This window comes from Cornus florida, unplaced genomic scaffold (assembly GCF_030987335.1).
Source record: "Cornus florida cultivar Cherokee Brave unplaced genomic scaffold, ASM3098733v1 CherokeeBrave_3.0.0_Hap2_Chr10, whole genome shotgun sequence".
Classification (NCBI taxonomy): Eukaryota; Viridiplantae; Streptophyta; class Magnoliopsida; order Cornales; family Cornaceae; genus Cornus; species Cornus florida.
Genome location: NW_026775580.1, coordinates 114,162,663 through 114,223,610, shown reverse-complemented (window position 1 = coordinate 114,223,610; position 60,948 = coordinate 114,162,663). Strand labels below are relative to the sequence as shown.

Below are 60,948 nucleotides of genomic sequence, written 5' to 3'. Positions count from 1 at the left end.
CACTTAGCAACTTCAATGTAAAACGACTATCAAATTAAAAGATTCAAGTATAATAATTTATAACTTCGAAATCATGGTAGTCGTGAGTTGCAATCTAAATGTAAAAATCATTATCACATACTTATCCCGTAACGTGTACATCAATGTTCTGAGCACTCAGATCAATGGAGAAATTTTAACAAATAAATATTTTTCAATTAAAATTATTTAATAATAATAATAAGAAGAAAATAAGAGTAAATTTTACATGTTTCATTAACCGACATTTAACACTAGGGGTAATTGTAATTTTGCAAAATAATTGGAAGGTAAGAGTAACTAATCTTTCATTAACAACACATTGTCTGTCATTATTGGTCAACGATTGTCAGCACAGTTAATTACAGATGTTGAGGCTCTCATTGAGGAGGGTCAAATCAAACCTGATGGGAATTTGTACCTAACCCTCTTTCTACAGCTGTTCGATCAAACCTCTCTCCTTTCACATGGTTCTTGGAAAACCCTTTTTTAACCTCTATCTTCTAATCTAATATTTTTGCCTGAAAAAAATAAAAAATCTTAATCCATTTGAGCTGTTTATCTCTAATATTCTTCTTTCTATTTAGGAAATATATATATATATATATATTCTTCTTTCTAAAAGGTTACCCTTAGTGTCAATCGCATCACACTTTACTAGCATCCATCCCAGATTAATTCATCAACTACCACGGTGATCCAACCCTATTTTGTAAACAAAACTACCAATACAGTAGATTCATTGGCTAGTCACCAGGAGGTCATTTGCCCGCTCTTGAAGGCAGGAGGGGGACCTCCAAAAGGAGAGAATATACCTTTATTTGTCAAAGAGAAAAATCAAAGTATAAAATATAACACTAAACGGAAGAATGACAAAGCAAACCGACCAAGAATTATAATTAAACAAATGTTTCCTCAAACCAATCCAATGAGCTATGGAATATATTCACAGAAGAAGACATTTTCATCTAATAATAAACCTAGCAGAAGCAACAATCCTACAAACAGAATTTTCAAAAGAACAAGAACGTCAGCATGTAACATTTGTAAACCAAAACAATTTCCACAACTCAGCTCCCAACACATTGTAGCTTTGCTATCAGCTCAAACGGCAAGTTATTACCGCCTTAGCTTTTATGTGAAGGAACAATTACAAAAAACACAATTCGAAATAATTCATAAAGCAATATCAAGCTCCTAGCAACATCTTTCCCTAAATTCTTTGTTGGCCACATGAGATCGGAGTGGAAAAATAATTCATAATCAATATCAAACTCGTAGCAACACCTTTCCCTCCCATTCTTTGCAGGCCACATGATATCAGAGACGAAGGCCACTAAGCCTGATATCTGTTATGCAACATTCAATCACAGCCGGTTAACACCAAGTCACCAATTCTGTAACTCTCTTCAATGATTCACATGCTTTCAGCAGATCAGACTCTGAATGACCAGCAGAGACAAACAATCTAATTCCCACAGGCAGATGGCATTTATCTAGTGTTGACCTTTTGGAAGTCACTACAAAAACAGAGTCCTCCCTCAATGCCTGCAAAAACACAGCAATTAAGAAATAGTGAAGTAATCAGGGTCAGGTTTCAATGAAACTTAAACTAATGCATACTTGATCCGCAATATCTTCAAGCAGCTGTAGATCATTCTTTAAAGAACCCGTGGGCTTTTTTAGTCTGAGATATACAATTGGGGATTCTGGACTGCTAGCAATCTCAAGGCCTTGGATATCTGACAGACCTGCAATAGCCCAAAAAGTTAGAAACAAAAGGAAAGCCAATAACCAGAACAATATTAAAATTTATATAGTTCTAGTTCACTGGAAACAAAACCTTATTTAATTGCATTCTAACTTTTCTAAGTTAGTAGTTTGGCAAGTACAATCAAGCCCTTGAATATATCAGTATGCATAATGATGAAAGTAAAACAAACCTTTGCATAATAAGGCAATGTTTTTCTTCAGTTTTGTAATCAGATCAGGATTTTCCTCCAGGACATCAATAGCAGTAATTGCAGCAATCGCTAGGTATGGGGGCAGAGAAGCAGAAAATACGTAACCAGAACTGCTGAGACGCTGCCAATACATAGCATAGCATGAATCATTAGTATAGGGAAGCTGAAACAAGACTAAACATCACATTGATCAATATATAATGAAAAGAAAGAAGTATGGCTAAATGAAGGTTCTTTCAAGATTTTTTTTATTTTATTTCAAATTGAAGTTCTTTCATACTTGATGATCAATGACTCTGGCACTTCCAGTGCAAAATCCTCCTTCTGTGGCCAACGCGTGTCCCATGGCAGCAGTTATGATGTCTATCTTCTCAATCTACAATATCACATCAAAATAAAACCACATACAGAGATTCAATGACTAATTAATTAATCTGAGGAGTCTTCAAAATGTTACCGGAATCCTATAGTGTTCGGTTAGACCTCTCCCAGAACAACCAAGAACACCAAATGAGTTGCTCTCATCCAATAAAACACGGAACAGATATTTCTCCTTCAGTCTGATGATCTCATCTAGTGGAGCAATTTGGCCAGAATTCTGCAAATTGGACAAATCAATCACAACACTATCATTTCCCGACTGAATGGAAAAATTCTCATAAAATTGAAGGTGACAGGACATAGACAACAATATACTATTCGTATAACAGGATTCATACAAGACTTAAAATGTGTTGATGCAATCTCAAGTGATTTAATTGCATCGAGAATCGGCTTTGATATTCCTTTGATTAATTTAAATGTCCTCGTCAAACAATCCCCCCTATCACTTACCCCCACCACAAAAAAAAAAAAAAAAGAGAGAGAGAGAGAGAGAGGAAAATGTTTGACAAATTTAATGAACCAGACACAGTTATAGTGTAGTACACCCAAGAGAATTGCCGTCCATAAGAAGCTTAATTCAAAAAAAAGTGCAGGTCCTTACCAAGGAGTGGGTTATCACAAGTACACTAAAATGGACGGACCATAGGTCACAACTTGTTTAACCTTAAACACCAATACCTTGTTCTATCAAAGATCGATAGGGTAGTTTTTTTTTTTTTTGATAAATAAAAAATTTTATAAAAAAACACTCCAAGGGGGAGCGGAACCCAAGAACAATACAAAAAGCCACTCAATCCTTCAAAGAGGCCAAAAAATCAACAATTTCCTCCAAAGATCTATGATCTCTCCCTAAAACCCAACAAAAAAGAGTGGAAATAATCGAGAATTTAAGCACCGAAATCGACATTGCCTTTCCTTCAAAATATCTCCTATTCCTTTCAAGCCAAATGCACCACCATACAAAAAGCGGTGTAGCCCTCCACGCATCCTGACTGTGAGTCCCCACAGGGCAACCTCTCTTGTAGATCTAGGCATAACCCAATAAAGCCCAAATAAGCCAAGCATCAAATCCCAACACTCTCTAGCCACATAGCAATGAATGAGAAGGTGATCCACTGATTCCTCATTACGAAGGCACATAAAACAACGATTGATCACCACTTGGCTTCTCCTTCGCAAATTATCCTGGGTTAAGATCTTACCCATAACCGAAGACCACACAAAGAAAGCCACCTTGAGAGGAGCCTTGGAGCGCCAAACAGACTTCCAAGGAAAACGAACATCAGGATCAAATGAGAGACACTTGAAGGACCTCACCTCAAAACGCCCATGAGAGTTTGCTACCCAAGACCAACAATCCGAATCCTCCTCCACAATCCTTTGGCGATAAAGCAGCGATAGGGTAGTTTTATCCCCTATACTTTTATTTTATTTTTTACAGAAAAAGAAAAGGGATTCTTAAAGGTTAGCTCATGTTTGTAATCAATGCTCTCCTTCTGTATTAATTTGTAATTTATAGACCTTTTTTGAAATGTTAAGTTGTTATTTTACATTTAAAATAACAGATAAAAATTGTAAATTTGTGCTTAATATTTGTATCTCAAAAAAGAAATAAGATTAAGAAAGAAATAAGAGTTTTTTTTTTTTAACTTAAGTCCCAAAATTTTGTATAGGTTTTGACATTGGACCCTTTTTAAAAAATATATATATTAGAGATTGATCCTATTTCTAGACATTTCTGTTAGTCAACAAACAGTCCACCAAACAACGTTAAAGTTAAGAGCGCCCCTTTTTATAAAATTCCAAAACCACCCCTTTGCTTAAACTACCCTAGTCACGTTCTTGGCCGTCACCTCTTTCTTCGCTTTCTGTTTCCACCGCTTTTGGCACTTCAGCGTATAACAAGGTGGGAACTTTTCAGGTGTTGGGTTAGAAAAACATGGAGAACTCTTACCCTTCAACATGTAAAGTTCATTTTATGAATATTGTTCTCAGATTTCAATGTTGTACCTTCTCTCAGTAAAAAGGTAAGTATCTTTATTCAACAATATATAATCCATCTACGTCTCAACGAAGGCTCAACAGTATCACTTCATTTTGAGATCCCATTTTTCAGTGATACATGCAAGTGAAACGGGAATAGCTTAAAGCTTCCTATAATCCTATTCAACAACACACGACAATGTCATTATTCCCCATCTCTTCCTCTAAAGTATGAGTCATTTAATCAAATCCATTCCCATCTCATGGACTCAATTTTTTTATTGATTCATTGCAGCCAATTTCTTTTCTTTCTTTCTTTTTTTAAACAAAAAAAAAAGGGGGCAAACCAGAGGCACCTGAAACAAGAAAACAACTTAACCAAACAACAAAAAATCAATGATCAATCTGGATAACTAAGACCAACTGAGGATCCCACTCAAGCATAGGTTTTGGAAGATTCAAAGATCCCATTAGTTTGTGAGTGTTGTCCAACATAATCTCCTATAGTGCACAACTTCCTATATTAACATATAATTAGTGCCACAAAATTGAATCCTTGAATAAACGAATTAAGACCAATACTTGTTTGTCCTTTTTTTTTTTTAAAGAGAGAGAGAGAGAACAAAAGAGTAGAAAAAACCAAACTATGTTTTTCATATTCTCAAAGATGCTTACTGAAAGAGAAGAAACGAAAAAAGAAAATGGAAAAAAAAATGCAAGTACAAATCTTAAACAATGGCTTCGAGGTTAAGTTATCAGCTTAGTCAAACTAAAGCATAATTGAAAAGCAGTACCTGGTACACAGCTTCAACCACAATGTAGCGTCTTAGCTTCTTAGCTCGCTTATTTTCTTGAGTAACTTTCTCCAGAGTATTTCGTAGGGACTCAATGTTATTGTGCTTGAAATATACAATCGTACTTCTAGATAAATGAAGACCATTCTGTATTCCCCAGTGAACACCCTCATCCCTGGAAAAGAAACAGAATTTTTAATTATTGATGTAAATTTAATATTACAAACCGAACCAACAATAACTTATAGAATAACCTGGATAAATATTCCAAAAGCTACTCATATTACCAAAAACATACATGAATGATACCATAATGAAAATCAAAAGACAAGACCTTTAGAGAATAGATAAGTCATCAAAGAATGGGAAACAAATCAAATGATGATTGATCGTGATAAATGTCATCTCTATTACAGCACAATGGCTTTAAAGAAAAGACAACGGGAATGTCAACAAAGATGCCACTTTTATTCTCAATATTCTATGAAAAAATACTCAATTAAAAAGTAAGCAACTTTTAAATGATAGAAAAATGATCATGTCATCATTTACTGAACATAAGAAAAATTATTAAATTAAGAATCGGTCAAGAATTACAATGTTTTCCGTGTAATCTTCATATTAATTTCCTTTGTCCACCAACTACTTTGTATATTCCAACAATTACACATTCAAAATAAAACATACTCACACAACAACAATATCTCCTTTTTTACAAAAAGCTGGAATTGCACTGAACATGGTAGAGAGTCCATAGGAATAGAGGATTGAATCAGGAGTTCCCAAAAACGTTGCTATTCTGGCCTCGCAATCAACGTGGACATCTATATAAAACAAAATTGTTAAAAGGTTAGTGTTTTTACATGTAAAAGATGGAGAAAACGTCAATACAGTTCATTAGTGCACTGCAGCAATGTGAGCACATATCAAAGTATACCAATTGTTCCATAAAACCCACGAGGACCACAGGAGCCCACACCATATTTCTCCAATGCAGAAGTACATGACTCCTGTGACAAACATTGCCATAAATGCTCCAATTGAATAAGACCATTACCATAAAAGAAAACATAATATAAAATAGTAAGTTTTCCTCACAAGTAATTTCTCATTGCCTATCAATCCAAGGTAATTTGCTGAAGCAAAATTCACAACTTCTTTGCCGTTGATTACTGTATGCGGCCCTGCAGCACTGCATAAACGCAACTCATGAGCAGTGATGTCTCTGATATAATGGGAAACCCCTTTCACACATTCTGAAGAAGTTAATATCTGTGAGAAGAAAATCAACAAGTTTCCGAAGAAGAAGTTTCTGAGGAGAAGTTCGCAAAAATAAGACAAAAAGTACACTAGCAGTAGCCACCCACTATAATTCAAGGAAACAAATGACAAAAAAAAACATGGTAACAGAAATCAATCTTTACTTTGATATGGAGAGAGAGAGATACATGTGAAAATTTTTTTTTGTTGAAACCTAAATCTCTCAGAGAAGAACAAATATACAAGCATTGCTTCAACAATATTTCGAGAGAACTCGAAATCTAAAGAAAATATGAATTGGAAGAAGTACTGATTTCACCTTTCCAATACAGGGGGTTTCCCCTGCATCTCTTCTGTAATAGCAGGAATAAGGGATTCTGGAACCCATTCATCACATAGCTCATCTATTTCCTACAAGTTTCAAACGAACAGAGTCATCAGATTTTGGATGGTACAATAAGTACTACATTAAAAGTAAAACTTAAATGTTATAATTGTGCAAAGTTGAAAACTAACAAGCACAGCACATGTTGAATATAACTGGATATTTGTTTGATTCAAAGGTTACAACTATAAACAATACAGAAAAAGAAACCATAACGCCAGAAATGATGCAAGTAAAACTATAAAAAGTCTACAATAACAGCATAAACAATACATGATCTGGTGATAGGCTTCTGACACTGCATGCATGTGACACTGGACTATAGTTCAACACTCCACCAAAATTTGACATTTCGTTTTTATTTTAAGGATGCCGTACCCATAGTCCAGGCAGGAAGACATACCCTCTTTCATAGCCTAAAACAAGTGCTGTAGACCTATGCCAGTAAAGAATCTTTTTTTATACAATAACGGAGTCCAAAATAGTTGTTTGGCCCCTTTAGTGGCTTCATCTTAAGACTTTTGCCATACAATAACGGAGTCCAAAGTAGTTGTTAAGACTTTTGTTATTATAGTTTACATTTCAACTGGGGAACATTTCAAAATAATGTAGTGAGTACTGTACGCTACCGTTTCAATAAACTAACAAAGGCTTTTTGATATAATGTATTTTTTTTAATAAATCAAACTTCTGTTAATAGCTGAAATTCAATTGATTGAAGGGCTATATTTTATTAGAGTACTGAACCAATAAAGAAAGTTATATTCACATCTTTGATTACCTTTTTTCCTTCTTTTTGTCAAGGTCGGGGAATGGTCATAACTTTTGGTGTTAGTGAATGTTCATCAATAAGTCAAACTTTAAAGCTTTGCAAGTATACAATGGTTGCTCAATTTGAAACCTCTCTTTTTCACCTAATTTTTCCTCCCTTTATTATCTTCTTTTCTCTCGTGTCTTTTCTAGGACTAATAATCGATTTGCTATCTTTAAACCCAACATCCTAAAGCTGAAACTATTTAAGCAATCCTCGTTGCCTTTAGTCTATTAGAAAACCCTACGTTGTCGATTTCTCTTCATAGTCCCACGCTTAAACTAATTTGAAACATATGATAGACCTATTTTTTTCTTTTAGTTATTCTGTGATTACATTTTAAAAGGCATGGCATAATTTTAGTACTAGAGCCAACCAACTACAAGATCCTCATGAAAATTTCTCCCTGACGAAGTTTATAGCTGTGAAGAATATTGATGTGAACTCCAAGTGTAAAGCCTTTTCTCAAGAATATATGTAGGAACCAAGAAGACTTTAGCTCATTATATAGGTAAAGAAGAATATATTCCAAGCCTCAGTGACCTCGTCGTCCAATACCATTATATGATACTAAATTCTTAGTGGCTTCATTACAATCTATTAGAGTCTTAAAAGCCCTTAAAGATTATTACAGCTTACACCACAAAAACTTGTTGAATGAAACAACTGATGTGGGACTTATAGGGCATAGGCCATACAAACCTTCTTCGTTAATGGCCGTTTAGGCGGCTTATAACTTTTCTGGGAGAGTAGAAAGAGGATAACCACTAAAAGGAGACCTTCCACAAATAGATGCCCTGCAGCCAAGAAAGGGCAAAAAATGTTAAACCTTTTAGTATAAAATTTTAGGAATTAAAAGGACAAAGTATTCATCAGATTTTTGAGATTTGAGAATTTACCTCCAATAGGCACTCCAAAAACAACAGCTCGAGCAAAAGGGGCATCAAATGCTATCGTCACCCAGTCTAATGTAGTTTTCACCATATTCACAGCAGTTGATGCCATTGTTTTTATATCTTAATTTGGCACACGTACAAGATTTACTACACGTTTCCTTCTAGTGCATTCTCCCAAAGCTCATGCACTGTATTATCCAACATACACACTTACAGATCCTGCGCATATCAATGATTGGTAATATATATTGGGGGTAAGTATGATTAGTAATGAGTTGGATGTAACTGATACCAAATAAAATCAGGACATCAGTGTAGCTATTTCAATACATCAACTAACAATAACATCATCATCCTTTCCTTAATCCCATATGAATCGGGTCAACCACATGCATTCTCTTTTTTCATTCTTTTCTATCACATTCCATCTTACTTATTATTTTAAATTTTTAAAAATCATTTTTAATAACTTCTTCCGATGTTAATTTTGATCGCCCAATCTATCTCTTACCCTTTATGGAAAGTTTATCTTCCTCTTCTTACTAGGACATTTACACATCGTTGTTGTATGTGCTGATACAATCTAAGTCTACTCTCTCTTATTTTATCACTAATGAGTGTCGCTCTTAATTTTTCTCTCACACTTTTCATTTGTAACCCTATCTCTTCTAATCACTCAAATCATCCAACTTAACATTCTCATTTACGCTACATGAAGGAGTTGTTCTTGTTTCTCTTTTTAAAGCCCAATAGTAGCATAACAAAAACTATAAATCATGTATCCATAGAAAGGACATCTTGTAAGCCTGGTTTTAAGTAATGGTGACGGCCACCATAACAGTAGCAATTGTGGTGCTACAGGGGAGGAGTATAATGCCATGACCATAAATTTTGTTAAACTAGCCCAATTATCACAAAAATGTACAGATACAGTGTTTTAATTCCCAATCGCCATTAAATTTTATTTGATTTTTAAAAATACAACAGGATCCGAAAGACAATTAAAAGTAAAAGGCACACTAAGGTGCAAAAATCACCTGGAGCCTAGGCGCAAGAATTGCGAGCATGAGTGAAGTTCATATTATATAGAATATGCAAACAGATCAAATTGCAATGAAATTTCACATCAATGGAATTCTACTGTCATTTAAATTTTTATTTTTTTTAAAAAAAAAAAAAAGAAGAAAAAATTCACCACAGATAATCAGAAGTAGATGCAAAAAATCCAGAATGCAAATAATCCAGAATGCCACGATCCATTAAAAGTATAGATTCACAACTACTAACTACATTATCTGTTTTGTTTCAATATAAAACAGATAATCTCAATGAAAAATGAAACGAGTTCTAATTTTAAGTCTAGACAAACATGCCACGATCACACAATTAAAAGATGCAGGATTTTAAAAGTGGAAAAAAAAAACCCTAAATTTACAGGAAAATAAAGGAAAACTGACCTGAGAGAGATCTTCGGGGGTGAACTTTGGAGGATGAATAGCTCAGGCAATGACGAAAGTGAGATCCAGATCTTCGACAGCAAAGACTAACTTCAGATCTGAGTTTCAGAACATCAATCATTTTTAGGGTGTGTTTGGTAGGGTTGATTTGGAGGGATAGGGAGAGAAAAGAAAAGAGAGGATTGTGTAAGTTTGTGTTTGGGTAACTTAAGTGGAATGACAGGGAGAGGGAGGGATAGCTATCCCTCCTTATCTCTTATTTGCTTTCTCCTCAAAATTGAGAAGATAGGGAGAGATAGTGAGAGAAAGGATAGTGATTTTAGTGGTATTTTGATAATACCAAAATTAGCCTTCACAAATCAATACACAAATTTATTATTTCATTCAAGTCCCATGGTTATGAAAGGGTAAAAAAGTAATTTGTCTATTATCCTTTCTTTTCTTTTCTCTTCTCTATCTTATCCAAACAAAAATAACTATCACTTCTTTTCTTTTCTCCCCTGTCTATCCAAACACAAATAGAAATTATTATTATTCTTTCTTTTCTTTTCTTTTCTTTTCTCACTAATACTATCCTTTCTTTTCTTTTCTTTTCTCTCATAACTAATACTATCCAAACACACCCAGGGTTCGAGACCAAAAGAGGGATTTCTAGGGCTTGGGAGAGGAGACAAAAGATAATATGTGAGGGACGGTTTCATTTAATGGGATTAGAGGCATAGCATCAGATTCTTTTCTAACGAACAACTTAGCTGATACAACTTAGCTGATACATTGTCCCTTTGGTTAAAGAACTTTCTAATTAGTCAAAGTCGTTGAACATTTGCACATGACATTAAATTAAAAGCTCGAGTTGGAGTCAAGGATTCGATCATTCTTTAACCTAAAAATAAAATAAAAAACCGCTTGAGTTGAAATCAAGGATTCGATCATTTGTGATTTTATTCTCATTGATTAACAGACTACAAGAGGGAAAAAGTTATTGTAATACCTATTCAATTTCATTCATACATTACTTTACATGAAAGTTAACACTTATTTTATTTAGATTAATAGATAATTATAGTTAATAGAACAGTTCATTTCTCTTAAATGAATATGTTCGAACCCCAATCAAATGAGATGAATAATTTATATAATTTAAATCGAATAGAAAATTTGACTTTCAATGAGTTGACTATTGTCGAGTCTTGTAGTTATGGTAAAAGAATAATTTTTGAAATTCTTATAAAAAAACGTAAAATATATTTTTCAGACAAAATAAAAAATTTTAAAACTAAATTGTCCTACCATACCACACCCCACCCTAACCTAATGCCACAATTACCAATAATGTTTTGCTAAATATAAGTCGTCGTATAAGCTTTCACTAAATCTTTGAAATTTTTCACTAACACCTTCAGTAGTTTGGCTAAATATCAGTCTAAAACATCTTTCGAAAATAACTATCACTTAGGTTCATTTTTTATTTTCCGTCAGAGTGTCCGTTAAAAACATGTGAAAAGACAACGTTGTCCCTATTTTTTTAATAACATTTATTTTAAAATATCAGATCAGTTAAAAGACAATTATACCCCTGACAATTATACCACAAATAAAATCCCTAAACTTAATCATCTTTCTGAATGAGCATCGGGTAAATGGTATTGTTGGCCGTCATGGTGGTGGGTGGTGGTTCCAAAAGTTAAGGCTTTTTTGGTGGTGTTTTGAGTGTTGCAGAAGAGAGAGAAAGTGTATAGAGAGATTGGTAGTTGGTGGTCCGCGATGAGAAGGTGGTGGTGGTGGTGGTGGTGGTGGTGGTTGCATAACCCAAACCCATTTTTGTTGTCAGGTATGTCAGAGAAAATGATATAGTTAACAAAACAAAATTTTGATTAGAAATGCCTCCAATCCAGTCCCCAAACACTGTAATTGATTATTCTGTTTTCATATTGGTGTGTGTGATAGAGAGAGAAAGAGATGAAGATGAATTAGAGATATGGAAAAAATAACCACGCCGAATCAACAGTGGTGAGGTTGAGGCGGGGGTTGGAAGCGGTGGCGTGGTTCACAGCAGAAACTTCAGGCGACAGAAGCAGCAACGTGGTGGTGTAAATCTATTGTCAAATCAAGAAATGTTTGTGGTTTTGTTTAATTTGATGGTATGTAGAGAGAGAAAGAGAGAGCGTTTTGTTTCCTTATCTGATGTACTAGGTACTGGGTAGTGTTCGTACTGGTTTGATTTGGGTTCTGTTTGCATTGAGTTTAATGTTTGTTCGAGGGATTTTGTAAATCTACTACAAAGTCAACAAGTTAATAATGTTTGCGGTTTTGTTTGATTTGATGGTATATAGAGAGAGCGTATGTGTATCTTTTGTTTCTTAATCTATTTTTTTGGGTAGTGTTCATACTAATTCGATTTTGGTTCTGTTTCATTGAATTTTTGTTGTTCTTTTCTTCATCGTGTTCAGTAATTTGAGAAGGATTTTTTCAAGGAGAAGTTTGTAAGGGTGGGCAGTTGGACTTCCAATATTTCATCTGTTCATTATGGAGAACCTTGCATTGGATGAGTTGGCTGATTAGTACTCCCCAAGTGTTATGATTCACGAACTTAAGAATACAGAATTGTGTGTCATATGAAAGCAGTGCTCGAGTTTATTTTTTCTCCCCCAATTCGCCGCCGTCTCTTGTGCCAACATCCTCGCCGGTGTCGGTGGTGGTGTAAATCAAACCCAAAATCGGCAACGATGGTTGCCACCAAGTCCCGCAAGACCTAACAAACCCCGCTGGAGACGAATCCGAACCGGAATCGGACTCAAACCATGGCACAGACAAGCTCAACACCCCGTCGCTGGAATTGGGCCACACGCGCCGATCGACATCTTCTTGAGGAGAGCAGTCACGGTGTGTTGGATGTTCTCTTTACCGCGATCGACGGCGATTGGTGGTGGTGTTGTGCTTATGTGTGTGTGTGTGTGTATATATATATATATATGTGTGTGTGTGTGTATATAAGAGTATATCTATGTCTGCCTGTATATATAATATAATTTGTAAATTTACAAATTTTTAAGGGGTCATATTGTCTTTTAATACTGATATTTTGTAAAAAAATAAGAGTAGACCAAAATCAAGAGTCAAACCAAAGTCAAAGGGTAAAAATGTCTTTTTACATGTAAAAAGTGGTCTGACACACCTGCAAACTAACTTTTGGGGTGTGAGTGAAAAACGGTAAAAAACGGAGCAAACGTTTGTAATGTGAGTGATAGTTATTTTCGAAATATATTTTAAACTGATATTTAATTAAATTACTGGGAATGTCAGTGAAATTATCCCTTATATTTTTAACAATGATAATGTTTGTGGTGTGACTACTACTAAACCATGTTGTGCCATTACATGTACGTCAAACAACCACGGATCATCTACCTTAAATCATTCCCTGCCAGGCTGCCATTTAAAAGTCATGTCAGTGCTCTCACTTCAAAGTTAATTGAAAGCTTGAGACGGTATAACATTAAATTATGGTAAGTTATTTTTTTTCCCCTAAATTACATCATTCTTTTCAAATAACAAAAATTTACTTTATATGAATTTTTTTCATATTTTTAAATAAACTAAATTTCAATATCAATTTTGGAAAAAACGGATGAGAAGTGGATAATGAGAGAATTAGAGGAAGAGAGAGAGAGAGAAAAAACTGTTTTTGAGTTTCAAGAACACCATAATAGAAAAAACTGTTTTTGAGAAAAGTAAATCAAAGTAAAATAGGGAAACGAAAAAGAGAAAAACATTAGAAAAAAATGGTCATACAAGGAAGAATAAGATTTAATTTTACTAATAGAAAAAGTGTTTATATATATATATATATATATATATATATGTTCCACGGACCACAATACTAGGCTTATCCAAAGGGTTGTCTTTAAGCACTTAAATATATGGTATGTATGGCTGGAATTTCAAAGATAGAAGAGGCCAATATAGTATCCTGACATTGACCCAAAATCCAGAAACCCAAGCACTTTCAAGGTCTAGATATTTCATCTTTTGACTTAAAGAGGTGGGTGCCAATAACAGGAATTTTTGTATTTCATAGCACCAAGTGGACTCATATCTTCCATTCTAGTGTAATAACATTTTCGTTTTGAAGCGTAATATGTCACTACCAATTCACAGGTGCGCCTTCGATTCATCTTGTTCACCGGACTTGGTAGCATAACAAGTTTTTTATTCAAGGGTATATTAACACATGATGAAAGATCTTTTTAGTTAAAAAAAAAAAAAAAAAAAAAATTTAAAGAAAAATGAAGAAGAATTATATGAAAAATAGTTGGAGATAATTTTTTGAAAGAAAACAATCTTAGGCGTGCATTTTAGAGTATTTTATTTGTTTCATACATTAAAAAATTTAAAAATATTTAACGGGACAGTATGGGCCCACGGGGCTTATCCCCTTCCCATGCTGCTCCGTCCATCACTGAATATACATAGAAATAATAGATTGTTATATATATATGTATATATATTGCATGTAGAACTGATAAGTCCGGGTCATCTATGTATAAATCCAACTCTATTTGTCCTAAAGTTTTTAGAGTTTTACGCGGGAAATGGATCATAATTACTTCACAAGGTACTAAAGAGGAAAGGAAGGAATTGGTTAAGCCTTTGGAATGAAAAATAAACATGCTGCTATTAATATTATTGGCTAAGTTATAACTTAAGTTATTAGCAATAGGTCTTAGTCATATAAAGGCCACTTATAAACTCTTTGATTGTTTTGTTTCCTTTGTACTTAATTTCACTTTTGTAGGAAGCTTATTTTAGTTTTAGAATAGTTCTCAATCTTGGCCTCTTTTTCATCCTCATTGCCTAATTCATCATAATTAACCATACCAACAATTAGTTTGGCACTAACTTTAAATAATGTCATCTTCCACAAGCTCCAGTCATGTCTTTGCAAGTCAGTCCCCTTCGGTTTCTTTAACAACCATTTATTTTTGTCTTTGAGCTTGTGTTCTGACAATATTTTTTATTTTTATTTTTATGTTTTTTTTTAAGAAAATATTTTTAATCACTTGGCACCACTCACTTTAGGGTTAGGTAAAACCCTAAAAACTTATTTTTTTGTATTTTTAATTTTTTGGGATTGGGTTGGTCTAGCCATGGATAAAGAATGTTCCTTTCAATTTTCAAAAATCTATCAAGACATATTTAAGCAATTAAAGAATGTTCGGTTTGCCTTTTATTTTTCAGATGTTATCTTGTACCGAGTATGATTTAGACAATTTTTATGTGCAACCATCCTATTAGTCTTGTTATTTAAAAGCCTACATAGGTTGCAGTTGTGACTTCATTCATTCACAAAAAAAGAAAAGAAAAAAGGGTGTGACTTCATCACCAAATATATTAATTTTTTGAATCAAAGGACTATTGACACCTAACAGAGTCCTATTTTAAAACAGCACAATTATTATTTTACTAAAGAAAAATCTTATTCAATTCGTAGAACATTAATCATAAATAAAAAGCAAGACCACTTACGTATCCACGTGGCATGGCTAATCAATTGTCACAAGAATAGCTCGTTAAAGCCTATAAATGTAAATCACGTTTTAGCAAAGGACATTGTAAAAAGTCAAACTAATTCTTGTCTCTTGTCCCCGTTAAGAGATCTTTCGGCTCCTATGTACCTAATTACCCTCCTAGTGGTCTGAAAAAACACACTAGTAAAAAAATGTTTTACACAAGAAAATTGAAAACTGTCCAAAAGAGACAAAGGGGGCAAAAGTAGGGGTACTTTTGTCATAAAAGTGGGGTGGTAAAATCTCCCGGGAATATTATTAGGAATAATCCCATATATTCCCCACCCGATAATTGATAAAAAAACATATCATAAATAGCTAAGCACTCGCAGCATTATATAGTTTATGTGAACTCTCCAAATCCATGAAACACTTGGTCCTATAGTGTCCCACTACCTCCGTTGGAATGATCTGGCAGCGAGTATTATCCTCTTTATGTACTGCTGAGGGTACGAGTAGCTTCTTGGACGATTCACGAGATACTCTTCACATTTTTTGACCCAAAAAAACATAAAAATATCAAAATTAATTTACATAAATTCCCTGAACCATAAAGAATCTACGTATTATCTGTCCCCTCAAAATTTGTAAGCAATAATCACCATAAAATATCAACAATTTCGTGACACGTTCGTATGTCATTGAAACTTTTCTTAAGTTCCCAAATTCCCTTTAGGACAATTGCACAAAACTCTTCTATAATATATATATATATATATATATATATATATATATATTGCATAATTTTACAATATTTTGTACAAGGAATCCTAAAATCAATTAACAATTTCGTGACACGTTCGTATGTCATTGAAACTTTTCTTAAGTTCCCAAATTCCCTTTAGGGCAATTGCACAAAACTCTTCTATAATATATATATATATATATTTTGCATAATTTTACAATATTTTGTACAAGGAATCCTAAAATCAATTGAGTAATTTTTGAGACATTTAGCAGTTACTCAATTGGCTTTTCAATTCATTTTTTTTTTTTGTTAATTTTTGAAAATTAATTTTGCCTTTACAAACACAAAATCAGAACCTAAATTTAAAATTAAATAAAATTTAAATTAAAATTTCTCTTATTTCAAATCTAAACAAATTCTTTATAATTTAAGGGGCACGGAATTAAAAAATAAAAAAATGTTTTGAAGAAGATCATGAAATGAGCTTTTTAATGCAAAATTTCTTTTAATAAAAGTAAAATTTATTACTGGACCACATAATTCCACCCAATTACTAAATGACATGTAAACAAATAATCTCTCTAATAATTTATCACCAACGATTTTAAAATAATAATAATCATTATAATAATTTCTCACCAACGAGCTGCCCTAGACACAAATTTTTTTTAAAAAAATAAATAATTGAGACTCAATTAATATCCTTACAAAGTAAATACTGTAATTATTTCGAAATTGTAGTACCATCGGCTAATCAATTTTTTTTCCCATTGACGGCATTGCTAAAATGTTTTTACCGTTTTAAGCAACAAAGCTCCTATAACATCTGCACTTTATCTTCTCTCTCTCTCCGAATCTCTCTTTCTCTCTCTAAATTCTGAGTCTCAGTGTCCTTGTCGTATCGCCGAGCAAAACCAGAAAGATCCTCCCCTTCTTTATCTCTGAATACAGTTATACAAGTATATACATAGATACTTAGTGGTTTATAATGGCGGGAAATGATTGGATTAACAGTTACCTAGAGGCGATATTGGATGTGGGGCCAGGGCTCGACGATGCGAAGACGTCGTTGCTGCTGAGAGAGAGGGGGAGGTTCAGTCCCACTCGCTACTTCGTCGAGGAGGTCATCACCGGCTTCGATGAGACTGATCTGCATCGCTCCTGGGTTAAGGTATATCATATATATATATATATATATATATATATATATATAAGTTTCTCTGTCTAGAAATATATCGATTTGATTTTCTCTTTTGTACTTGATTCTGAAACTTCAATTATGTTTGGTAGGCTGCGGCGACGCGGAGTCCGCAGGAGAGGAATACGAGACTGGAGAATATGTGTTGGCGAATCTGGAATTTGGCTCGCCAGAAGAAACAGGTTCTTTTAGTATCACATCATACATACATAAGTCACTGTATATGTGTTTGTATGCATGAAGTACTGTAGTTTAGTTATTGGGATTTAGGTGTTTTTAAAAAAATAGGTTTTGCCATTATAGTTGAGAGCACAGATGTTTAATGTTCCACTGTGAATTTTAATTGTGCAAGTTTAGTGAATGATGGATTGTGTTCGATCTAGAAATTGAAACTTAACTGATTTCCAGAACAGGTTTGATGTTGATTGTTTGAGTTTATCAGTTTTTATTATATTATTCTAACCGGGGAAAAAAAGGAGGAGTTTTCCTTGTTTTGAATTTCACAAAGCATGGTCCTTTATTTAAGAAATTGTGGTTATTCTTTTTTCTTCGTGAATTGTCTTTCATGCTGGATGCATGTGGAAACTACACTCCACTTTCTGTCAGGTCTCTCTTATAGATATTTGTGAGAAGTATGAGAACACATATTTGCATAGAGTTATATATATCCAGCACATACACATTCTTAGTTGCAGGGCTTTGATGGTTTTATAATTGAACTTATCAACAAAAGAAATTACATTTGAGTTTTGGCTATTTTCCCTTCAATTTGTTTGTGCATAGGAAGGGCAGAGCATAAGCCAGAAGTGGTGGTCAAGTGGTGCTACCATTTGTCTAAAACCATCTTTTCTGTTACTTAGAAATTGTAATCCCAGCTTTGTCCTTTAATTTATGAATTTTTTTCTCATTTGATATTTAAAATGGTTTATGCAGTATAAAACAAGTGATGCTTCAGTTCTCGTTATCTTATTGTGATAACATCTCTGAACTTCTTCAATTTTTAATTTCATGCCATGATTGTAACTCATTGGGCAGAAATGATTTTATTTATCACCATTTTTTTCTTTTTCAAATGATATATATGTTTATATATATTCTGGTTTACCAAGTACGGATTTTACACTTCATTTGCGTCAAAATTTTCCTTTCTTTTTACTTGTCTGTCTATGTTTCTCTTTTTAGTTGTTATGCCTCTTACTTGAAATGCATTTAGCTTCTATAGACGGGGTTTGGTGGAATTATGTTAGATGTCTTCATATCTTGGATTGTTGCTTTATTGCAGAAGAAATTACCATCTCTGGTCTTTAGATTCTCCCAGTCTCAGTGTTAATATGTAAATACTTATTGAATTTTTATATATGCCATTTTCCAATCATTCAGTTATTTATTTATTCATTTATTATGCAGCTTGAGGGAGAGGAAGCTCAGAGGATGGCTAAACGCCGTCTTGAACGTGAAAGAGGCCGTAGAGAAGCAACTGCTGATATGTCTGAAGACTTGTCAGAGGGGGAGAAAGGAGATACAATTAGCGACATTTCGTCTCATGGTGGTGATAGCACCAGAGGCCGACTCCCCAGAATTAGCTCTGTTGATTTGATGGAAGCATGGGCTAATCAACAGAAGGGGAAAAAGCTATACATTGTATTAATAAGGCATGGACTGAACTCTAATACCTGAACTTTTTAAATATTGGAACATGTTGCAAATCAAGTATAAATACTGTTCGTAATTCATTCTTTTAATTTCTATATTCATTTGATGAGCTGTGGGGAAAACTCTCTAGTGATCTTAAAATGTTTGTAGTACTACAATTTCTGATATTGTGGTGTAAAGGACATTATTCCTCTGGTCTGCATTTATGTCTCTACTTATTATAAGAATTATTATTCTTGCAGCCTCCATGGTCTTATACGGGGTGAAAATATGGAGCTTGGTCGTGATTCAGATACTGGTGGTCAGGTAGATATTTTTGGTTGCAAGAGCTTTTTGATTCAAATGTCCTCCGTGTTGGTGATAAATTTTTAACAGTGTTATTTCTATAAACTAGTACTTTGTGTAGTTGCTTATGGGGAGAGCTGAATAATCTTTTCTCTCCCTTTTCTTTTAGGTTAAGTATGTTGTTGAACTTGCAAGGGCTTTAGGCTCAATGCCGGGAGTGTATCGGGTTGATTTACTGACTAGACAGGTGTCATCACCAGAAGTAGATTGGAGCTACGGTGAACCCACAGAGATGCTGCCTCCAAGAAATTCAGAAGGTTTGATGGATGATATGGGGGAGAGTAGTGGTTCTTACATCATTCGTATTCCATTTGGGCCAAAAGATAAATATATTCCAAAAGAACTTCTATGGCCTCACATCCCGGAATTTGTTGATGGCGCACTTAATCACATAATACAGATGTCCAAAGTTCTTGGTGAGCAAATTGGTGGTGGACATCCAGTCTGGCCTGTTGCCATACATGGGCATTATGCAGATGCAGGTGATGCCGCTGCTCTTCTATCTGGTGCTCTAAATGTACCTATGCTTTTCACTGGCCACTCACTTGGTCGGGATAAGCTGGAACAACTTCTGAGGCAAGGTCGAGAGTCAAGGGATGAAATAAATACAACATACAAAATAATGCGCCGGATAGAAGCTGAGGAATTATCTCTTGATGCATCGGAAGTTATCATAACTAGCACTAGACAGGAGATAGAGGAGCAGTGGCGTTTGTATGATGGTTTTGATCCAATATTAGAGCGTAAACTACGAGCTAGGATCAGGCGTAATGTGAGCTGTTACGGCAGGTTCATGCCCCGCATGGCTGTGAGTATCAGGATATCATTTTTAACATATTTTTGAAATGTTCAATTACTTTTGTTGATCAAAGTAGGGTTGTTAGAAACTGTAGTTAGAGCCTGGTTTCCTCTCAATCTTAGCTCACAGATTTTTGAGTCAGATAAAGGGCCCAGTCAGCTGTTCTTGAAGTCTAGTTTGTTTCTTTCTTTCTTCTTCTTCTTATTTCTCTTTAAAAAATGGTAAAGGATCCTAATTTGTTTGATTTTAATATTTTTGGTTGAAGTAAGGTAGTTTGAACTTAAAATGAAACTGATGAATCTCTTTGTCTAACTCAGATTCGAGTGTCTGATAACGAGATCCCAAAGCACACAAAGCTGCAATGAAACAAATTGCATGCTTTCTTGTTTTAATTTTTGCATGGTGAAAAAAAATAACTAAGAAACAATGACATTGTAACATGGATTTTAAGTATATTTATCTGATATAAAAATGAAATACATTGTTTTGCTAAGTACAGGCGCCAACATAGTATTTAATTGCTGTCTTTATTGCAAAGCATCTGAATAGAGGACATCTTTTATAATAAAAAATCCTGAAGTCTCGCATAAGTTATTGTTCTGTTTGGAATGATAAGGATTATCATATACACTAAATTTGGACTGAGGTTGGACTAGGAAAGAATTCTAGGCTGAGTTCATTTTCTTTGTTTCATTATAAGCTGGTGCTGGTTCTTACAATCCTGATCTAAAGTGCTCACATACATGCGCTTCCGATCATATCACGGTTGGCTGGGTTATGCATGCGAGTGCTTTGCTAATTCATTGAATTTTCTTTTATATCATCCATTCTACCTACAGGTAATTCCCCCTGGGATGGAGTTCAATCATATTGTTCCACATGATGGTGATATGGATGTTGAAACAGAAGAAAATGAGGATCACCCTGCTTCTCCAGACCCACCTATTTGGTCTGAGGTTCCAATTATTCTTTAATAAATTAATTTAATGTGTTACATGATTTGCCTCTGATAGCTAATCTGCAATGCTCCTTTCAGTTTTAATTAATTTAATTCCTGTTTTGATTTATCTAGGGATCTGTTATGAACTCATGCCAATATTGAGCATGATTGGTATTTTGCAGATAATGCGTTTTTTCACCAATCCACGCAAGCCAATGATACTTGCCCTTGCTAGACCTGATCCCAAGAAGAACCTCATGACTTTGGTTAAAGCATTTGGCGAATGTCGTCCATTAAGAGAGCTTGCTAATCTCGTATGTCCGAATCACCTACAACAGTTGTGAATACATCTCCTTAATTGTACAGAGCAGCTGAATTGGCTTTGTCATTGAGGTCCTTTTATCCTCTATATTTTGCAGACTTTGATCATGGGTAACCGAGATGGTATAGATGAAATGTCAAGCACTAGTTCTTCTGTTCTTCTCTCCATACTTAAGATGATCGATAAGTATGACCTCTATGGTCAAGTGGCATACCCTAAACACCATAAGCAGTCTGATGTTCCCGACATCTACCGTCTTGCTGCAAAGACAAAGGTACTCCTATTTTGTTTTTATACCATCCTAGATTAGATATGGTTCTATAATTTGAATTTTAACTAGGAATGAGATTTTTTTGAGGGACTGTTATTGATCCCCTTCCGTTTCCTGTGTTGTACATCTGATTACAGCTTTCCACACAGCCCATGCCAGTGTCATCTTATTGACTCACCCACCTTATGTTCCTCTTACTGTTTATTGCTTTGGCAAGCATGAAGTTTCTTTATGACGGGTGTGAAACTTGTACCCCGCTTTGATCTTATCGTTGTTGCTTGCGAATGGTTTTTTTGTTATGGAACAAGAATTGCTTTAAAATTATATGGTGTCGAGTTGAAACCAAGATGGGTTTTAATGAAATTCAAAAGGTTATAATGCTCATGCCCTTTTCTTTTGGAATTCTGTCTTCTTGTTAGTAACTATCAAAGACCGGAACTTAAGTTCGTTTGCATCTTGAGGTTGTAAATGCTAGTACTTGTGATATTTTTATTTAGAGTTATTATTATTATTATTATTTTGGTTTTCATCTTCATATTCTATTCCTGCTGCCAGGGAGTCTCTGATATTTTTTTTCCCTCAAATTGGTAATTAGTTAAATTAAAAGTGGATTCCTGGAGAACATAATTTGTTATTGAATTCATTGAAATATATCATATTAATTATTTCTTTTCAAGTATTCTGTAATTAATTCAGGCAACGACATCTTAAGGATCTTTTGTTTTTTGTTTTAGAGACATTTAATAATTAGTGATGTTCTTTTAGAATAGCATCAATATTGACATAAAAGACTAATAGAAATTCTCAAGTATTATGTAATGCCTTAATTATAAATGAGTGATAAAAGTGAAAATATTGTGCCAAGTTTTTTATTGTGGACAATCATCAAATCACTATTCGAGGATTGGCTACACAATCTTATTTCACCATTCCACTATATCTAAGGCCGAGAAAATCAATCAAAGATTTCCTTGCTATTTTAACCCATTTCAGTCTTGTCCTTCTGTTTCCCTAGTATTACAATCAATATAAACCATATCACTCTTATTTATTGGTGCACTTATTGGTCTTTGTTTTCACTTTCCTGCACATGGTCAGATCTTCTTAACAGATTTTCTCTTATTTAATTGTTAATGGTTGTACAACTCCTTGTCAATTTTATCATTTCTCAACTTCCGCACATCCATCTCATAACATTTGTATTTCAACCATGCTTATTGTAACAATATCTTTTTTCTTAGCCTTTCAACATTCTTTGCCATTCAACATTCTTTGCTATGAATAACTGTTTTATAGAAGAATTATCATTTAATTTTAGATGTTTTTTTCCCCTTTTCCGATAAGGAATTATTAAGATTTATGTTGGGGCCAACACACTTCCATGTTTATCTTTTAAACAATTTGTCCAACACCTATGCATGTAAGCTGTACTTGAACCTGAATGCTTTAGTGAAAAATAGTCGCACACTACAAGAGACCCATTACTTACCTTGTGCATTTGCCATGCAGCTTAAGTTAATTTCATCATGCATACAGCAATTCTAACAAGGAAAATTGAGACGCTAACTGGAAACCTCAAAGTATGACTTGAACGAACACTTAATTGCAAGAGTGAAATTAGGGTGGTTCATATAATCTGATCGAACAAGTTGTACAGTGTGATGCATTAGAGCTTTTGATGCTTCTGCTTCACTAGCTGGATGGAAAATGTTGACCATGTTGGCAACTAAATTCTCTAAAAAAATCTTAGTCCTGAGAAATAGGGTGGTCGAACTATGTATAATAAGTTCTCACTCTCTCCCTCCCCCATGTGCATTTTCTTTTGTATGTGGATAGAAAGAGACAAGACTGACTTCGTCATAGAATGGAGTGCGAGCAAGCAGATGTAATAGCAAGGAGTGAACCAAGGACCTTCCAGTTTCAAAGCTTTGGTACCAGGCTTGAGAGAGAGATAGAGTCGCTCTTCTATTTATTTATCGCTACTAAAAAATATGCAAACATACAAAATATCCCTCCACTCATAAAATCTACCATATAACTTTCTTAACAGCATTTTGAGATGAGCTAATATTTCCTTGATGTATTAGAGTTCACCATTGATTATGACGTTGAAATGGAAGACACCATTTCTTTTGCTGTTTTAAGGTGAGGGAAATTTTCATTCTTAATATGATAACACTATAGCTTAACTCAACATAATGCAGCTTATCTTAACCACTTCTGATAGGTTACGAGATTCTTATTTATGCCATTTTGCTCTTAACATTATATCTTCCAGTTAGTCTTTATATATTTTTTTTGAAAATATGGAGCTTTACATGGTAGTAATTTTTCTAGGTTAACATCAACAAATTTATTTGTACTTTGTCTTGGCTAGGCCTCACAATTGAATTGTATTGTAATGCATATCTTGAACTAGAAAGACTAACTGCAATATGAAAGGATTTAATGGAAGTTATATACGTCCGTGGACCTGCAATGACACTTTCTTTTGGTATGCTTGGTACCTGCAACATCAATGAATTAAACTAGGAAGAACTAGGCTATATTGTTCAGGAAGGAGACATTGGGAAGATAGCTAACTAGGCTATATTGTACAGAAAGGAGACATAAGGAAGAAAGCTTTGTAGAAAAAGAGTTGCATGTCTGAAACTTATAATCAGGAGTGCAACAGCTTTAGTGAAGTTGAAGTTATAAGTTTAGGGAAGACAGTAAGGTAAGTTCCAGGATTATGGAGAAGTGATCCAAGGGATTGCTAATCAAGATTTAAGATGTCATAGTAAAAATATATTGGGAAAGAGGATGTTGATTGCATGTAACAATACAAGGGTGCAGAGATGCAAGTTAAACGGTTGGGTGTGAAGAAACATCAGAGTGGCTTCTATTAAAATGTTGGTGTGGGTGCTACTATCTCTGACGCTTGAAAATGTTTCATTTTTGAGAAAAGATATGACTATTATTCTAATTAAAAGAATAAATAATTTGAATCTTGATAGATCATAGTTTAAGTTCTTTATGAATTATGATCTTATGGAAATTTGTTGTGATAGAAGTCAAGGTACCAAAGAATGGTCAAAGAAGTAAGAATCGGCTTAATATCCAATATGCGGTGATAAAAATCATGGAACTAAAAAATTGTCAAAGTAAGAATTGGTAATAGAAAAATGGTCAAAGAAGCTGAAGTAGAACACTCGAAAGGAAGGTCTAGAGAAGTCTTTACATGCACAGCACAACACAAGGGAGTATATACATGATACCTATTTGATTACAAGGGTTAGTTCTTATTTTTCTGGTGCTGTCAGTTACATGAGTCTTTGCAGTAGTCTTGGATTTAACTGATAATTTAAACCTAATGATGCCGCCTTACTAGGAGGCAGGAGAGGATGATCAAATTTCATTTGTATGAAGAATGAAAAAAAAAAAAAAAAAAAAGGAAGGGCAAAGCCGGTGCACAAGACTCCCGTTGCTGTGGGGTTTGGGGAGGATCATATATACACAGCCTTACCTCCGCATGCGGAGAGGCTGTTTCCTTGTTTCGAACCTGTGAGTCACAATGAGTAATGTTACCGTTGCACCAATAGGGTTTTGTTATTCAATGTTAGCCTTAATTAGCTTTACAACCAAACATAAACATAAATCAGAACAAAGATGTTGAATTTGAAAGATGCGGAATCAAAGGATTTTCCTTATTTGGCCTGTCCTGTTCCTTCTTTTACTCTTAGCCTTTATATTGTAGGATAGCATCCTCTTGATTTTGGTTACATCACCTACTTTGATTATGTAAAAACATTCTTCATAACATGTGGGGAATTTTGACATATTAGTTGTGAAGGTTTACGGTGTGATTTTTGCTTTGGAGAAGAGTATCTTAGCACGAAAATTGCATGGCTTATGGAATCGTCATGGCTATATGTTGTAATTACATTCTTTTTATGAATTTTAAAGGTAGGATCTTTGAATAATAATTACATGGTGATGAAAAGGGAAATTTTTTTAAGATGGTTGAGCTATTGTGACATAAAAGGAATTTATTATGCCAGATAGACGGAGGAAATTGCTGAAGTATGGAAAGGCGGTGTATATGGAAGAGGTTGTGAACTTCTGGTTTTTGTGCACTTTGGGTGCTGTAACAGTTAATGTTCATATCTCTCACTATTATTGAAGATTTGGATTCCTTGTACTGGGCAGTAACAGGGGAGGGTCAGCTCAATATAATTTGAGGCCTTAGGCAAAAAATATGAAAGTAGTCTTTTAATATGCACTGTAATAGATTGATATCAAATAATAGTTAATATTGTTTATTTAAAAAAATTTTGAGATGCAAAGTTACTAAATAGATTCTTGTATTCAAGTTTTGCTAAATTATCTTTTTTCCAATGATCTTTTTCTTTATTAATTTGTTCTTAGATGCTTTTATCAATTCTTATTCTTTAGCAACCTTGCTTCTAAATCTACCCGTGTGTTCATCTTAGTAATATGCGCATTAGTTGTCTTGTGATTTTTAAGCTTAGCACTAAGAATTTTACAATATCTAGTGCCATCATTAGCTAATTGGCTTGTGTCATACTTTGAATTAAACAACTTGCAACAAAAACAAAATACTCTTATCTAAATGAGCCATTTTCTATAGTGCTTCTCTCGATTTGGTAATTTTCTAACATAATATGTAACGGAAAAATGCCTAGACTTTTCATCTTTAGAAATATTGAAATCATTATATCTAGTTGGACCATTTTCTACTAAATAATCTCTTAATTTTATTTAAGTATTTTTCCATTGTCTAGGATCATAGATATTTGTGGGAATAGAGTATATGAAGTTTTCTTAAGATCTTCAATTTTCTTACTTGTTTCACTTTCTTCCAATATTTTATTTTTTATGTTCTTACCATACAATTTGATTATCAATATGAATCAAGCCACTAATATCTTTTTCTTTCACTATGTATAATTAACTAATTCTTTTAGATGACTTGGTTGTTCATTTGTTGAATTTTCACCTAAATTTTTTGGTTATGTTTTGATTATTAGTTGTAACAAATTTATCATTAGCTCCTTTTTGAGATTGAATTAGTTTTTCTATTCTTCTCTTCTTTTAAATTTTTAATACCTGGATTCATATTTTCTAGTAGACATATTCAATAATATAAATAAAAATGGTCACAACTCACAAGCAAAATATACAATTTTATGATAACAAAAAATAATATGGTTACAAACTAATTTAAGTTAAAGAACATTAGAACATGATGTTAAAAATATCCGGTCCAATCCTCCAACGAATTCTTCAATCCTTTTGTTTCTATTTTGTAACAAATTCTACCTTCAAAATCTTTGAAGATTCCCAAAATACCGAAATATGTGAGAATAAAATTGAGTTCAGATGGAGGAGTGAGATTGTAATGAGTGGAGAAAAGAAAAAATGTTGTAATGAGAGAGGAGGGAGATGGAGAGACTTTGAGTCTGTAATGAGTGAAGGATAGAAAAAACGTTGTAATAAGAGATGAGGGAAAAAAACATGAGGAATAGGGGAAAAAAAAAAAGAAGACAAAAGTTAATGGGAGAAGATGGAAAGTTGTACAAATCCCCGCAATTATGGTTAGATATATGTTCAAATTAATTCAATAATAATTAAACAAAAAAGAAAACGTGGAATGAGGAGAGGAGAAAAAAAAAAAAGGAGGTCAGATAAGGATGGAAATTAGGAGTTTTGATTGAAAGTGTAATTAAAAGTTTTAGAATGAATTAAATTCTTTTGGGCCCCACTATTAAATCTCTCTATTGGTTGGGGTCTAATATAAGGAAATAAAAATTTTAGGGAGGTAATAATATAAGGTAATAAATTTATGGGGCTCTACCAATGCTGCAGCCGGAGTCCTGGCAACCCTCCTCCTCGGTCCTTGTGCCATGTAAGTACTATTTTCATTTAAAAGGGCTTATAATCCTGATATTTAGCTAGAGACGTTAAACACTAGTCCTTCGTAGATACAAAAACATCGGGCTTCAATTCTTATTTCCATAGCCGCTGAGTTTGCCCAATTTAGAGTTTCGAGTAAAAAGTTATGCCCAAAATACTGAAGCCTTCTATTGGCTGGGGCATTAGGCCGCCTAAGTCGCCCAAGGCTATAACAGCCCTGGGCAGTAAGGAAGGATTTGGCTAGCTCTAGTTGAGATGTTCTAAAGCAAGCATTTAAATCTTGTGGCCCTTGCATCAAGTGTTCTATAAGTTGTGGAGCTTGAGATTTTGTGGGCTTGCATTAGATTTACTATTCAGTTGTGTTTTCTTTTTTATTTTGTTTTTATAATGCTGGTATGCTGGAAATGTTTCTACCTTTGTTACTTGGGCTACTGGGATTTTCTCTTATTGTAGCATGTAATATCATAAAAATAGTTGTTGTCAAATTTTGTAATGTAGACTAAATAATATGCTCTCTCTGGATATTCAGTTATCTACTCCCATTATCCCAAACTGACCAGCCTCTATGAGAAAGTCATAATGACTTGTTAAGACTAGTTTCTCTAATATTACTTGCGCTGCTTGGCCTCTGTGTGTGCGTGCGCGTGTCATGTGAATAAGAGTTCTGTATTGTTAGAGTTCTTATTCTGTCCACTTTTTTGGCAGGGTGTTTTCATTAATCCAGCTTTCATTGAGCCGTTTGGGCTTACTCTGATTGAGGTGCTCTTCTTATACTTGTGATGCCCTTACCTTATGTTATTTTCATTATAGAACCAGTATAACTTCTTTTGGTTGAACAGGCAGCAGCTCGTGGTTTACCTATTGTTGCCACAAAAAATGGAGGTCCTGTTGATATACATCGGGTTTGTCAACTTTCTTAGTTCTCCTTTATTGATCTGGAGGATTCTATAGACCATCTAATGAAGTTGTGTTATATCTATTAAATTGATTATATAATTGTTGCAGGTACTTGACAATGGTCTCCTTGTTGATCCCCATGATCAACAATCTATTGCCACTGCTCTTTTAAAGCTGGTTGCAGATAAGCAACTTTGGGCAAAGTGCCGGCAGAATGGATTGAAAAATATTCATCTCTTTTCATGGCCAGAACATTGTAAATCTTACTTATCTCGAATAGCGAGTTGCAAACCCAGGCAGCCACGCTGGCAAAGAAGTGATGATGATGATGATAATTCAGAATCAGATTCACCAAGTGATTCCTTGAGAGATATATCTTTAAACTTGAAGTTTTCAATGGATGGCGAAAAAAATGAAGGTGGCGGAAACTTTGATAATTCTTTAGAATCTGAAGATAGGAAAACTAAGTTAGAGAATGCTGTTTTGTCATGGTCAAAGGGTGTCATGAAAGGCGCACAAAAGGCTGGATTTACAGAGAAAGCAGACCAGAGTGCCAGTGCTGGTAAATTCCCAGCATTGAGGAGGAGGAAAAATATGTTTGTAATTGCTGTGGATTATGATTCTATATCAGATCTTTTTGGAATTGCAAAAAAGATATTTGAGGCTGTAGAGAAGGAAAGGACTGAAGGCTCAGTTGGGTTCATATTGGCAACGTCCTTTACACTGTCTGAAGTACATTCTTTTCTTATTTCAGGGGGCCTGAGCCCTACTGATTTTGATGCTTTTATCTGCAATAGTGGTAGTGATCTCTACTATTCATCTCTTAATTCAGAGGACAGCCCCTTTGTAGTAGACTTATATTACCATTCACACATTGAATACCGCTGGGGTGGAGAAGGGTTGAGGAAGACTTTGGTTCGTTGGGCTGCTTCAATTACTGATAAGAAGGGAGAAAATGAAGAACAAATTGTAACTGAAGATGAAAAGATTTTGACCAACTATTGCTATGCATTTAAAGTGCGCAAGCCAGGAATGGTAATTCTTCATCTGCAAATAAAATTTAATTGAATGAACCAAAGGCAGTGTAGCCTAATGGTACTTCCTCACCTTCCATGGGGGCATTCTGGGCGTTTCTTGCCAATGAAAAAAAAAATAAAAAATTTGAATGACATATTATTTTAGTTATCTGATTGATCAAATTGGATATGGATTTGGTACTTCAGAAAATGTTATGCCACGTATATTAATTTTATCTTCACACGTATAGCGGGTAATCAAGTTTTGTAGTTGACTACGTTTATATCATGAGTTATCATTCTTTTGTCTTGATAGGTTACCCCTGTTAAGGAACTTCGAAAGTTAATGAGAATTCAGGCTTTGCGTTCTCATGCTATTTATTGCCGATACGGGAGTAAAATTAATGTAATTCCAGTATTGGCATCTCGTTCCCAAGCCCTCAGGTAATAAACTCTATTTCGTTTTAATGTTGCAATAATTTCATTTTGAACTTTTGGCCTTCTTGTTGTGGTTGTGTCAATATATATATATATATATAAAATTGTGATTCTTGAAACATCATCACATCAACTTCTCTTATTATCTTTGAAATACAGTGGAAATAATAATAATAAAGTCCTACTAATATAATATACATTGTGCACATGACTTTTTGGTCAACTAGTCCACCAGAGTCCATAAGGTTTAGGTGTAGATAACTCAAACTACAATTGCAATAAAAATAAATGAATATATACAGATTTTATCTTACAGCTTTATCATTGTCATTGTATTTTACCAGCACTTGAGTTCTCCGAGAGGCATTTTTATTTTTTCATCATGAATTATGATTATGGATTCAGGTTAGAAAATTTTCTTAAAAAATTTGTGGTTCAGATGTCAAAAATCATGTGATTGGACGATTACCTTTGGTGCTATACACCAATTGTTTTTGGTCCAGCCCATGGTACACGTGCAGCAACACTGATACAGTTTTCTGCCGTTGGAGAATCGAGGCAATGGACTTCTGGCACAAATTTTTTTTTTTTTCTGTTTTCATTTCCCTCCATTGATCAGCCACAAATACAATGAATGGCTGGGACACATTGTAATTGGCCATTGTCCTCATCAGAGTCCTTAGCTTAATTATGAGAACTTCTCTATTTGATATTGTTACCCTCCATGTTGCTGTTGACAAGCATAGTTTTTTTTGTAACAAACTGGTCTTTTCTTTAAACTCCTTTTAACACATTGAAAATGGCATTTCCCATCAGGTACCTGTATCTTCGTTGGGGTGTAGACCTGTTAAAGATGGTGGTCTTTGTGGGAGAGACTGGGGATACTGATTATGAAGGATTGCTTGGTGGCTTGCACAAATCTGTAATATTGAAGGGAGTTTGTACCAGTGGTAGCAATCAACTTCATGCTAACAGAAACTACCCCCTCTCAGATGTTGTGCCATTTGACAGCCCCAGCATTGCTCAGACAACGGAAGAATGCAGTGCTGCCGATATCCGGGCTTCATTGGAGAAACTAGGGATTCTCAAGGGCTAGAAGTTGCATTCGGGTCCTTGTATGTGGCTAGTGTGACTCAAAAGAATCTCTTTCTGGTTGTCCTTGGTACTTGGTGGTTGTTGCGTTGAGACCTGGAATTTCATGAAACACACTGCTACAATTTTGGAGCCTTGTCCCTTGAAGCTGGTTTGTGGTTTTAATTATTTGTTTATGAAACTTCAAAAGTAATATCCAATTTTTGCGTCTCTTCCCTTCAGAAGTCAATCGTTTGTTGAATCCAGTGGTGTATGAGTGAGTTCTTTATAGAAGCCAGCTTATATTGTATAGCTGTTGTAATGGTTTATGTATCATGGAACTTCTTTTATCATGCTGGTTGAAGTAATAATAAGTGGTTTCGTTTTCTTCTCGCTTAAGAGGATCTATTTTTAATTCTACAGAGATGAAATACAGATACTTAAGATGATGGATGAGTGGAGGTAGAGAGGTGATAATGGTCAGTCATTTAGATGGTGGATGGTTATTTAAATGATGTGAGAGGGGTGATGGTGGCCAGTGGGTATCTCATCACATGATATCATATAATGGGTTTTATTATCACACTCATATAAATTAAATTTGGTAATTACAGAATTCATAAATATTATAAAGACAATATTTAAGCTTATAAAAGACATAATTTTGTTTCAAATACCTCCCTATTGGGCTGAAATTCATTTAATTTAAAGTATCAAAGCCCTAGCTTTGCTTCCTTAGAAATTGAAAATTTTGATCTCGTTAAAACGCAAGATTATCAGACCTATATATTAAAATATGTATCATATAGAAAATAGCTGGGCTAGAGTCACTTAATTCACTGGGGAATGAGATGTTTCAATAGAATACCATAACAAGAAAGGATTTGTAACCTAAACTAAACCCAATTACAAAATTCCAATAAGTTTCAATGAAAATTAGTTGTGTTATGCATGCCAAAGAAACACTCCCTTTTCTTTTTCAAATGAATTAGCTGTCCAACTGAATTCATATTTGTCATTTTCAAAAGAAAACACATACTTGAACGAAATATGATGCTCCCCCCATCAACCGACAAAGTCATGTTATTTATCATCTTCCGTACTATCAATATTATGGACAATAATTGGCATATAAACCTGATAAAATGTCATCATAATATGTAAATATCAATGATGCATTTTTCAAACAAAACTTGTCAAGTGCGGAGCCAAATGCTCCAAATATTAAGCTCAAAAGCAGTCCGATGAATGATTAGAGTGGGGCCCATGTTTGAGTCCCTCTCCAAATATTCATTAACAAGCAACATCGGACTCCCCATTTCATGAATTTTATTCGAAAAGATGATCAATGGTCTTATGAAAACATGCACCAAATGGCATTCAGACTCCACAAAATGGAGAAAATTTAATAAGCATGGACTCATCACCCAACCAGGAGAAAATAAATAATATGATGGTTTCCATTAGGTCATACCTAGTGTCTTTATTGGCAACGGTCATACACTATGGAGAAAAGATCATGGTGGTGGAAGTCAAACATAAGATATTGAAGGGATCATCCAAACAAACTCCAAACAATTAACTCACTAGCCATAAAATACCTAATAGACAACCATTACTGACATCCTTTAAAGAGCCTATTGATGGGCATCATGTTCATGTGGTCCTAAGGGCGCTATGAGTTGGGGACTCATTAGCATCAAAAGGACATATATGATGCTCTCATCTTTTTAGCTTTCAATTTTCTCTCCTACCCAAGGGAAAAGATAAATGGGATAATGTTATTCTTCAATCTGGATAATGCTATTCATTCTACCTCTTTTTTTTTTTTTTTTCCTACAACTTTATTGTTCGAATTTAACAAATCGATCAAATAGGATCATAACTAGCGTCAACTTAAACTTTTTAAACTTTTAAACGAAAGAGTTAACAATATCCTGTCATTATTTAAAGCTCTCCACTTTTACACGAAAGAGTCAACCCTTTTTTTTTTTTTTTTTAATATCTTGAAAGGTAAGAATTGCATAGCTTCTCCATTCTTAGAGAGAACCATTTGGTGCTTGTTAAGACTTTGCATTTGGAAATGCAGGAGTAGGAAGAAAAATAATGCTTCACTTTAAACATAGAATCTCAGAAGGAAACGTAAAGAAATTATTAATCATTTAATTTTTCCAAATTTGATTGGGTGAGAAATATGCTTGAAGAAAGATCAAAGGGAAAAGAAAAGGACAGATTTTGTAATCACAAAGAAACCCAATATCTTCTTTATATATATGTATACTCCTATATAACAGCCATGCTCATGACCTACATCAAGAAGTTGTCGTGTTGGATGAATATTTACCATGTTCTAAAGACAACTTTAGTGTCGATCATGTGGTGAGCAAAGAAATTGTGTTTCTTTGGTTAGATGTTTGAAGTTTCTTGTGGGCAACCGAGTGATAATAAACAAACAAAACCGTCAAATTGTGGGTCACCTATTTCACTGTTTACCGAATAGAGAAGAAGGTTGCCTAAAGGGCTTGACAATCCCACAATTAGAATATATATATATATATATATATATATATATATATATATATATATATATATATTTGTTGTTAAACTACAAAGCCACAATTAGATGATCTTCCCCAACCAGAATGTATGAAAATTCTTGAACTGCCATCACCAAAATGACCTTAACAAATTCTGTGACCGTTCAGACAGCAGAAAGGAAGGGAAAGGATTTGGGAATTTTTTGTTTGGGTTAAAAAAAAATTCTCTAATGTGACCGGAGTTTTTTTACCAAGGACTTTATTTTTATTTTTTTGTCAAAAAATGGTGGTGTTGGGTAGAATACCCAATAATCCATCACTGGGCTCATGTAAGCCTCCTGCCACACGTGCACCAGGTTAAAATTTGGCTTGATTCAATGCATTTAATCATCTAATTTTCTTCAAAATACAATTAATATTTTATCATGGATAAAGATTTGGTAAAATTAATCCGAATGGGTGATAAGGAGCGTTCGGAATATATGATTCAAGAGAGGAAAGTCGTTGCATCCATGTGCATCTGAGGCACTCACCAAACTGAGTAGAATCACAAAATTTTGATAATCAATATTAGGTCATGGTCAAAAGTTTTCGTTATTGACAATTAGCCGTAAAAAGGCTATCTTGTTGCATGGACAGAACTGTCAGAACAAAGACATAGTCTTATTTTTACACCAAGAGAGACTGCACATTATTTTATTTTATTATTATATTTTTTTATGACGATCTAGAACTCCATGAAAGAGGTCCCTTAGGGACCCCACCTCATGGCGTCAAATTGGGGGTAATATGACACGGCCCCATAGTCACACAGCGGATGAGTCAAGAACATAAGAGGCTTGGGAGGTTCGAACACCGGCCTGATGAGTGCAAGTGTCGAGCTCCTATCATCACTGTTACGCCCCCGGGAACTGCATTCTTGTTTTTAAGTGATAATGAAACAAACAGGCCCCTTAGGGACCCCACCCCATGGCGCCAAACTGGGGGTAATGTAATACGACCCCATAGCCACACACCGGATGAGTCGAGAATATAAGAGACTTGGGAGGTTTGAACACTGGCCTGATGAGTGCAAGCACCGAACTCCTACTATCACTGCTACGCCCCCGGGGCTGCATTCTTATTTTTAAGTGATAATGAAACAATCTTTAATCAATTTTTGGTGAAAATAAAAATAAAAAAATTGAATTTGACCGAACAACAAATAATTAAAGAGACTGTAAAGCTAATGTGGCTGGTTTAATTTATATTACTAATAATGACAAGAAATAAAAATATAATAAAAAATAGAGTAATGCTATTAAGTAGATTAAAGTTTTTTAAATTAATTTACTGATTCTTACATAAGGATCTTCTATCATTATTACTTTTTATATTAAAATGTGATAAAGTAACTCTAAACTCTCACAATTATTTATGGTCAATAATTTGTAGGCTTTATAAAGAAGAAAAATATAATTATAATTTGATCATTTGAATGCAATGCATGCTAGCTCTTTATTATGCCAGCATGACATGAGGTGATTGGTAACAGAAAAATTGCCATAAAACCCAAGTGCCAAGTCACGCCAAAGAGTGAGTCTTTAAATGTTGTTGGTGGTAGTTGCTGAATAGCCTAAACTGCACTAAATAATCGGAGAAGGACACCATTGTAGAGAGAGAGGGGGAAAGATCAGACTCTTCCTCTATATATGTATACATATACAATATCTTGTTGATCACAGTGGTTGTGATTGTTTACATGAAATGAATAGGTGTGAAGGGTCTGTTTGGAAGAGAGAAAAAAGAAATCAAATGGATCAAACCCCCCATTTGTTCTCTTCAGAAACCACCACAATTACAAACAACAACAACAACAACAACAACAAGAAAAACAAGAAGAGAAGTCAGAGCCGAATCAAAACAAAGCGATACGGTCTGGTCACGTTTGATGAATTGCCAGAGTACATGAAGGACAACGAGTATATACTCAATCATTATAGAGCCAATTGGCCTCCCAAACAAGCTCTCTTCAGCATATTTCGTTGGCATAATGAGACACTCAATGTCTGGACGTGAGTATTTCTTTTCTTTTCCTCTTCACAAACATTTCATCTCTTCGTTCCTATATACTTACTGTGTGTAATTTGAAGGCTTCACTGATACTTGGATATCTTTGATAAATTTTTACTCACTTTAATGGGTTTTTTAAAATATTTTTCTTCTTGTTTTTAATGTGAAAAATATTTCTCAACAACAAAAAATAAATAACTAACTCGATTAATCAATAAACATTTAAGAAATGTAATTCATGCTAAACTTCTTTTTTATTTTTTATTTTTATTTTGATCCGGACAGCACGTTTAATATTGACTTGTTTTTGCATTTGCAGGCATTTAATTGGGTTTGTCCTATTCTTGGGATTAACGATTGCACAATTTTTTCATGTCCCTCAATTAACGGATTTCTTTCATATATTTACCAGGTATGTTAAGAAACCTTTTTTTCCTTTTCCCCCCTTTTTGGTGTATTATCCTTCAATTCAATTTGAACTGAATTTCTCTTCATTAATTTATAGACCTCATAATCTTCAAATGGAAAAGATATATATATATATGTGTGTGTGTGTGTGTGTGTGTTGTTTTACAGTATTTGTTAAAGATTTGCTTAAAAGATGTATGCTGTACCTTGCCTAAGAAATGAAGTACTAATAGAGATTACTCTTACTGAAAGAGGAATAGGAAGGGCTTTCTTTATCCAATTTGGTGCATTTTTTTTACTTCCATTTTGTAAAGTTTCATTCCTTACAATTATTGTGGCCAGTAAAGAATCAAACACAATCATACAAGCACATAAAACACAAAGATTTTATGTGGTTTGATTGCTTCTGGATGATAATTTATCTAGTGTCAATAGAGCACTCAAATGCTCGATTTACACATCTTACTCCTATTTGCTCTGTCGATCTCTTCCTTGATGTTGCTCCGCTTTATATTTATCATTAACGTATTCTCGATTGGTTGAGTAGCTACTGATGCTGCAGCCTCGTTTCCTCAGCCAGTCTACATTTTTCTGGACTACCCTTGATCTATCTGTGCTTTATTTAGATTGATCGAGTTCAAAACTGAAGAACAATTTGAACTAGAAACTTCTTCCGGCCTCCTAATTTTACATAGCAATATATTTTGTGAGAAACTTGGCATTGTCTTAAACATTTGACAAAGTTGATTTGGCTAGACTATCATTTATTTAAATGTATCCTCCTAGAAACAAGACTATCCAAAGGCAACTATCAATGTACACAATGGGAGGTAACCCTCTGTAACAAGATTGGGTTGCTGAAACATGCCCCCAGTCAGCAGAATTTTTTATGCTTCCTCAATTTGAAAAAATTAAATTTGATGTTATGTATGTTATAATTAATCTTGAGTTGAAATGACAGTGTTTAATTATGTCTAATCTTTTGTTTCGTGTATCAAATTTTTATAAACTTGATTGTTGCAGATCCTTTCCAGTGAGTGCAGACACAAATGTCTCCCACAATTCAAAGGATTTCTTCTTGGTGAGTCACTTTATGTCCATTTTAGATAATCTCTCTGTCCATTGATAGCGCTCATAGAAAACTAATACTAAAAGTACTATTGCAGGGAACAACCAAACTATTAGACTTGAAGCAGACAACACCACCGGCAATGGAGATTACATCACCGGAGTTGGGTGCTCCAAGGTGGCCTTTCTATGTCTTCTTGGGTGGTTCCATGTTCTGCCTTCTCTCTAGCAGCATTTGCCACCTCTTCTGTTGCCACTCACACGACTTGAACATTTTCTTGCTGCGAATAGACTATGTTGGTATTGCAGTGATGATCATCACCTCCTTTTTCCCTCCCATTAGCTACATCTTCCAGTGTGACACACACTGGCAATTCATATACCTTGGTGGGATCACAGTAATGGGCATTTTCACCATTATAACATTGCTTTCACCATCACTTTCAAATGGCAAATATCGCCCTTTTCGCGCTCTACTGTTTGTGGCCATGGGGCTATTTGGGATTGTACCTGCAGTCCATGCTCTTATTGTTAATTGGAGTGAGCCACAGCGCAATATAACCTTAGCTTATGAATCGGCTATGGCTCTATCGTATTTGATTGGAACATTGTTTTATGTTAGCCGGATTCCAGAAAGGTGGAAGCCGGGGTGGTTTGACCTAGCTGGCCACAGTCATCAGATCTTTCATGTTCTTGTGGTCATGGGTGCACTGGCTCACTATTGTGCTGCACTTGTTTTCCTGGAATATCGTGACAGTGTGGGATGTGAAACAAATATTTGATCAGTCTGTATTGCTTATAGTAGTTCTGTTATCATAACATAGGGTTTATGTTTGAACTCTATGTGTAGCCTTGTAGGAGCATTTTTTTTTTATATGGAGTATAGTGTTATTATATATACCTCAATGGAAAGCTGTTGAAGAAAGTTTGATCATTGAATACTTTTCACACAACCAATAATTAAAGAATGAGAAGGGTTTTCTTTTATCTGTTTATTTTGTAATTTTGTTTTTGATTACTATGTAAAATATGTCCATATGTTTTTACAACTTAATGATATAGTATGTGGATGGTTAGGTTTTGACAGTACTGTACCAAGACAGCCATTAATTTATGCAACTGTGACCACAAGCTTCTGAACCTAGTTTCTATGTTCAATGGTACTCTTTTGAAGCATTTATCCTTTATCATCCATCTTTACCAATCATTCATCTCTCAATATAAATAATTTCAATTCTATCAACAAATTTTGATTCACTCATAGAACCAAACACAACATGGTTGGCATCACAGTTTCCTTGAACAAGAATTGTGGTTTGTTTGATCAAAATTTGAAAAATGATGAAAATTAAAGAAACTTGCAAAAACCAAAGAATATGAAGTCATAAATAGATGATGGAATTTAGATCCAGTGTGTGTTCATATTGGCCTCTGAAGATGCAAGAAATTCATACTCTCTTTCTCTCTCTAGAATTCTTACATTTCAACAAAAAGATCTCTCCCATTCTTTCCATTCCTTCTCCTATTTATAGATATTTACAAGATATTTACAAATATTGACGGATTGCTGGATCTGGGCCTGTTCCTCCATAAGTCCTGGTCACCTTTGATGGGCTTATTCGCGTTCGGCCCATATGGCAGTGTCTTTTTATGGGCCGACCCAGCTATACGGACCGGATGTCGTGCTTGCAAGTCAGATCCGGCCCATGTCGTCCTGGGCCTCCTCAACTGCCCCCATAATTGCCCCTTATTTAATAAGGGGGTAATTATTGATGGCGTCTCACCATGACGTTGACGGCTCGAGAAAACCACGTGGGGGAACGGACGGTCAGATCCAGAATCAATGTTCCGGGGCTCGATGAATTTCTCGCCTTCCTGACGCTTCGGCCCTCGGGCCCCCCTCGCCTTTATAAGGCTCTAGAATACCACTTCACGCCTTTTTACCGTCTCCATCATCAGTCAAATCTCTCTCTTTTTAGAACAGTGCTAAGCTTTTTCTGGTGAAATCCTTCAAGAGTCATTCTTCCAGCGATCTTGCAGTCCTCAGAGGTTAGTTTTATTCCTTTTTACTTTCGGCAGGCTTCTTTTTACCCCCTGTTAGATCCTTCAAGCACTTCCACCATGGTTGTAGATCTGGATGTTCTTCGTATGAGACTTAGACTTCCTGACAACATCGAAGTTAGGGTTTGCCCTAAGGACGTTAACATTATGACCGGTGCCGGCCTCCTGCCCGGCGAAGTCTTATTCACGAACCTTCAATTGAATGTCGTTAGGTTCCCTCTGCACCCTTTCTTTAGTTATGTCTTCAATAGATTGGGGATATCCCCCCTGCAGGTAAACCCCAATTTCTTTAGAATCATATCCGTTATGCTCCTGTTGATGCGTGACAGAAATCTGGACCTTGACCTCATAGATCTTCTTCTGTGTTATAAGGTCAGTAAGATCCGTACTAACGAGCCCTTCTACCACCTCTACCCATTCGAGAAGATGTCCATATGTACGGACACAATAAAATCTGAAAAGGGTTGGAGGGATAGCATCGTGGGCATTAGTGGGGCTTGGTCTTCGCCGGCTGCAGAGGGTTACCCAACCCCGAGCGCCTTTGGTGTCTGTTCTGTTTCCTCCTATAAGAAATTCAAATCTCATAAACATGATTGCCTGCGAAACATGCGTTCCCCGTTTTTGTACTTTCTTATGCCGTTCCTTAGGAATACCTTGTGATGACTTGAGCTACAGTGTTTGCAGGGATAGGAGTAATTACTTGAAGAAATACGTTCTGAACGATATTCCTTCCTGCTCAGATCTCCTCACTTCAGACAACCTCTTAGCGCTCTCATCACTCGGCTACAACATGAGCAGGCTTCAAATTCCTTCTTTTGGCAGGAAGAAAAATACTCCCCCAGCCACTCCTACTGCTGGGGCGACCTTCTCTCCAGCATCAGCCTCTTCCTCAGCCACCATCTCTGACACTATCCCGAGCACAGTGGCTATTAACTCCGTTGTCAGCACCCCTGTTGCCAACCCGAGCGCGTCTCCCCAAACTACCACAGCTCCTGCTGCCGCGGGGGGCGTTCGGGACAAAGAACGAGGCAAAAAGCCTCATCCTGACAGTGGAGTCGATCCTGAGGAGGAACCTCTCATAAGAAGGACCCGGGTCTCCGGGCCGGGTGCTCTCTTGCATCGCCCGATCAGAGCTCCTGCTCCCTCCGGGCCTATTGCAGCTGGTGCCTCTGCTTCTGCTTCAGGCCCCCCTTCTATCCCCACCTTACCGCCATGGGCCCCTCGGTACACCCGAACGGATGGGACGTTCGTGAAACCGAACGAGACCATGCTGAAGGATGGCCAGACCGTCATGGCGTATTATATGAGCATGTGGACTCCGAAAGACCTTGAGGCGGCAAAGGGCCTATCCCAGAAGGATGTGTTCAGCCGCTTTCCCCAATCTGCTATGGAGGTGACTTTTATTTTCCAACTCATGAATTCTCTCATATTATTTGGTCTTGCCTTCGCCCGACCTGACTATTGGCTTAACCGTTATTAATGTACATCTATGCAGACATTGTTCGGAATGATGGCTATGCAGAAGCAGGTGGAGATGGGGAACGCCAGGGCTCGTAAGTTTTCTGATAGCCTGGAGGTGGCTAATAAAGAAAACGACCTTCTCGCCATCAAGAATACCGAGGTACTGGCTCGGCTTGAAAAAACTGAACAAGAGAGAGATGTCCTGAAGAAGGAGAATGACTCTCTTCAGGATGAGAAGGATGCCCTCCAGCTTGAAAAGAGCGTCTGGCAGACTGAGCGTGATTCAATCAGAGACGAAAAGGCAGAGCTCCAGCGCCTTCTGGCTGATGAACAGTCTGCTCGGATGGCTTTTGAGAAGAGAGCTCTGGACGAGCGTACCGCTCTGATCGATGCGATCAGCAGAGTGAGCGGTGGGATGCTGGCTCTTCACGCTCGGTTCTCAAGGGTCGGTGCTCTTAGATATGCTCAAGGATTCCGAGAAGGTTTTGCCGACCGAGTTCCGGTTGAGGGATAGACCAGCTCCACTCCAGATGAGGTCGACAAGGATTTAGGGATCGAACCTCTGGGGGTCTATGTCGACCCAGAACCCACCGAAGCGGAGCGCATATTCGATGAGTGCCAGGACATTGCTTCCTCAAGGATCATTACAGCTCCTCCTACCGCTCTGCCTTTGACCGCTCCTCAATCGTCAACTGTGGTACCTTCCATAGCCACTGCTGACGTTGAGCCCCAGCCGAACGATTCAGTCATTCATCTTGATTCCCCACCTCGTGAAGGTGAGACGGCTGATGGGACCGAGGAGGCGGGTCGGCACAACCAGGATGCTGTTGGTACTGAGGCATCTAGCTAGGGCTCCTCAGGACTCTTCGATTCCATACCTTTTTGTAACAATGAACATCTCACTTTTTGTAAACTCAATGCTTAATATCAATGAAATGACAGAACTCTTTTTCCCTTTGTGTTGTGCTCTGTTCAACCTATTTTCAATACATATATACCTTTTCTCTCTTTTCTTTTATATTAGCTTTGCCGTGTGTTTGTTTATGGCAACTGCCTGGCGCTCGGCTAGAATGCCACTTGCCACTTGGCTTTAAATTTTTAGCAAGTGTCTGGCGTTCGGCTTATGGTGCCAGCTGCCACTTATCTTGCTTAAGTGCCTGGCGCTCGGCTAGAATGCCACTTGCCACTTGGCTTTAAATTTTTAGCAAGTGTCTGGCGTTCGGCTTATGGTGCCAGCTGCCACTTATCTTGCTTAAGTGCCTGGCGCTCGGCTAGAATGCCACTTGCCACTTGGCTTTAAATTTTTTAGCAAGCGTCTGGCGTTCGGCTTATGGTGCCAGCTGCCACTTATCTTGCTTAAGTGCCTGGCGCTCGGCTAGAATGCCACTTGGCTTTTCATTTTTTAGCAAGCATCTGGCGTTCGGCTTATGGTGCCAGCTGCCACTTATCTTGCTTGAGTGCCTGGCGCTCGGCTAGAGTGCCACTTGCCACTTGGCTTTTCATTTTTTAGCAAGTGTCTGGCGTTCGGCTTATGGTGCCAGCTGCCACTTATCTTGCTTAAGTGCCTGGCGCTCGGCTAGAATGCCACTTGCCACTTGGCTTTAAATTTTTTAGCAAGCATCTGGCGTTCGGCTTATGGTGCCAGCTGCCACTTATCTTGCTTAAGTGCCTGGCGCTCGGCTAGAATGCCACTTGCCACTTGGCTTTTCATTTTTTAGGAGGCCGTTGGAAAAGAAAGTTATTTTTTGTAAACTTCAGTAACTTGCACATTCATACGTATTTGATTGACAACAAACAACATCCAATTAAAGCCGAAACTTAGCTTTTATTGGTAGTACCTCTTCAGAGACGTGGCGTTCCAGGGCTTGCTGACCAACCTTCCCGCCATGGTTTCCAACGTATATGCTCCCTTGCCTATGACTTCTGCAATTCTGTATGGGCCTTCCCAGGGTGGCATCATTTTTTTGACCATCCCCACCTTTCTTTTCAGAACCAGATCGCCAAGGGCAAAATCCCTGTGTTTTACTCTTTTGTTGTGACTATTCGCCAATACTTGCTGATACGATGCTAACCTTATAGCCGCTGTGTCCCTCCTTTCGTCTATCATATCGAGGTTCAATCTTAACATCTTGTCGTTCTGATCTCGACTCCATGCTAAGCTTCTGATAGTGGGGACCAAATGCTCAACCGGTATAACTGTCTCGGTACCATATGCCATTGCAAACGGGCTCTCCCCAGTCGGCCGCCTTGGGGTGGTTCTGTAAGCCCATAGAACGTTCGGGAGCTCATCCAACCACTTCCCTTTATAGTCTTCCAGCTTCTTCCTAATGCAGGCGAAAATGGTTCTATTTGTGATTTCTGCTTGTCCGTTGGCCTGAGGATGACTTACTGCAGCCAACTTCTGGTTGATTCCATACTCCTCCAGCAGCTCTCTTACTCCTCCAGCAGCTCTCTTACTTGCCTGCTGTCGAGGTTTGTGCCATTGTCCATGACTATTGATCTTGGAACGCCGAAACGGCAGATAATATTGTTCCAAATAAATCGTCTCACATGAGTCTGAGTCACGCTAGGATATGGTTCTGCTTCCACCCATTTAGTGAAGTAATCCGTGGCCAGTAACACATACTTGTTCTGAGCTCTTGCAGTTGGCAGAGGACCGACCACATCCATCCCCCATTGCGCGAAAGGCCATGGCGAGGCCATTACGTGCAATTCCTCAGGTGGTTGGTGGATCAATGGTCCATATCGTTGGCATTTATCGCACCTTCGAGAGAACTCCTCCGCATCTCTTGACATGTTTGGCCAGAAATACCCTTGTGTCATTGCTTTATGCGCTAACGATCGCCCCCCAGAATGATTGCCACACACACCCTCATGAATAGCTCGCAATACCTGCTGCGATTTCCCGGGGGTGACACACTTCAAGTATGGGCCAGAGTAGGACCTTCTGTACAGCTGGTTACGCACGATGGCGTACTTTGCAGCATTCTTTTTGAGTCTCCTAGTTTCATCCCTCTGCATAGGCAAAACGCCATCTCGAATATAAGTAATGATGGGGTCAATCCAACTCGGTTCATACGGTATGACGTTGACTTGCCAAGGGTCAGAGTCCAAGGGTTCTTCGAAAATAGATGGCTGGGTCAGTATTCCTACTGGAATCACCCTCGCCAATGTTTCACCGGAACTCGAAGCACTACATGCTAACCGGTCCGCATCTGCATTCTGTTCCCTCGGTAACTGTATGAATTCAATCTTTGCAAAGTCCTTGGCTTTATGCAGAACGACAGAACGATATGCCCCCATCGTGTCATCCTTGGTCGCGTACTCACCATTTACCTGCCGAACAATCAACTGCGAGTCACTATACACAGTCAAACTTTTGATCTGTAGCTCTCTGGCCAACTTTAACCCATTTAGCAACGCCTCGTATTCCGCTTCATTATTGGTGGCTCGGAACTCAAGTCTGAGTGCTTGACTCAAGGAAGTACCCTCTGGGGTTTGCAGTTTGATCCCAATTCCAGCCCCCATCTGGTTAGAGGAGCCATCCACAAAAAGTTTCCAAGAGCCGCATCTAAGGTCTTCTTCCGTATCCTCGGAATCACATTCTAGCAGGAAATCGGCCACCGCTTGCCCTTTGACAGCTGTTCTCGGCTCATACGTTATGTCAAATGAACTCAACTCTATGGCCCACTTTGTCATTCTGCCCGAGAGCTCTGGCTTGTGCATAAGCGTTCTGATTGGAAAAGTTGTTAGAACAGCTATGGGGTGGGATTCGAAATAATGCCTCAACTTTCTTTTTGCATTTACAAGTGCAAGTATCACCCGTTCGGCCTTTGAGTATCTTTGTTCTGCCTTTGTCATTGTTTTGCTTACATAAAATACCGGGTATTGCACCCCTTCCTTGCAACGAATCAGAACGGCACTTGTCGCGACACCAGATACTCCAAGATATAGAAATAACTTTTCTTCCGGATCTGGGGCTGACAGGACTGGTGGATTCTGCATATATTCCTTCAAATGAGTCAATGCTTGTCGTTGCTCATCCCCCCAGACCTGCCTTCCATGGCTCCGAATCGTGTTAAAGAACGGCTTGCAGTGATCTGACAATTTTGAAATAAATCGACTTAATGCAGCTATTCGTCCTGTGAGGGCTTGCACCTCTCTGATCGTCTTTGGCTCGGCATTCTTAATCAAAGCCTCTGCTTGAGCGGGGCTAACTTCGATGCCTCTGCGGTTGACCACGTGTCCCAGAAACTGTCCAGAACTCACACCGAACGAGCACTTGGTTGGATTGAGCCTCATCCCATATCGCTTCAGTACATCAAATACATCTTGCAGATGCTTCAGATGATCATCCTTCTTCCTACTCTTTACCACCATATCATCAATATAGGCTTCCACAATCTTTCCCATTTGATTCTTAAAAATTTTGCTAACAAGTCTTTGATAAGTTGCTCCCGCATTCTTTAGTCCGAAAGGCATAACTTTGTAGCAGTATGTTCCTCGCTCGGTGACAAAAGAAGTTTTTTCTTCATCTGCGGGGTCCATAGGGATCTGATTATAACCTGAATAAGCGTCCAGAAAGGTTAAACGCTCATACCCGGTGAGGGCATCCACCATTTGATCAATCTTAGGCAGCGGGAAGCTGTCCTTCGGACAGGATTTGTTCAAATTGGTGAAATCAATGCATACTCGCCATTTCCCATTCTTCTTCTGCACGACAACGACGTTGGACAACCAATCAGGGTAGTGCACTTCTCTGATAAATCCCGCATCAAGCAGCCTATCGACTTCTTCCGCTATGATTTGATTACGTTCTGGAGCAAATCTTCGCTGCTTCTGTTTCACTGGTTTGAAATTGGGATTGACATTCAGGGAATGACAGGATACGGAGGGACTAATTCCAGGCATGTCTAGGTGACTCCATGCAAATACGTCGGCATTGTGGGACAAGAAATCCACTAGCTCTTGTTGCTCTTCTCTGGTCAGTCTTATACCTACTCTGGTAGTTCGTTCTGGCCTGGACTGATCGATCTGCACATCCAGAAGGGGCTCTTCGGTCAAGTCGACTGACTCCTCCACCCTGTTCTGCTCGGGCGGAGGTTCCTGTAATTGCTATCTAGGGCTTGCCGAACGGACGGGCGCCTTCCCTTTCCCAGCATACTTTAGTGTGACGGAATAACACTCTTTGGCTGCAACCTGATCCCCCCGAATGTCTATCACTTTATCTCCATCGGGTCCGAGGCACCTCATGACCTGATGCAGAGTTGAGGGTACACCTTGGACTCTGTGAATCCATCCTCTTCCCATCAGGAGATTATACGAGGGGTGAATTTCTACAACCACAAAAGTTTCCATAAGAGCTCGTTCTGCAGCTTGAACTTCTACTTCCACCATCCCGACGGGCTCCACCCTCTTCCCATCGAACCCTAACAAGGGATTTCCAGTGGGCTTGAGCCTCTCTGGTTTAATCTCGAACCTATCAAATGTGTCCCTCGGCATGACATTCGCATTGCTCCCAGGATCGATCAGAACTCTGCGCACCAAGCAGTCCGCCACTGTCAAACTGACTACCAACGGGTCTTCATGGGGCAGTTGAACACGCTGCAGGTCTGTCCAGTTGAACTTTATCTGCATCGACGGGCTCTGCTGGTGTAGAGTATTCACACTGCTGACCCTTTTCTTCATCTGCGCCTGCCGCAGGCGCGCCCGGAGTAGCTCATCTGACTCTTCACTAGGCTCGGGTCGACCATGGATAGCATTGATTATACGAACTGGTTGTGAATTGTGGGAGCTTTGTTTATGACTCCTTTTTATTTGTTCCACCGGTCGATTCTGCTCTATCGCCGAGCCTTGAACATAACTCGCGAACTCCCCTCTAGCTATCAACATCTCCACTTGCCTCCTCAGGTTCCTGCATTCGTTAGTCTGATGACCGAAATCGGAATGGAAAACACAATGTTTAGTCTGATCCCTCTGTTCGAGGGGTTGCCTAATTGGTAGTGGTGGATGAAACTTATCTTTGTTCTCCTGATACAGCCTCGCCAGAGTGACCTTCAGCGGAGTAATCAGCTCTTCCTCCCTGGACCTTTTTTCTGCCTTCCAAGAGGTTTGACGTTGCGGCTGAGCCTGCTTCTGCCTGATCTTTGCCTTGGACTTTTCCTCGGTCGACACGAGCGACGCTGTCCGAGCATTAGCTGCCTCCTCTTCTTCTAGGCGCACAAAGCCATCGGCTCTTTCATTGAGTTCATCCATAGTAGTCGGCGTGTTCACTACCAGACTGGTGTGAAACGGAGTTCCACGTGTCATGGCTAACTTGAAGGCTTGAACTGCTGTAGAAGGGTGGCATTCGATCACCATACTCTTAGTGAGATTAAACCTGGTAAGAAAAGCCTGGAGACGTTCATCTTTGTGCTGCCTCATCGTGAATAGGCTCGAGATGTCCTTCGGCGGGCGCTTGTTCCCATAGTACTGGCTTATGAACCGATCGCACAGGTTTCTGAAGCTACCAATGGAGCTCCTAGGCAAGTTTTTGAACCAGCTGAGCGCCGGTCCGGCTAGGCTTGTAGGGAAACATTTGCACATTAAAGAGTCGTTTTCCGTATTCAGGGCCATTTTTAACTGGATATGGTACACATGATCGATCGGATCGGTTGTTCCGTCAAACAGAATAAAGACTGGCATAGCAAACTTCCTTGGATGCGGGGCATTCAAGATCTCGTCGGTGAATGGTGAATCAACCGTCCGAGCTGCGGATCGGAGAGCTTCATTCTCTCTCTGGAGTCCAGCGGTAGCTCTGTGAGTTACGGTTCTGCCCTCCGAACCGCGATGAGTGATAGTAGCCATGGAGGGCCGGCAAGACGGATCGAACGACCGTTCCTTTATGAACTCTCTTTGCCAAGGCGACGCTACTCGACGGCGATCAACCTCTATCACTTCCTCTCGGTCGAACCTTTCCCGATGCGGATCGAAGGTTATGGCTTCATTCCGTCTAATCTGCTCATGTCGCGGATCAACGTGAGTCGATCCTTCGTGATCCTCAACTCGACGAACATTTGGCGGCAAATTGTCCATCATCCTTTCATCACGGTGGTGAGCTGACTGATTGTTCTCGTCCTGCTCGCCTTGACGCGCGATATTAGATTGAACACCTCCTTCATCGACCGGAAGTGGATGCGAAACCGCAGGTATTTGCCGATGTTGCATTCCAGCTTTCAATTCTGCATTCTCTTTTTTGAGAGCTTCAATCAAGTTCATCAACTCCTCAAGCTTTGTTTGCTGGACAGCCTCCATCGGATTGGATCTTTCACCTATCATTATTCCTGAACGGAGTAAAGGCATTAATCTCAAGTTCGCGAGTAGATCCGAGCTTCGTGAGTGGGAATTTTTCAGATCTGGTTTCGAATTCTCCGAATTATGCTCACCGTTTACGAGATCTGAATTGTCTGAACTCTAAATCCGTCAGATCCTGCCACAATCGAACAACTCGTTGTTGCGTAGATCTGAAGCCACTTCTGCCAAAGCTTCAAGAACTGTAATTCCTCCAGAGTAGGTCACAATCGCTCAGGTCTGGATCCAAATCCCAAAGATCGAGTCTCGATCAATCGAATTGGTCTGAATCCACTCGATATTCCTCATTGATCAACCAAACTTCCATGCGATTCCCACAGACGGCGCCAATTGAAGATGCAAGAAATTCATACTCTCTTTCTCTCTTTAGAATTCTTACATTTCAACAAAAAGATCTCTCCCATTCTTTCCATTCCTTCTCCTATTTATAGATATTTACAAGATATTTACAAATATTGACGGATTGCTGGATCTGGGCCTGTTCCTCCATAAGTCCTGGTCACCTTTGATGGGCTTATTCGCGTTCGGCCCATATGGCAGTGTCTTTTTATGGGCCGACCCAGCTATACGGACCGGATGTCGTGCTTGCAAGTCAGATCCGGCCCATGTCGTCCTGGGCCTCCTCAGCCTCACATTACCACTAGGTCAAGACACCTGGTGAATATGAAACTAAATAAAGTGACTTTATTGTTATTCAGATTATGATTATTATTAATAATTTCAAGTGTTTTGGGAAGTGATTCAACTCTAAATTTCTTGAAAATTATACAAATACTAACCAAGCCCAGTCCTAATACAAGTGAATGGCCCAATCAAATTTCTTAAAGGTCTGGGATGGCCCAATCAATCCAGCAATAAGGCCCATCACACTAGTTAATCTGACTCCCATCCATTAAATTTTGCTCGCTCTCCTTTAAAAATGTGTTACATCATCACCAAATGAGATATTGGAGTACTCTCTCACGTTAAGAGATGTAACATAAATGAGATATTGGAGTGACAAATGAAAATGCATTAATTATCCCCACATGTCAATTATTATTACTCATTCAATGTTTGAGCATTCTTTTCAAATATTGTATTTATATTATATATTATGCTCTCTTTTGTGTGGAAGAACCATTCTTGCACTCATTGGTTGATTGTTGAAAGAATCTGTCAAACAAGCTACCCAGATGTGACACCTTGGCTCTATTGATTTTGAAGGACATGCCAATATTTTATTTGGTGCCTTTGAAGGCTAATTTGTTTCCTACACCTTCACCTATTAATTCCAAAATTTTAATTTCATGTAATTAAATATAATTTTTTAAAAATAAATATAATTAATTCTAACATTACTTGACAAAATAAATGAGATATTTGAGTCACTTGGAGCAGCTAACAACCCTAAATTTTTAGAATGATTATTTTTTTCTTTCCTGATGATAAAATGGGTAGAATTGGTAAATCGAACCATACAAAATTGTCCAAACCTTAATGTTACCTGTGTTTTATATCTTTTTAATTGAACTAAAATTTATTTTTAATTTAGAGATGTGACAAAGTGAAAGATTGAAGGTTTAAGTTTTAAATTTTATAAAGTATTTGTTATATTTGTTCCGGTAAAAAAAAAAAAAAATTGCATATTTAAAAATTGGAAAATTAGAACATTCTATAGAGATTAGCATGCATGTTTGTACTGTACAAGCAACAAATAAATAAATGAAAGAAAAAACAAATGGAGTAAGATAAAAAAAAATAAAAAAATTAAACACACTGCGGATCTGGTTCGATGATAAAGCGCAGTGGGTCCCATCGCTAGAATGCCATGCAAATTGAAATTGGTACATATGATTCAACTGGTCCCAGCTGGGCTATGGGTCCCACTTCTCCATCACAGCTGGGAACTGCAGTGGACCGACTTTATAATGAAAGCTCTGCATTCATAAAAATATTTGGAAGACAAAACTGACCCTAGTGCGTTTTTAAATTGACGCGTTATCATTCTTTCCATTTCTTCACCTTCAAAGGGTATAATTGGATTTTCAATGAAAACTTTTTTTTTCCCCCGAAATGTCAAACGATGATTTTCAATAGAAAATTTGAAACCAATCACATGGTACAAATAAGATCACTGCTGGCAGGTTGTTAGCTACTCCACGTGGCTCATTGTTGTGACATGAGATTTCAATTAAAAATACCCCCGATCCATACTATTTTACAACTGGAGCTTATTAAACGCGATCAATGATGATCCTCGAAAAGTATTAAAAGTATTTTTTAAAAAATATATTTTTTTACTTTTTAATATTCGATTGTAAAATATATATATATATATATATATATATATATATATATATATATATTAAATCTTAACAAAAATAACTTATTAATAAATTTTTTTTAAAATAAAAATAATATTTTATCATTTGCAATGTATGTTTTATAATATTTATTTTAAATTTTACTTCATTGATAATATTCATAGTTCTAATTATATTTTAAAATTTTATTATAATTAAAATTTTAAAATATCAAACAATGATTTTCAATAGAAAATTTGAAACCAATCACATGGTACAAATAGGATCACTGCTGGCAGGTTGTTAGCTACTCCACGTGGCTCATTGTTGTGACATGAGATTTCAATTAAAAATACCCCCGATCCATACTATATTACAACTGGAGCTTTTTAAACGCGATTAATGATGATCCTCCAAATGTATTAAAAGTATTTTTAAAAAAATATATTTTTTATATTTTTTAATATTCAATTGTAATATATATATATATATATATATATATATATATATATTAAATCTTAACAAAAATAACTGACTCATCAATTTTTAAAAAAATAAAAATAATATTTTGTCATTTGCAATGTATCTTTTATAATATTTATTTTAAAATTTTACTTCATTGATAATATTCATAGTTCTAATTATATTTTAAAATTTTATTATAATTAATAAAATTTGAAGTATAAAACAACATCATTTAACAAGTGAGTAATGTTGCACTGTTGAATTTGCACCTCGAAATAATACTAACATAAATGATTTTGATCCGAAAAGATAATATCATATAAAATTCATTGAGAATATATGTTCTTCACCTTCTAGTGGCATTGTTTACGTCTAAATTTTGGACTTATATAAAAGGTGTGTGCATCTATGTGTTTATATTACTTATAACAATGTTTAGGTACTGTGTGCATATATAATTATTAAAATAAAAAATTACTAGAAAGATTGAATAACCCTCTTCAGGAAATATTTTTGGATTTTCAATTGCTCAAACTTTTATGTTTTTCTCTGAAATGAGTTAAAAATTTAGATGAGTTATCCCAAAAATAAAATAAAATCAATATTTTGACATATTAAAAAAATTGTTGTCGGTTATAGATGATATTGCACGTGCAAAGAGACTATTTACCATTAAATATTATGAACTATTTAACTTAAATTCACTTCATCTGTTTACTTTACTTGTACATTCTTCTTTTATTAATTTTTCATTTTGAAATTTAAAATACATTATACCTAATAAAACATAAAAGAGCAAATAAAAAAAGTGTTTTTATCAATAGAGCTGTCAAAAAATTGCTCATCAATGTTATTATTGACTGAAAATGTGGTTCAATTACAAACGCTAATTTGCAATTATAAATTTAAGAAAGTAATAAATAAGGAAAGCATAGGGGGTGGTGTGATTTTTTTACCAAAAGAGTTATTGTCCTTATTTATCACTTTTCTTATTTTGTAATTATAGGTTATGTGTAAATTTATAATTAGACCATATTAACTGTCGGTAGAAAATGACCTACTATTTAGTGAGTAGGTCCTCAATAAAAAGTTGGTGACACAATATAGTAAGTATTTTTCATAAATAAATTATTTTTTAATTTATTTGGCAATAATTTTTTTTAAACACTTCTATTGCTAATTACACAATAATATATTTTAATACGATGTTGCCATATTTAATACTTGCAACTTTTTTAAGGAAGAGGTGTAATTATTTTATTAAAAAAAGGGGACAAACGCTCACTAAACTAAAAAGCTTCATTCAAATGCTCACTAAACTAAAATTTGACAACCATTAAAAGCGCTTCTAATAGTTATCAAACAAATTAAAATGTAATTTTTTAAAATTAAAACACTTTTAAGCATTAAAGAAGCAATCCCAAACCATGGTCAATTAGAACTGCTGGAGGCCTAAAATATTTTGACATGAATAACAATAGTGCAACCGGGAGTTTAAGGCTAAACCCTATCCCAACACATGCTCTAAGCAATGTTCTCCCAATTCGGATTAGATTCGACTTTAAGTTAGGAAGAGCTAGCTTGAGTTCTATTATGGTTTGATTGGTCAGGTTAATCAGGTTCTCTGGGTTGCAATTTAATTCAGTCAAATTGGATCGATTTTTTCACAATAGTTCATTTTTTGCAAATAAGAGACCTTGAACTATTGCACACACATACGTTTGTTTATACATGAATTTTTTCACAGTAATTAATTTTTTTTTGCAACTAAAAGACCTTACATTATTGCGGGGGTGGAGTCAGGAATTTTGCTCTAAAATATATACATGTATATCATTTATTACCCTTTTTTTCCTGGTAAGTATGTATATCATTACTAACTTGATGGAAGATTGAGACAAAAAATTATTTTAACTATCTTGATGAAAGATTGAGACATAAAATTATTTTAACTAAACAAAATTTCACAAGTTTAAAGATAACAAAATTATTACTATGCTTTAGTAAATTATAAAAGTAGTAGTCATACAAAGTGACAATTAAAAGTACTAGTATATATTTTTAGGTAAAGACTATAAATGAATTGTTGTTATTTGTTCTTGATGATGTGGGGAGATCGTTCCATGTCTATCGGGAATGCTGAGATCAGGACTGAGTGGAGTTCCAAGCTAATACAAGGAATTCTCTATAAAGGAGATTAAGAGAGAGAAGACAGACTTGCTTAACACCTATGGTAGCTCAAGTCCTAGAAGACCATTATTTATGATTATAGTTGTGGTGTATATGTATTCCCACCTATTTAAATGTCAAGAGTTCATTCATATTTATACTACTTTCAATTGGGTAAGGACCCATGGTCTTGAGAGCCAACTCTCTCCTTATCCAATGGTCACTTTACCTAGGTAAGGACCCTTGGTTATAAGGGTAGCTCCCTGTTTATCTAATGGCCATTATACCTAATCCTTAACAGACTGGACAACTAGCAGGGCCTAGGCTCGCCGCTGCCCCTTTTCGAGGTGGTGATGATAGCATGTAATAAATTCATGTCTTATCAGTTAATCGATGTATATTTAATGCATTATATAATCTCTATTACTCGAACTCAACTATTGGGTATTAAACATTCTTTTCCCCTCGTGCAAACCTTGAGGTGAGGTGGATCCTTGGAACTTAGTCACCTAACTACTGTTTCTCAAATTCCCGCGAAATATGAAGAGATAATGAAATTGCTTGGGACTTGCCTTCTTTGGTCCCAAGCTTTCGCACTTCCTTTAAGCCTTGAGCCCCTATGTAGGGGGAGTTCGAGATGAACAGTTAAGTTTGAAACTTCCTCTACAGAGGAGAGCTTCAGAGGAGATGGAAATACCTATCCGACTGGAGCGGGGTACCTCCATAGGAGAGGTAAGAGTGGCGACCCCTTCCTCTTGCGAGTTTAGCGATTTCCGACTTATTAGCTCAAGGCTACCGGTTTTCCAGAGAAATGCCAGGTAGATCATGACATGGTCCAATCAGGCCTAACCAAGTGAATTTTCAATAATAAATAGTGCCACATGGAGTATAACGTGGCATACTCATTTACATACAATTGAGACGTCCATACCTTAAGTTCTATCGAATGTGACACTCTATTTTTTATTTTTAAAGGAGTGAGCCTCTCCGCTCTTGATGCCCTAACAATGCCGAAAAAAAGAAGGAAGAAGCTCAGATCGATTTGGTGCAGTCAAGAATTCAAAAAATAAGATGTTTTCACATAATATAAAATATAGTTATCTGAGATTATTATTTTTTTTAGTAAATTTTTTAAAAATAATTTTTGAAACTATTAATCATAAATATATTTTTTTATTTTCTTAATTAGTACTCATATACACAAGCCTCCAGTAAAACTTAAAATCATTACTTCTTTTAAGAGGTATGAATCTAACCCTGCTAGGCCGTGAATATATTTTGAACCTCAATAAATAGAAAACTAACACGAAAGCGCTCACACTCTTCAAATTGTAACCATTCTCGTAATTTACTCGAAATCCCAGGCCACTTCTGTGAATAAAGAAAATAAAAAACCAATGCCTTTACCCATCTGTCACTTCTAGTAGTTTTTTCTTGTTCTCAAGCGACTCTCTCTCTCTCTCCCCCCTCTTGTTCTGCGAGACTAGACAAGCTCAATCAGTGCGAGTTTTAAAAGCCATTTACTGTTTCGGGAAAAAAATTATAGAGTACACACAGATACAGACAAAATAAGAGTACCACTAACACTGACCATTCGATCGAAATAAGTCCGTGTCCCGTCTACACCATCTCCCCATCTACGGTTCATGTTATTACCATCTCCACATCTACGGTTCATGTTTCAAGCAACGGAAATCTAAACTTCATTTCGGTTGTACAAGTCGTACGCTTCCGTATTCTGACGCGTCACCGAGTTGTGAGAGAGAGAGAGTGGGTTAGGAAATGGAGAGAGAGTGGGTTAGGAAATGGAGAGAGAGAGAATATAGAAACTGTAGATTTAGAATATGGTAGGAGACTAGGAGTAATATATACATATATATAAATATTGATATTTACCACATATGTAATGTTATACAAAATACAAATTAGGTGTATATACATATATACATAAAAAAATGTATATATGATGCCGACAGCCAACCAAAATAAATTCATCTCTGGAGACTTTTCTTTGGTCGCAGACCAGACTCAAGCGACGCCTCTCTCTCTCTCTTCTGCTATTTGTTTCTTCTCTCTCTGCTGTATTCTATCTCTCGTTTTGGATCCAGGTTCAGGTGAATCGAGTTCTCTGATCTCCTATGTTTATACTTACATCAATACTGAGCTCAAAAGGTTAATGCGAATGTAGAATTGATTGTGCTTTGTCTCGATTGTGTTGTATTTTGTTAGATCCTCGATTATAAGTTCATGTTGTTCTATTTGATTAAATATCAATGTTCAGCTTGATTTTGATAATGATTTTTGCGCGCGTACACTTATCGCTCGTTGCTTTGATTAATTTTGTGGTTTGATCTTAATATGCATGCTGATTTAGTGTTTCTATGCTGTTACGATTTCACCTATTAACATATGTGAATAATTGCTTCTTTTGAAATTCAGGACTTGATGTGCTTATTGTGGGTGTATTACACACATACAAACATAGACATATTAATATAATACATAGAGACATATACATATAAACATATTAATATATATAGAGAGGGGATAGAAACACATAAAATTAGCACGAAGTGTTGATTGATGATGGTCTATCAGAGTCGGTTCTTGAGTAGCTATGATGATTCTCAATTTTACGGAGTAACTAGGTAACTAGATTCAGATTTAATTATTGAAGTGAAATTATTGATACCAGCTTTAAGGTAAAATGAACTCCAATCACGAGCTTAATTAATTGATACTGCACTTGTATGTGCATAATCACAAGCTTAATTAATTGATACTGCACTTATATGTCAGTATGTGCATTTTGTTAGAACTTTCTTCACATAGATCTTGAAGTTCAATTTATTTCGTTTTGAATGAATTGAGATTCATTTATTGAAGTGAACATTATTTATTGGTTGAACCTTGTGTAGAATTTTGTAATTAAGAGAGAATGTCGAGAGGAGGCGGTACACAGAAAAGCTTGAGAAAAGCGCTTGGAGCCATTAAAGATACCACCACTGTCAGTTTGGCGAAAGTCAATAGTGATTACAAGGTGCAACTTTTGGATTCTCTTTATGGTTCTTGCAACAGTGGATGTTCCTGATGTTCTTGTATGGGTTTTGGTTGTTGCAGGAATTGGACATTGCCATTGTGAAGGCCACAAATCATGTTGAGCGCCCAGCAAAAGAGAAGTACATAAAAGGTTGGTATTCTCTTGTGATGGAAACTGAATTTTGTTTGATTGACATGTCCCATTTTGTTTAACTTGTGCTTATCATTTCTTAACTGCCAATGGTTTTGATGGATTTTTTTTCCCCTTCTTCTCTTTGCAGCTATATTTGCGGCTGTTTCAGCTACAAGGCCTCGAGCTGATGTTGCTTACTGCATACATGCTCTTGCTAGACGATTGTCAAAAACACATAATTGGGCGGTATATATTTGTGCCAATATAGTTTATGTTGAGAAAACTTATCGCAAGGATCAATCCTTTATGATTTGAAGTAATATCAGCATGAATTTGTCATGCCAAAGGCACACAAGCTTTCATAGTTTAATCTTAAGAAAATCAGTAATGTTCTTAAATTTTTTAGATATTGAATATTTAATAGCAAAGATATATGTTTTATTTTTATTTTATTTATTATTATTTTTTTATAAGTAGCAAATATATATGTTTCAAGAGAATAAGACATAGCAAATATGTGGAAGTCCAGCAATATTTCATCGCTCTGCAGCTGCGCTTGAGGAGTTAAAGGTAGAATATTCGATTGCTTAGGTGAAGTGCCTTGTATGAATTGATGATTCTTTTAGGTGGGCAGCATAGTTTTTCACACTGATGACTCGCATGGCTAGTTGTCATCTTTTAATTTGTCAAGTATAGGAAGTTGGTAACTGACAAGACACATCTATGAGCTGGACACGAATAAAGTGTAGGACATAACCTAAATACATGGGTACTATTTAGTATAGGAAAGACGCACCGGTAAATGGTCGACCAAGACTGGTACACAGGCAATCAGGATCTCACAATCTTGATTTCAGATCCTCTTTTTTTTTTGGGTGCTAGATAAGTACTTGTTGATCATATCTTATCCATGGCATTAGAGTTAAATAAATAAATAATAATTTTTTTTTTTCTTTATCTCCTTCACTCATATCTTCATCCTATGAGTTTTAATTATTCAGTACTTGATATTTTTACTTTTTATTTTATTTTATTTTATCTTTTTGCTTGAAGGGATTCAACTCAACAAGTGAACTGAGCTTTAAGTTTCCCTGCTATATTAATAAATGATATTACGTTTTTTTCCATATTGGAGAAGAAAAAGTGTAATTCTTGTAGTTGTACATCCACTTCAGAGGTGGAATGGTCTTAACTGTTCTCTCATATGCTATTATTTATTTATTTATTATTTTTTGTAAGTTTTTCTAGTATCTACCTTTAAGCGCAAAGTATAGTTTGACACAGCATTATGATGATACAGTAAATTTGCAAGATACTTCAGATAATCAGGATGTGATTATGTTTTCCTATATTAGTCGATCCCATGGTTTATTAGAAAACCACTTTTTGATCCTGAATAATCCGTTATGTGCTTGTGCATTGGATTTTTGGCGGCTTGACTTTTTCAATTTTTTAGGTTGCATTGAAAACTTTAATTGTTATTCATCGTGCTTTGCGGGAAGTGGACCCCACATTCCATGAAGAATTAATAAATTACGGCAGGAGCAGAAGCCATATGCTTAACTTGGCTCATTTCAAAGATGATTCTAGCCCAAATGGTACGTTTTTTTTTTTTTTTTCTTTTTCTTTTCTCTTCTCTTTTTTCTCAATGTAAGTCCATTGTACTTGACAAAGAGGCACTTTCTTTGTTCATGAAATTTGTTATCTGCTGCTCAGCATGGGATTATTCTGCCTGGGTCCGCACCTATGCATTATTTTTGGAAGAGAGGCTGGAATGTTTTCGTGTCTTGAAGTATGATGTTGAGACTGATCGTCCTGTAAGAAAATTTTCTTTTACCCATCATTCGTTCGTATTTTATTTTCTTTCTGCTTTGGCAACAATTGGTTAATATTGCATGGAAAATCAATAATCTGCTTTGGGATTTCTAGTTTCTGTTGCGACCCAAAATATTATGAAATGCAGATGTTTTGAGGTATTTTAATAATCAAATAGTATTGGACCAACTTACGTTAGATGAATATTTGGATACATTATTCCTTTCAAGTCTTGTCATCTTTCTTATTAGCAATGGTGAAAATACTGTCACTAATGTGCTATAGTTGTAGGTTAGTTGCAGCATACTCAAATGTCACCTAGTTGTTCTGCAGGCTCTAGAACATTGTGCCTTTCTCAAAACTTATCTACCCTGAAGTAGTGCGATTATCTTAACCCCCCTCTCTTTTTTTAAAATTTCGTAAGCGCCTTTTCTTTTCTAGTTAGTTCTGAATCTTATTTACTAAATATATAAGAAAGAACTTGTCGGAAGTTAATTTCTGAGTCTCTTCCTTGCATTATGTACTTATGGTGTATAAATTATAGCTCTATGATATGGTTAAAATAATTATTATTATCAAGAGTATTCTTAGATGCAAATTGTGGTGCAGAGAACTAAAGATCTGGACACTCCTGAATTACTCGAGCAGTTGCCAGCTTTGCAGCAGCTTCTGTTTCGCCTTCTCGGTTGCCAGGTAATTTTATAACAAGCTCAGCTAAATCAAGTTGGATTTTGTTACTCATAAATGTACTCTAGTTTTAACATGCAAACGCTGTGCCCCATATGAAACTTTCATGCAGCCACAAGGAGCAGCAGTTCATAATTTTGTGATTCAGTCGGCACTTTTGATGGTAAGTGAGATTTCTAAACATTTACTTTTGTCCATAATTGCAAATACCATTCTACTATCCTGATTTTCTTTATTATTTTGAACAGGTTGCTACTGAAAGTATTAAAATTTATAATGCCATAAGTGATGGTACCGTTAATTTGGTTGACAAGGTAGGCAGTGATTTTGGCCTTATATGGAATGGTTTAATTATTTAGCAAGTTGTTTACATGTCATTACCTATTATGGCAGTTTTTTGAGATGCAACGCCATGATGCTATCAAGGCTTTGGATATATACCGGAGGGCAGGGCAACAGGTAATATTTCAACTGGAATGCCTCTCCTTACAACCATCCAGACTATCTTTTTGCATAGGGTCCAGGTTTCTGTGTTCTTACGAGCATGCATCTTAAATTATGACACTATTTACAGGCAGAGAGATTGTCAGAGTTTTATGAAATATGTAAAAACTTTGATGTTGGACGTGGAGAGAGGTTCATTAAGATCGAGCAGGTTTGGAAGTTCTCTTTGGGTGCTTTCGGGAATAGATTTTAATTCAATAAGGTGTTTCATTTCTATTCTTAACTATATTTTGATGGAAAACTTATCTATTGATTATGAAGCCCCCTGCATCATTTATGCAAGCCATGGAAGAGTATGTCAGAGAAGCTCCACGATTTTCTACGGTTCAGAAGGATCAGGTATGGAAGTTCTCCATATTGAACTTGTCGTCTTCTTGAATGAGAAGCAATATATTAGTAGTCATATATGCCATTGTTATTTTTCCTCAGCACAAATGGAAAAGAAAAGAAAATCAGATGTCACTTATTGTCGGGAGCTATAATGTATTGTCAAAGTTAGTTTAGGATGGACCCGTAATTTTATTTTATTTTATTATCAAATTGGCTTATTCACACGCTGAATATTTTGAAATCTTCACATCTGAACTCGGCTATGCTTCCGTAAGGCATCATTAACTCCATAATTATTTATTATTAGTTATATCTATGTTGTTAAAAGTTGTATGATCCATCCCTTGACGTTCAGGCAATTTCATTTGGACAAAGGCCATTCACTTAAATTTGCAGATCAGGCAACTAAGTTAATTTAGAAGTTAATAATTGAGACAATACCTAAAATATTCAGAAAAGGTTAAATTTATATATTTGAATATTTTCCATGTAAGTTCCTTTTTAATAGTGCCATTGCTATGTTGGTTGAATCATCATTCAAGAAATCCTTTCATTTTAACTTTATTTTCTATATATAGAATTCTGATTACTTCACTTACCTTATCGGGAAAAAAGCATTTTTTGATTACTTGTGGAGACCTTAAGCTGTGGATGTATTATCTCCAATTTCTGAATCCTCTGGTTGATTTTTATTTTTTTATTTTTTTTATACAGTTTGAAATTCAGAAGATTATTCTTATTTAGATAAACTATAAAAATCTGGCCACAGTTCCTTTTAATCATTATGTCCAACAAAGCAGGTAATTGATGGTAAAAATGCTGCTCCCAAGATAATCTTAGCGATAGGGTACAAAAAAGATTCAGAGGTGCAGGAGGAACGCACACCATCCCCACCTCCTTCTGAACCTGAACCCGAACCGGTTAAGGTGGAAGCTCCTGTTAAGGTCGAACCACCTGATCTTCTGGTAATTTTCAGTCTTTCTCATTCTTAAATGTAGCACATCTTTGCCTGAAGATTTTTTTCATTTGGCTGAATTGATGGAGCCTTATTGACTGCATTTCTTCCTTGCTAGGGTTTGAATGATCCTACTCCAGATGTTTCAGAATTAGATGAGAAAAATGCTATGGCTTTGGCTATTGTTCCAGTTGGTAAGTTTTTCTTTAATAATCTAATGATAAATGTGTGTGTCTATATATATATTTATAACAGTGTACCATGCTTATCCTCACCTCTGATTCTTCTATAGTGGTGGGAGGTGCAGCTGAGCAACCAACTTCTACTGGCTTGACTCCTGCTAATGGAACCACGGGCTGGGAATTAGCACTTGTCACTGCCCCAAGCTCAAATGAGAGTGCCACCGCTGCCAGCAAACTGGTATAATATTTACATCTTCTGCTATTTTTTACTCTTATGTTTTTGACGTAGGCGATTTATCATGATATTCTTTTTGCATCTTGTGGATGTCATGGTTTATCTTTGAAATTATTCTTTCCATGTCGAGTAATTAACA

General features: G+C 36.3%; 4 protein-coding genes across 10 annotated transcripts in view; 3 read left to right on the top strand and 1 right to left on the bottom strand.

The window, feature by feature from the left end:
* Window positions 1–888: 888 nt before the first annotated feature.
* LOC132277338 (long chain base biosynthesis protein 1-like) lies at window positions 889–10,106 on the bottom strand. 6 transcript variants are annotated; one of them, XM_059779180.1, is made up of 13 exons: window positions 9,953–10,105; window positions 8,499–8,714; window positions 8,302–8,396; window positions 6,723–6,814; window positions 6,242–6,335; window positions 6,081–6,153; window positions 5,835–5,967; window positions 5,144–5,318; window positions 2,440–2,580; window positions 2,263–2,358; window positions 1,962–2,103; window positions 1,642–1,769; window positions 889–1,566 (listed from the first exon to the last, which is right to left on the bottom strand). In XM_059779180.1, the coding sequence occupies exons 2-13, from the start codon at window positions 8,602–8,604 to the stop codon at window positions 1,396–1,398; spliced, it is 1,446 nt and encodes a 481-aa protein (XP_059635163.1). In that variant the 5' UTR covers window positions 8,605–8,714; window positions 9,953–10,105; the 3' UTR covers window positions 889–1,395. The 6 variants fall into 6 exon arrangements, with proteins under 6 accessions (XP_059635163.1, XP_059635164.1, XP_059635166.1 ...); XM_059779181.1 differs by lacking the exon at window positions 9,953–10,105 and having other exon boundaries at window positions 6,242–6,415; window positions 8,499–8,517; XM_059779183.1 differs by lacking the exon at window positions 9,953–10,105 and having other exon boundaries at window positions 6,242–6,327; window positions 8,499–8,517.
* A 6,936-nt stretch (window positions 10,107–17,042) lies between these two features.
* Window positions 17,043–31,472, top strand: LOC132277337 (probable sucrose-phosphate synthase 1). Its single transcript, XM_059779179.1, has 13 exons — window positions 17,043–17,378; window positions 17,498–17,587; window positions 18,813–19,057; window positions 19,301–19,364; window positions 19,513–20,211; window positions 21,042–21,158; window positions 21,325–21,456; window positions 21,562–21,738; window positions 28,357–28,410; window positions 28,491–28,553; window positions 28,657–29,583; window positions 29,881–30,008; window positions 30,819–31,472. The coding sequence occupies exons 1-13, from the start codon at window positions 17,196–17,198 to the stop codon at window positions 31,096–31,098; spliced, it is 3,159 nt and encodes a 1,052-aa protein (XP_059635162.1). The 5' UTR covers window positions 17,043–17,195; the 3' UTR covers window positions 31,099–31,472.
* Window positions 31,473–35,234: 3,762 nt separating this feature from the next.
* Window positions 35,235–38,125, top strand: LOC132277335 (heptahelical transmembrane protein 1). Its single transcript, XM_059779176.1, has 4 exons — window positions 35,235–35,664; window positions 35,982–36,074; window positions 37,094–37,151; window positions 37,237–38,125. Exons 1-4 carry the CDS (start codon window positions 35,357–35,359, stop codon window positions 37,918–37,920), a joined length of 1,143 nt encoding a protein of 380 aa, XP_059635159.1. The 5' UTR covers window positions 35,235–35,356; the 3' UTR covers window positions 37,921–38,125.
* A 16,766-nt stretch (window positions 38,126–54,891) lies between these two features.
* LOC132277334 (putative clathrin assembly protein At5g35200) overlaps window positions 54,892–60,948 on the top strand; it is a 7,030-nt gene continuing 973 nt past the window's right edge. The window contains exons 1-15 of one of the 2 annotated variants that reach the window (XM_059779173.1): window positions 54,892–55,043; window positions 55,848–55,969; window positions 56,050–56,119; window positions 56,250–56,347; window positions 57,558–57,699; window positions 57,818–57,918; window positions 58,526–58,609; window positions 58,716–58,766; window positions 58,852–58,917; window positions 58,997–59,062; window positions 59,178–59,258; window positions 59,369–59,446; window positions 60,238–60,402; window positions 60,511–60,586; window positions 60,685–60,812. In XM_059779173.1, the coding sequence (XP_059635156.1) occupies window positions 55,868–55,969; window positions 56,050–56,119; window positions 56,250–56,347; window positions 57,558–57,699; window positions 57,818–57,918; window positions 58,526–58,609; window positions 58,716–58,766; window positions 58,852–58,917; window positions 58,997–59,062; window positions 59,178–59,258; window positions 59,369–59,446; window positions 60,238–60,402; window positions 60,511–60,586; window positions 60,685–60,812 (1,308 nt within the window). In that variant the 5' untranslated portion in view covers window positions 54,892–55,043; window positions 55,848–55,867. Of the gene's footprint in view, window positions 55,102–55,847; window positions 55,970–56,049; window positions 56,120–56,249; window positions 56,348–57,557; window positions 57,700–57,817; window positions 57,919–58,525; window positions 58,610–58,715; window positions 58,767–58,851; window positions 58,918–58,996; window positions 59,063–59,177; window positions 59,259–59,368; window positions 59,447–60,237; window positions 60,403–60,510; window positions 60,587–60,684; window positions 60,813–60,948 lie in introns of both variants that reach the window. The other variant, XM_059779174.1, reaches the window with a different exon arrangement.

What these genes read in the sequence shown, in the direction of transcription:
- LOC132277338 (XM_059779180.1), bottom strand. Translation starts at nt 8,604, where the DNA reads ATGGCATCAACTGCTGTGAATATGGTGAAAACTACATTAGACTGGGTG. An exon ending in TAGGCAATGAGAAATTACTT is followed by an intron (nt 6,154 to 6,241) that starts GTGAGGAAAACT and finishes TGTTTGTCACAG; the next exon opens with GAGTCATGTACTTCTGCATT. An exon ending in TGGTTGAAGCTGTGTACCAG is followed by an intron (nt 2,581 to 5,143) that starts GTACTGCTTTTC and finishes TCCAATTTGCAG; the next exon opens with AATTCTGGCCAAATTGCTCC.
- LOC132277335 (XM_059779176.1), top strand. Translation starts at nt 35,357, where the DNA reads ATGAATAGGTGTGAAGGGTCTGTTTGGAAGAGAGAAAAAAGAAATCAA. An exon ending in TTCTTTCATATATTTACCAG is followed by an intron (nt 36,075 to 37,093) that starts GTATGTTAAGAA and finishes TGATTGTTGCAG; the next exon opens with ATCCTTTCCAGTGAGTGCAG. An exon ending in ATTCAAAGGATTTCTTCTTG is followed by an intron (nt 37,152 to 37,236) that starts GTGAGTCACTTT and finishes GTACTATTGCAG; the next exon opens with GGAACAACCAAACTATTAGA.
- LOC132277337 (XM_059779179.1), top strand. Translation starts at nt 17,196, where the DNA reads ATGGCGGGAAATGATTGGATTAACAGTTACCTAGAGGCGATATTGGAT. An exon ending in AAGTGCGCAAGCCAGGAATG is followed by an intron (nt 29,584 to 29,880) that starts GTAATTCTTCAT and finishes TTGTCTTGATAG; the next exon opens with GTTACCCCTGTTAAGGAACT. An exon ending in TCTCGTTCCCAAGCCCTCAG is followed by an intron (nt 30,009 to 30,818) that starts GTAATAAACTCT and finishes ATTTCCCATCAG; the next exon opens with GTACCTGTATCTTCGTTGGG.